The following is a 72,089-nucleotide window of genomic DNA, read 5'->3' as shown; positions in this document are numbered from 1 at the left end:
CGATCCCGAACGGGTATAGCCACCGGAACGGGGTGGCTGCAGCTCTAAGTGCATCCAGGAGCGGCTTGAGGATGCGCCGTTTAGCAAGCGTGGACGGGGCCAGATCCTGGAAAAACATGATCTGCGTACCTCCATACTGCAGCTGCTCCTTCTCTCTGCCGGCTCTCATGATCGCTGCGGTGTCGATGAAGCTGAGGAGGCCGCAGATGACATCACGTGGGAGATCTGTATTCTTCGGTTTGGGCCTCAGCGCCCGGTGGATCCTTTCTATGATTACTCGATCCGCTCTCTCAGGTCCCAGCAGGTCGACGAATATCTCGTGCGCCACTTTCTCCAGCACTTAACTGGCAAATGATTCTGGGAGCCCGCGAATCCTCAGATTCCTCCTGCGGCTCCGGTTCTCCTGATCCTCGACCCTCAGGAGCGCTTCATTAAGCAGGTCAGTGTGGGAGTTGATCGCTTTGTAAGCCTTTTCTTCCCTCTGGAGAGCCGCCTCCTGCGCGCCTTCCAGGTCCGACACCCGGTGACCCATACTCCGGAGATCTTCTTTGATTTCAGATAAATCCCTTTTTATCGGGGCTAAAGCTGAATTAAGCACCTCCAGGAGTGCCGCTTTTGTGAATGAGCCCCTCTCCCTCCTTGATTTGCAGGTGGAGGCATCCGAGACACTGCCGCCATCTGTGTCTTCCTCCCTGTCGGATGCCTGGGCCGGAGCGGGCGCCATCTTGGGGGTCTCAGTCGACCTAAGCTTCACATGCTTTTGTAAGTAATGATCCATATCAGGCTGTCTGGATCTCACAGGGGTAGGATCAGCTTGATCCTTGGATCGATCCTTGCCCGCTTTGCCCATCAGAGCAGTGCTGTAAGCTTCTTAAAAGGGGTTAATTCGCCGGTGAGGATGAGGAGCTCAGCAACTTGCAGCCATCCAGCTACACAGCCAGGCTCCGCCCCATAGTAGTTATATTCTTGTACATAGGAGCAGTATTATAGTAGTTATATTCTTGTACATAGGAGGCAGTATTATAGTAGTTATATTCTTGTACATCGGAGCAGTATTATAGTAGTTATATTCTTGTACATAGGAGGCAGTATTATAGTAGTTATATTCTTGTACATAGGAGGCAGTAGTATAGTAGTTATATTCTTGTGCATAGGAGGCAGTATTATAGTAGTTATATTCTTGTACATAGGAGCAGTATTATACTAGTTATATTCTTGTACATAGGAGCAGTATTATAGTAGTTATATTCTTGTACATAGGAGGCAGTATTATAGTAGTTATATTCTTGTACATAGGAGGCAGTATTATAGTAGTTATATTCTTGTACATAGGAGGCAGTATTATAGTAGTTATATTCTTGTACATAGGAGCAGTATTATACTAGTTATATTCTTGTACATAGGAGGCAGTATTATAGTAGTTATATTCTTGTACATAGGAGGCAGTATTATAGTAGTTATATTCTTGTGCATAGGAGGCAGTATTATAGTAGTTATATTCTTGTACATAGGAGCAGTATTATACTAGTTATATTCTTGTACATAGGAGGCAGTATTATAGTAGTTATATTCTTGTACATAGGAGGCAGTATTATAGTAGTTATATTCTTGTACATAGGAGGCAGTATTATAGTAGTTATATTCTTGTGCATAGGAGGCAGTATTATAGTAGTTATATTCTTGTACATAGGAGCAGTATTATAGTAGTTATATTCTTGTACATAGGAGGCAGTATTATAGTAGTTATATTCTTGTACATAGGAGGCAGTATTATAGTAGTTATATTCTTGTGCATAGGAGGCAGTATTATAGTAGTTATATTCTTGTACATAGGAGCAGTATTATACTAGTTATATTCTTGTACATAGGAGGCAGTATTATAGTAGTTATATTCTTGTACATAGGAGCGGTATTATAGTAGTTATATTCTTGTACATAGGAGGCAGTATTATAGTAGTTATATTCTTGTACATAGGAGCAGTATTATAGTAGTTATATTCTTGTACATAGGAGCAGTATTATAGTAGTTATATTCTTGTACATAGGAGCAGTATTATAGTAGTTATATTCTTGTACATAGGGGCAGTATTATAGTAGTTATATTCTTGTACATAGGAGGCAGTATTATAGTAGTTATATTCGTGTATATAGGAGAAGTATTATAGTAGTTATGGTACTTTCACACTAGCGTTTTTCTTTTCCGGCAGTGAGTTCCGTCACAGGGGCTCTATACCGGAAAAGAACTGATCAGGCATATCCCCATGCATTCTGAATAGAGAGTAATCCGTTCAGGATGCATCAGGATGTCTTCAGTTCAGTCGTTTTGACTGACCAGGCAAAAGATAAAACCGTAGCATGCTACGGTTTTATCTCCGGTGAAAAAAACTGAAGACTTGCCTGGATGCCAGATCCGGCATTTTTCCCCATAGGAATGTATTAGTGTATTCAAAATACCGGAATGCCGGATCCGTCCTTCCGGCCTGCGCAGGCGCAGACCGGTAAAAATGTGGAAAAAAAATACAAGACGGATCCGTCTGTCCGCATGACAGAGACGGAGAGACGGATCCGTTCTTGCAATGCATTTGTGAGACGGATCCGCATCCGGATCCGTCTCACAAATGCTTTCAGTCACATCCAAATCGGCGGATCCGGCGGACAGTTCCGACGACGGAACTGCCCGCGGGATAACATTGCCACAAATAACATAGTAACATAGTACATAAGGCCGAAAAAAGACATTTGTCCATCCAGTTCGGCCTGTTATCCTTGTGAAAGTAGCCTTATATTCTTATACATAGGATGCAGTATTATATTGGTAAAATTCTTGTAGCAGTGACCCAGTAGTTCACTTCTTAAAGGGCTTCTGTCACCCCACTAAAGTCTTTTCTTTTTTTTTTTGGGTAGTATACTGCGATATATGAATATATAATGCTCTTACTCACTTTCCTTCAGCAGTTTCTTCAAAAAACAGACTTTTATAATATGTAAATGAGCTCTCTACCAGCAAGTAGCAGTTGCATCCTCCTTTCATAAAGACGCCCCCTCCTCATGTTGATTGACAGGGCCAGCGAATGCGATCGTCCTCTGGCTGGCCCTGTCTGCGTTCAAAATCTGGCGCTTGCGCCGTACCTGTCTTCAGTCGGCGCAGGCGCACTGAGAGGAGGACGCTTGCTCGGCCGCTCCATCCTCAATGCGCCTGCGCCGATGACGTCACATCTACACCCGGCGCAGGCGCACTGAGGAAGGAGCGGCCGAGTGAGCGTCCTCCACTCAGTGCGCCTGACAGGTACGGCGCAGGCGCCAGATTTTGAACGCAGACAGGGCCAGCCAGAGGACGATCGCGTTCGCTGGCCCTGTCAATCAACATGAGGAGGGGGCGTCTTTATGAAAGGAGGATGCGGCTGCTACCAGCAAGTAGCCGCCCTACTTGCTGGTAAAGAGCTCATTTACATATTATAAAAGTAATTTTTTCGAAGAAACTGCTGAAAGAAAGTGAGTAAGAGTATTAGATATTCATATATCGCAGTATAAGGAATTTAACTAGCTAAAAAAAAAATATGACTTTAGTGGGGTGACAGAAGCCCTTTAAGTGGTTAAATTGTGCTGTATACAATGTTTGTATACAAAAGGCTGAATACAGGGAGTTGAGGGTTAATACCCTGGCCTCCTAGAGCTAGTGAGTTTGCAGCCAGCATCTGATGTGTCAGGAGCTACAGTGAGAAGCTGGTGTTACAGAATTGCAATGTACTGTATGCCATTTCTTGATAGTAGCATTAGTATAGCTCCAGCCCCGACTTCCACAGTCAGAGCTAACGGTACAGCTGATCGATGGGGGTGCTAGGTGTCGGACCCCATCTGATCAACTTATTTAATGTCATCTCCTGAGGAGCACCATGTTCTGGATGAGACCTCACAAGTCATGCAGTGCAGCAGACTCATCCGTTGAGAGGTTTCTGACATTTTGGCGCGGTGTGGGCTCCCCATCCTTGAATGTTGTTATGATTTTGCTTATGGGTTTCTGCTGGATTTCTAGGGCACCTGCTGGATACTTCCATAGCAATTTGCGGCGATGAGTCAGAGAACCTTTCACGTGACCTTTATTACTCACATGTGACATTATTGGACTCAAAGGGAATCTGTCACCATGAAAATCATTGATAAACCAGCCACAATGTCTTGTAGGACTAGATACCTTTTACTTAGCGATTCATTGCTTCATTCTAGACAAAATAAATACTTTTGATCCATATGCAAATGAGTTCAGTTAAAAATTCTGAGTCCCGCATCGCGAGATTACGGCAATCTAACTGTGAGCTAGGAGGAGATTCGGAGGACGCAGGCGGTGCTGGGCTCCTTCACAGGGGGCACGGCTGGGCACCAGGAAGGTTCGTACAGCCCCTGGGCTCCTTACCAGGCTCATTTACATATCTCTAAAATCATTTTTTAAACAAAATAAAAGGACACAGCCCTATAGGACCGGTATATTGCGGACATGCTAGCGGCGATCTAGCCGTGCATGTCCGCAGCTCTATAACCGAAAACGAAGTGACAGAATCCCTTTAAAAGGCATCTGTCAGCAGCTTTGTCCCTATGACACCGGCTGACCTGTTACATGTGCACTTAGCAGCTGAAGGCATCTGTGTTGGTCCCATGTTCATATGTGCCCGCATTGCTGAGAAAGGGATTGGTTCTGGTAGGCAGGATGAGCGGGCGCAGAACAGAGGCACCAAAACAGTTCTTGATCAAACTGCAGTGTTTTATTCGCACAAGCAGGTTTAACAGTTCAGTAAACAACTTTACCTTACTTGAAAGTCCTGGGGTTCATTCACACCATGCTGCAGGTTTTGCATAAAGAGTCCAAGTCCAGGCGTGTGTTCACCCTTTGCCAACAGGTCCCCGCCAAAGTTCAAGTCCAGGATTTAGTCATCCTGTCTTCCCCAAACAGGTCACAAACCTTCATCCAGGCACAAGCCTCATACCTTAAGGCCTCTTGCACACGGCCGTTGTGGTTCCGTTCCGTGCATTGGGGACCGCAATTTGCGCTCCCCAATGCACGGGCAACGTTCGTGTGGCGGCTGGGACGGATCCAGACCCATTCAACTTGAATGGGTCCGTGATCTGTCCGTTCCCCAAAAAGATAGAACAAGTTCTATTTTTTTGCGGAACGGAAGCACGGATCAGAACCCCATGGAGGCACTCCGTAGTGCTTCCATGGCGTTCCGTTCCGTGCTTCCGTTCCGCATCACACCGCATCTCCAGATTTGCTGACCCATTCAAGTGAATGGGTCCGCATCCGTGATGCGGAATGCACACGGCCGGGGCCCCGTGTATTGCAGAGCCGCCGTATGCGGTCCGCAATACGGCCACGGGAGCACAACGGACGTGTGCAAGAGGCCTTACACAGACAGCTATATTCCATACTCTAGCTGCCTTTAATGAGAGTTGGGCGTCCGCAAAGCCCGGAACGGCAAGTGAAATCCAGCCCGGTGCTTAATCTCACCTTGCTGCAATCAGTCTTTGCAGCATATGCTGGGAGGAAAATACCTCCCATCAACCAACAGACCTTTCACTGTGTCATAAAGGTTTTTCTGAGGTTTAAATACTGATAGGTGGGGGTCCAACACCCCCGTCGATCAGCTGAAGTTATTACTTCGCGAAGACTTCGCGAGACTTCGTATAACTTCAGAAATTGATTTATACTGTAAAAAAACATTTCCTGAACTCGCGTTCGGTTCCAAGTGGTACTTTGGAACCAAACCCAAGTTCGGGAAATAGTTTTTTACAGTATAAATCAATTTCTGAAGCTATTATGCGAAGTCTCACGAGACTTCGCGAAGTAATAACTTTGGCTCATCGGAGCCAATACATTCTAATACTGTACGGAGCGCTCGCTCCGTACAGTATTGAAACAAAGTTTTATGCGAATCGACTTCGGATGTTTCATCCGAAGTCGATTCGCTCATCCCTACTGATGACCTATCCAGAGGATAGGTCATCAATATAAAAGTCCTGAAAAATGTAATATATGCAAATAAGTCTCTAGGAACAATGGGGGCGTTACCATTACCCCTAGAGGCTCTGCTCACTCTGCAACTGCCGCACCCTCTGCAGTTTGATAGACAGAGATAGGCATTATGATGTTTACATTGCCTGGCCCTGTCAATAAAAATGGAGAGGGCGCAGTGGCAGAGAGAGCAGACACTGTAGGTGTAATGGCAACGCCCCTGTTGCTCCCAGAAAATTATTTGCATATATTAAAAAAAAAAAAAAACTTTTTTCTCATATGAACATGGGACAAACACAGATGCCTTCAGTTGCCAAGGGCACATGTAACAGGTCAGTGGCATAACTAGAAATAACTGAGCCCTGCAGAAAATTTTTGTACAGGCCCCCCACCCCAGCAACTTCTTCGCAACCCCCACTCCAGTGACTAGTCAAGATCACTTTCTCAGACCAGGCCCAGCCGCTGCTCTTTCCGTTTCCTACAGTGTCACTGTATATAATATCATTGTATACTACTGTTGAGGGGGCCCTTACAACAATAAAATCTTTCAGTTCTCCTCCTGGGTGAAAGATTGGGCCCCAAAGCAGCCGCTTCCCCTATAGCTACGCCCCTGCAACAGGTCAACCAGTTTCATCGGTACAAATCTGCTGACAGATGCCCTTAAGAGGGAACATGCCTCAGTATTAGAGCTCATGCACACGACCATAGATAGTTGTGCGGTCAACAAAATGCAAAGGATGCGGACAGAATCCTACCTGCAAAAAAATGTGAATTGGATGCAGACAAGCTTGTCCTCACCCACAAAGCTCTCCACAGTGCTGCACCCCCTACATCTCTTCCCTCACATCTCTGTCTACCACCCTACCCGTGCTCTCCGTTCAGCCAATGACTTACTACTGACTTCTACCATAATCCGAACCTCTCACTCCCGGCTCCAAGACTTCTCCCGAGCTGCACCAGTTCTCTGAAATGCCCTACCCCAAGAAATCAGGTTAAACCACAACATACACAGTTTTAGGCGCTTCCTCAAAACACATATTGTTAGGGTGGCCTATCTATCACATCCCCTGATCTAACTCCTTTCCATATATAACCCCTTTATCATTTCCTGAAACCTGATCCTCCACCAAACGCTCCACCGCACCCAGAGGCACGTCATATATCGGCTGGTGACCGGCTCATTCAGCTTTATATCTGCTCCCCTATTTTACCAACATGGCTGGACCATTGTACAAAACAAGCACTTTAACCGTTTCTCTCATCCCCATCGCCTCACAGATTGTAAGCTCTTGCGGGCAGGGCCCTCATCCCTCTCATTGTAATTATTGACTTGTCTGTTGCTATGTTATTTATGACTGTTTGTACATGAACCCCTGAACTGTAAAGCGCTGTGGAATATGTTGGTGCTATATAAAGAAAGATTATTCTTAGTCGTGTGCATGAGCCCTTAAACGAAGAGCGCTGTCAGATTCCTTCTGTTCTGCTGATTCAAGCGTTTCTGCCCCCATCCAGATCTGTGGTTCTGTTGCAGAGAAATCACATCTATTCTGATATGCAAATTAGCTCTTTCGTGCAATGAGGGCAACACCCTTGCAAATCGTTGCACCAAAAGCTCTGTCCTGTATCGCAGACAGCAGCCCCCCCCCCCCCCCCAGCTGTGAGTGACAGGGCCAGGCTGGCGATGTAATCTTGCCAGATCCTGTGTTCTAGCACTTGCACCATTGCTTTGGGAATTGGCGCACACGCAGTACAGCCCTGGTGTTTGTACTGTGTAGCCCTGTCAAGCACCAGGGCTGTACTGCGCATGCTCCAATTGATGGAGCAACCGTGCACGTGCGAGGTTCACATAACCTTTATTTTTCCATTCTGATCCGTCAGAAGAGAAAAAAAAAAAGGAAAAAAAAAACACGAATCCTGTATTAAAAGCATCCGTTTTAGCCATTTCCATCTGAGATCTGTTATTTTATACGAAAAAAAGAAAAGTCCTGCATGCAGCCTAGGAGTGTGCAGGATCTACAGGCCCAGGGTTACACTGGCAGCCCATGCCGGCCACTGTCAGGCTCCTCCAAGTGGGCGAAGGTGCCGCATCACTTACCCAGCCTTGGGATAAAATAAAATAAAAATTAAAGTTTTTCCCTATCGTTCTATTTCAATGCCCCATAATGAGAAAGTGAAAACAAAATGTGAGAAATCTTTGCTCATTTATTAAAAATGAAAAACGGAAATCCTGCATTGACATAAGCATTCAGACCCTTTACTCAGGACTTAGTTGAAGCCCCTTTAGCAGTGATTCCAGCCTCTAGTCTTCTTGGGTATGATGCCACATCTGGATTTGGGGATTTCTCCCATGATGTCATATGCCCCATCAATCAGCCAATATATAAATAAGTCATTACACGTTGTAGAATTAACCAAATATCTTTATTTATTAGTTGGGTATTTAAAGGCCGCGATGCTTATTACTTAACCATCAATTAAATTATATACTAATTCATTAATCAAACTTTTAATAACAAATATAATTATAGAAATATTTTCAACCAATAACCATAAACCACAAAGTCCACTCGTGCACGTGCGAGGTTCACATAACCTTTATTTTTCCATTCTGATCCGTCAGAAGAGAAAAAAAAAAAGGAAAAAAAAACACGAATCCTGTATTAAAAGCATCCGTTTTAGCCATTTCCATCTGAGATCTGTTATTTTATACGAAAAAAAGAAAAGTCCTGCATGCAGCCTAGGAGTGTGCAGGATCTACAGGCCCAGGGTTACACTGGCAGCCCATGCCGGCCACTGTCAGGCTCCTCCAAGTGGGCGAAGGTGCCGCATCACTTACCCAGCCTTGGGATAAAATAAAATAAAAATTAAAGTTTTTCCCTATCGTTCTATTTCAATGCCCCATAATGAGAAAGTGAAAACAAAATGTGAGAAATCTTTGCTCATTTATTAAAAATGAAAAACGGAAATCCTGCATTGACATAAGCATTCAGACCCTTTACTCAGGACTTAGTTGAAGCCCCTTTAGCAGTGATTCCAGCCTCTAGTCTTCTTGGGTATGATGCCACATCTGGATTTGGGGATTTCTCCCATGATGTCATATGCCCCATCAATCAGCCAATATATAAATAAGTCATTACACGTTGTAGAATTAACCAAATATCTTTATTTATTAGTTGGGTATTTAAAGGCCGCGATGCTTATTACTTAACCATCAATTAAATTATATACTAATTCATTAATCAAACTTTTAATAACAAATATAATTATAGAAATATTTTCAACCAATAACCATAAACCACAAAGTCCACTCGTGAGAGTGACTTAACCCCGTCAATAAGCAAAGCGACTGGATAAATAAATAGGGAAGGGAGGGAGGGATCTTGTGAGGATACTTACGTGAATGCGCTAAAATCGTTATTTTCTGTTCTTTTATAGGTTCAGAAAGTCTGTTGATGAGATCTCCAATCAAATTCATCCAAAACTACACGAGCACCCACAGCATCTGGGTTAACCCATTCCTAAAGCAGGTAAGTAATAAATATTTAACAAACTGTCAATTATCAATGTTAGGTGCCATGACATCATGGCTCCCCACATTGAATGTACAATATGGTTCGCTCCATTCTTCTCTGCAGATCCTCTCAAGCTCTGTCAGGTTGGATGGGGACTGCCAATGGACAGCCATTTCCAGGTCTCCAGAGATGTTCGATTGAGTTCAAGTCATGGCTCTGGCTGGGCCACTCAAGGACATTCACAGAGTTGTCCCTAAGCCGCTCCTGTGTTGTCTTGGCTGTGTGCTTAGGGCCATTGTCTTGTTGGAAGGTGAAGCTTCGTCCCAGTCTGAGCTCCAGAGCACTCTGGCTCAGGTTATCATTAAGAATATCTCTGTGCTCTATTCACTTCTCTCACCCCTGACCAGTCTCCTTGTCCCAGCCGCTAAAAAACACTCCCCCAGCATGAAGTTGCCACCACCATGCTTCACTTGAGGCATGGTATTGTGCAGGTGATGAGCAGTGGCTGGTTTCCTACAAACATGATGCTTAGAATTGAGGCCACAAAGTTCAATCTTGGTCTCATCAGACCAGAGAATCTTTTTTTCTCACAGTCCTGAGGTGATTAATTTTTTATTTTTTGCAAACTTCAGGTGGCTTTCATGTGCCATAAATCCCAGATTGGTGGAGTGCTGCAGTGATGGTTGATCTTCTGGATATTTTTCCTATCTACTAATAGGATCTTTGGAGCTCAGCCAGAGTGACCATTGGCTTCTTAGTCACCTCTCTTATCAAAGCCCTTCTTTTTTGCTACTGATCAGTGGGGATCTCTCAGCACACAGACCGTGACAATCAAAGTCTATATCATTAGAGGCCAACTTGTTACAACCGGAATACACCTTTAAACAGCAATTCCCAGGTATCTTATAATTAAACTAAGGGGTCATTTATCAATCTGAAATACACCTAAATTAGGCGTATTTCAGGCGCAGATTGCAACTTCTCCCCTCTCGTGTCAGGTCTAAAATTGTGGCCGTGGCATGGGTGGGGAAGGGCCGGGAGGCCCGCCTCATTTACCATTTTATACACCTGTTTTAGGCGTAGAAAATGTCTAAATGTAAGGCAGCTAGGAAGCTGTCTTACATTTAGAACTGGCGGAGGATCCGCTGAAGTTATGAAGAGGTCTGTGCCTCTTCATAACTTCGGCAGAACCACCGCCAGGCATAGGGCTTTATTAAGACTGGCGTCTAAAACGCCAGTCTTAATAAATGTGCCGCTAAATGCTTGGATTGGTCGCTGGACTATTTTTACGTGAAGTGCTTTCTGTAATCAGCTAATAAATGGGTCAAAGTGTAACATCCCAGAGTTATGTTACTAAACTCTTTTACCCCGCTACAACCTGTTAAGTGTATCTGCATTGTCATCCTGTGTAATTTAACATCACTTCCTCACAAATGTGCATTTTCTAACCCTTGTTAAATGTATTTGCTGTAATTTCCATGTACACCAGCAGGTGGCAGCAATGTGTTACCAGGGCCTTAGTTCAGTTTAGCATATCTGGACTGGAATAGTACATTCCAGTTTGGCTCCCCCCTCTTTGAGGGGGTGTGGATTGTTCCCACATCCTGCCTCATGGGGAGGAAGGGAAGTTGCAGTTAGTGTGCCAGCCACCCCAGCTAGGGGATGGTTGTGCTGGTGGGGGCTCCCAGTTCTATAGAGATGTCAACCTCCTGGCACTCTGGAAGTTGCTGCTTGGAGTCAGGTTCCCACCCCGTGTAATAAATAAAATTGAAAACTCCAGCACTGTGCGTCAAAATTTAGTATTTATTTTATGTTTATTTGAGATGCGGCGTCGTGATGTGACGTTTCGGCCACATTGGCCTTTATCAAACTAATGCTGCTGTCCGTAAGTGCGCCCGTAAGTGCTGCGCTATCAGATAGTAGTGCATCCCCATTCAAGCGTGTGGACACACGCTACTATCTGATAGCGCAGCACTTCCGGCGCACTTCCGGACAGCGGCATTAGTTTGATAAAGGCCAATGTGGCCGAAACGTCACATCACGACGCCGCATCTCAAATAAACATAAAATAAATACTAAATTTTGACACAGTGCTGGAGTTTTCAATTTTATTGGCTCCCAGTTCTAGGGATCCCAACCCAGGATCGAGTCTCGGCTGAGACCAAAGATCTTCATCCCCAGTCTGAGCCCTTCAGCCTCAGATGGTTGACAAGCAAGCAGCACCTCCAGATCTCCAGGAAGAGCCATTCCTTGTGAGCTAACTATGAGTAACATCCAGAGACCAGGAGAAGCCAAATTCCTCCTCAGCTAGTCAGTCCCATACCAAGCAGAAGATAGACAGAGCAGAAGACAGATTCCTGCCATATTCTCCAGGCATATTATAGATGCAGAAGAGATATTGATCCCTGCCATATATTGCCAATACCTTCTGGGACCCAAGACTATCGCTGTATCTCATGTGGATTAATGCTGCCTCCAGTAAAGACAAGTTCAATTATATTCCAAGTCTGGATCTCATTCATTACTACCAAAACCCTCAATTCCTCCTACTAGCAACACACTCATTTATTGCAAGTGAGCCAGGATCCAGGAGTCCAGCCGTACCAAGGTAGGAGACACCGTTGACACTATACCTACTACCACACAGAGACATTACACCACTCTGGCATTCCTCACCTGGTACGTGAGTTGCAACATCTTAAAGGGCCCTGTGTTAGTACCCTGCGCACGCTGCAATTGGCGTCACAAAAAAAAAATATAGACTTATATACCCATACCCACTGCATAATTTGGCGTCCGTGTAACCGTACCACGGTCCTGCTCATTGCAAAAGTACTATTTTGATAAAGTGGACAGCACCAATTGTAGCGTCTAGAACACCATAGTAGTGAGGTTCAGAGACGAAGAGCCGCGAGAAATTCTGCTGAATGTGTGTATTTCTTTGTATTTAAAGGGAACCTGTCATCAAGTGTACATGCTAACTTAAATAAAAGGACTTCTAAAAAACTAATTTTATTTCATTACCTTAAAAAAGGCCCATATGCGAGGGTCTATCGATATAATTGTGAACTTAACTCAATATAAGATACAATACAAATATACATAAAACGGGGGAATAGGTGTCCAGAACAAGTGGATAGGGGCAGAGAAGGTACTAAGAAGGGAAAACTTTCCCTACAAAGGCCCTATCTACCCCTCAGCCCAGGGGTGTCCGCTAGTGGTGGGCAACCTCCGTCCTCGTTCCTGGCCTGTATTCCCTTGGTTCACCCTAACAAATAAAGGTACTTATTTCCCAAACCCTGACACGTTTTCCCAAAGAGGTTCTTCAGGGGGCTCGTGTGGGAGGAGGCTCAAATGTGCCTGGTATTGGTAATGGATAGAAAAGAGATAAATGGATATACAAATTGATAAAAGGATAGACGGACTTAGGCAATTAGCGTCAAGGAAAAGATGCAAACGATTCCATCTGAAGTTCCACAAGGTTAATGCAGATGAGCACTCCACCTATAATAGAACATAACTAGATCAAGGACTCCTATTGATGTCTACTCACATGGATCGTCCCCCAGCTACAGCTTGCCCATGTCCTGATGCGATGATGGTGCGCATAAATTATAGTTAACAACCTCTGGTTTAAGTAGTTGAGGGAGCGCCCCTCGTGCACGCTATACCACCTACTTCCGATCAGTGGAACGCAGGCAGGTGGAACGCAAAATCGACTTCCGGTATCTTCCAACCAGCCCAGGAAGAGGCTGGCATATGTGGGGGGACAAGGGCTCCCCATCGCAGTCCCCCTGAACTGGTGGTAGAGACGGGAGTTGAACAAGAAGTTAGAGTAAGAATAAATTTCAATAGTGACAGGATGAAGTGGTTGTGGACTCCAAATTGTGTCCCCCTCATGCTTAGATAATACGCCACAGCTGCAAGGCCCTTCTCATGTGGAATTGAGCTATACGGCGATTCAACATCTATACTGGCGAGAAGGTATGATGGATCAATAGTGAGGGTTTCAATTTTTCTCAAAAAATCCAATGTATCAAGAGTGTATGACGGGAGGGCCAAAACAAACTGTCTGAGAACTTTATCCACATACAGACCACAATTTTGTTTCACTGAATTCATGCCTGAAACAATGGGGTGTCCCTTTAAGGGGTTCAGTCCCTTGTGGACTTTAGGCAGTCCATAAAAGGTTGCCAATTGGGGTGTCTTGGGGAGTGGTCAGGAATAAGGACCTCCTTATTCCTAGTTATAATGTTTGCTGTGATATTAAATGTTTTATGGGTATATGTCATAGTGTAACATAGTCCAGTGTTATTCACATTCATATAAAGTATGTATTTATGTTTTTGTATTGCCAGGTCAGCAGCCATTGATGAATTGGTTGAAGGCTGCATATAGTGCCGAGATATCTGCCTCATACCTGTGAAAACAGCCAACTGCTCCCCAGGGGGTTAGTTAGCACAGAGATGCTAACCATGATGAGCCCGTTTGCTGGTCACACTCAGGACAGGGGACAGCAGACTCTCCGATGCCGTGTGTCAGCATGGGGGCTTCATACCAGAGAATGAACAATAAGTTGTAATCCTTCATAACTTGTTCAGGATGAGGCTGACGTCTCCAAAACCAAGCTCATCATATCTGGTATGATGGGGGCATCGCATGGACCGACAGACATCTTCTTAAAATAAGGATCTCATCTTCCGAGCATCCTGGATAATTGATATGCTGAATTATGAAGAAAATCTGGAGTCTGTATCTTCACCAGGGCAACTGGGAAACTATCTTTTTGATATTTTCTTACCTGTTCCCTAGATGGCCAGTGGGCCGGCTGCATGGGTAATGAAGCTCGGCCCAGAGGGGCTGAGTCAGAGGTGGGAGGGAAAATCCCCCTCAGGCCTGCCCAAGGAGGAAGGACATAAAAATGCAATCCCTGGATATTTGGGTGTCACAAAGTGGGAGATCCAATCGAATTAGTTTGTGCACCATTACTCTGCCCAAATCTCCTGGGAGGAAAGGACTTTTACCACACAAATGTTAAGTATTAAAACTTTCTTTGTTTTCTCCTTTTTATTTTATAATTGTTTGCCATTTATGTATGTCTCTTGTTAGGGCTCTTTCACACTTGCGTCGTTCTGTTCAGGCATAGAGTTCCATCGTCGGGGCTCTATGCCGGAAGAATCCTGATCAGGATTATCCCCATGCATTCTGAATGGAGAGAAATCCGTTCAGGATGCATCAGGATGTCTTCAGTTCCGGAACGGAACGTTTTTTGGCCGGAGAAAATACCGCAGCATGCTGCGCTTTTTGCTCCGGTCAAAAATCCTGAACACTTGCCGCAAGGCCGGATCCGGAATTAATGCCCATTGAAAGGCATTAATCCGGATCCGGCCTTAAGCTAAACGTCGTTTCGGCGCATTACCGTATCCGACGTTTGGCTTTTTCTGAATGGTTACCATGGCTGCCAGGACACTAAAGTCCTGTTTGCCATGGTAAAGTGTAGTGGGGAGCGGGGGAGCAGTATACTTACCGTGATATCAGGGCGCCCCAAGCGCATGGATGACGTGATCGCATGGATCACGTCATCCATGCGCATGGGGCGCTCTGACGTCATTCTGAGCGCCCCGGGAGCCGCACGGACGGTAAGTATACCGCTCCCCGCTCCCCACTACTACTATGGCAACCAGGACTTTAATAGCGTCCTGGGTGCCATAGTAACACTGAACGCTTTCAGTTCACTTGCGGTGTTACGGATCCGGCGGGCACCGCCGGCAAATGGAGTACACGACGGATCCGGACAACGCAAGTGTGAAAGAGGCCTAAATCATTTTTTGTAACCAAGTACTGTCTATTTTTTATACATTAAACCTAAAAGTTTGATGGTTTGTCTTGTAACCTTAAGAACCTGTTAGCTCCATGAAGAGTGTGTGTTCAGTCTGAGGCTGTATGTTGTTTTTCCATGAGGCTTACTACCGTGTGTGTGTGTCTGCTTGCGAGTGGAACACTCAGGGGTGTCCTATCGACCTTATAACTAACGGGTGGTGGCAGTGAACATTTTGTGTTAGTGCGTGGGTGTGCTTGCGGGCTTCAGGTGACGATTTATGCTCAAGTTACAGCCCGGCGTAGGGCGTAACAGCCTGTGAGGGCGTGAGGTGAATCCAACTAAAGGGCTTGGGCAACCCTTGTCACGTGACGCGGTGGGCCGGTCTGGTCACCGGTACGTGACACGAGTATGAAGTTGTATTCTCCCTCATTTATAACTTCCCGAGTAATCTCCTTTTTCAGGATCATTATTATATGTCCTAGACCAGTGGGGGAGTAATGTCACTTCCTCATTTGTTTTACTGTATTTTTTTTCTATTTCTCACCTACCACAAGTGAATGAGGCGAATCTCATTATGCGCTCCTTGATTGTTACTTGATGCACTCCATGCGATGCGCTTTTCTAGCCGGATCTGAAGTCGTCCAGCATTCTACCGGCATGCGTTCCATCGACTGGAAACCTGTATTGAGCTATCCGCGATGCGCCTCAACAGCCGGACTGGAAGTCGATTTTGCATTCCACCGGCCTGCATTCCACTGATCGGAAGTAGGCAGTATAGCGTGCATGAGGAGCGCTCCCTCTCCTACTTAAACCAGAGGTTGTTAACTATAATTTATGCGCACCATCATCGCATCAGGACATAGGCAAGCTGTAGCTGGGGGACGATCCATGTGAGTAGACATTACTGTTGAGCAAGCATGCTCGGCCAAACTGCTGTTCGGCTTGAGCAGCGCTATGCTCGGAACATGGCGGTACTCGGCCGAGTACCGCATATGCTCGAGCGCCATGCTCAAGTCTCATCCCCGCACGTTCCGCGGCTGCTATGCCACCAATAAACGTGCAGGTAAGTACTGCCCTCACTGTAATGGCAGTAGCCATGTTGGCTACTGGCATTACAGTGATTGGCTGTTCGGAACACGTCATCGCACCCGATGACACATGTTCGGCTCATTTGTAGTTAGGGAGAGCTGCGCTTCGGAAGGGACAGAGAGTGTAGGGAGTATCTATTTAGTAGAAAAACGTTTCAAAGACCCAAAAGTCCTTTTAAGGACTATTGTGTGTGGTGGCCGGCTGGCAGTATTTTATAGCTACAGTACCAATTTTTTCCCCCCAGCATTTTCAATACTTTCTCTATAGAGGGTGTCTGCAGTGACGTGACATCTATCCAATACCTTCTGTGTGTCAGGGCCAGAGATAGGAGAAATATAAGTGAAAATTAATATATATGTGAAATCTATTTTCCTTTTTCCATACTTTTACGTACTTTTTCTATATACTGTGCTTGCTGTGAACTGTTACATCCGTGCCACATCTTATGTGTCAAGCGTGCATATAACATTTAATATGAAGAAGGCGAGCAGTAAGGGACGGGGAAGTGGCCGTGATTCTGATGGTTCACGCAGAGGCCGTGGCCCTGGGCGAGTTGAAACTGTGTCTGCTGCCAGAGCACAAGAAAAACAATCATCCACGATACCGAGCTTCACGTTCCAGTTTGCAGGGCGTCGCAGGACAAAACTCTTGAAGTCAGACCAGTGCGACCAGGGGGTTCGGTTGGTTTGCAGCAGATAATGCTTCCAGTCGGTGGAAGACAGGGTGGTGCTTAACCAAGTCCAGTCTCAGTAGCCAACAGTCTGGTCAATAGAATCCTCTCCCTGATCCTCCTTCCTCCCACCATGGAGAGTCTGGCCAAACAAGTGATCCCACACTCAGAATTTCCGAGGAGCTCTTTTCATCACCATTACTTGATTTGGCCCTCTCGCCAAGCACGCTTGAAGAGGGACATGAGATCCCAAACTCTTGAGCATCCACAGTCACAAGAACATGACGGTGGGGAATGGCAATTAGTGTTTAATGAGGTGGATGATGATGAGACACAGTTGCCAATGAGTCAACCGCAATTACTGTCTCAAGAGGTTGATGAAGAGGATGAGACACAGTTGTGAATCACTGAGGTTGTGGTTAGGTCAACAAATCAAGAGGATAATCAGAGTGAGGAAGTGGTGGACAATGAGGTCACTGACCCAACCTGGGAAGGTGGAAAGCCGAGCGAGGACAGTAGTACAGAGGGGGAAGGATCTGCAGCACTGTAACAAGAAGGAAGAGGATTCTATTGACCAGACTGTGGCAAAAGGGAGAAGACGGGCCACACCAAACAGGCCCGCAACTGTTCCACAGAGCACCCCCTTGCGTAAATCTCCCTTGCCATGGGGTTGGTGTTCCGCAGTATGGCGCTTTTTTTTAGGAAAGTGCGGACGACAAAAGAATAGTAGTTTGCAACCTGTGCCACACCAAAATGAGCCGGGGCGTGAACACTAGCAACCTCACCACCACCAGCAAGGGAAGCAAACCAAATACAACAAAAGCAACAACACACCAGGCTAGGCCCCAAAGCTAGGGAACAGGGAAAGGTCACCACCTGACAATCTCTGAGTCTTTCCCTGAATGCTGACAACATGAGCAAATCCTAAAGGTGGAAGTGCTCATGCGCTGAAACCTATGCCTAGCTGAAACTGTAACAAACCCTCAGCTAGGGAGCTGGGGATAAGACAATCAGTTCCTAGCGCTTGGTGCAGGAACCAGCGTCTTCCTGATGCCTAGCCAGAACAAACAACAAAAGGGAAGGAATAGGACTTAGCTTAAGACGGACGGGGAGCAGGACATCCACCAAACACCAGCTGAGAACTCCAGAAGCAAATATAAACCGCAAGGGCTATAGTGAGAGGCGGGTATAAATAGCACCACTAAATAGCTAATGAGCAGAACCTGTGGGGAGGTAGGATCCTGCCCAAAACCACAACAAAGAGAAACAGAAGAGTCTGTCAGATAGACTCACTTGTAGGAAGTCTGTCAGATCTTCTCAGGCCTCTCACAGGGCAGGGGCGTGACACCGCCACATGGCATCCAAGCACCGTAATAAGTGGGACGAACGCCTGGGTCCACAATCTGTGTCTTTGAGTCACACCACTGCCTCCTCTTCCCCTATGGTACGTGCTGGCCAATCGTCTGTCGAAGGCGTAGGCGAGGATGCCTCCTTCCCTGCTCCTGGACCTTCGCAAGCACCATCAGCGACCACATCCGCTGTCCTGTCCCAGCGCAGCGTCCAAATGCCATTACTCCAGGCATTTGAACGCAAGCGCAAATACCAAGCCACCCACCCACAGGCCATAGCACTAAATGCGAACCTTTCAAAATTACTGGCCCAGGAAATGTTACCATTTAGGCTTGTGGACACTGAGGCCTTCCGCAGCTTGATGTCAGCAGCCGTCCCACGGTACTCTGTCCCCAGCCGCCACTATTTTTCAAGGTGTGCAGTGCCCCCCTTACACCAACATGTGTCCCGAAACATCACACGTGCCCTGACCAACGCAGTTACTGGGAAGATCCACTTAACCACGGACACATGGACAAGTGCATTTGGCCAGGGACGCTACATTTCCCTGACGGCATACTGGGTGAACATTGTGGAGGCCAGGAGCGAGTCGTACCCTGGGATGGCACAGGTGCTACCGACGCCGAGGATTGTGGGCCCTAATTCTATCAGGGTTTCCGCCAGCACCTACGTTAGTGGCTCCAACCCCCACTTCTCCTCCTCCGCCTCTGTCACAGTCGTTACCTTTGAATGTGACCTTCCGTTCTTGCTCATTCGGCGCTCCTCGCTGAAGTTCTGTTCCTGTGTTTTATTTGTGGTTCTGTATGGGTTAACTCCCCTGTATTCCTATTAGGAGTTAATCCTCTGTCTGCTCCATGGGTGTGGTCTCTCTGCTGCACCCATGGAACCTGTATATAAGGCTGAGGTTTCCTCAGTTCTGTGTCAGCTCTCCTGGTGTGTGTTGTCTGTCCTGTTCCTGGTTTGTACTCTCTCCCATGCTGCTTCCCCATGGGATCTGTGTCTGTCTGTCTGTGCTCTGTGAGTTTCCCTACTTGTTCATTTGCGTCCTTTTTCCTGTCCTCTTTTCTGTCTTTCTGTTCTGCCAGTTATGTTTTAGTTACTTTGTGTTTATTCTGATGTCTGTGTTCAGCAAGCCTTTGCAGCAGAGTGGCATGACAAGGCCATGCAGATTACTACTGGTGGAGCAAGTCCTTCTCTGCTCATTGCCACTCCTGCTCCCTTGCGTGAACTCCTGTTTGTATTATTAGTTGCCCTGTTTTGTATTCATATGTCTGTGTTCAGCAAGCCTTTGCAGCAGAGTGGCATGACAAGGCCATGCAGTTTACTACTGGTGGAGCAAGTCCTTCTCTGCTCATTGCCACTCCTGCACCCTTGCATGAACTCCTGCTTGTGTTATTATTTACCCTGTTTTGTATTTACCTGTCTGTTATGTTTGCCCTTTGTGCCGTCGGTACCTTCTGGTACCTGTTGTCCATTCGCTCCTGCTGTCACTGTCTAGGTCACGCTCCAGAGTGGACCCTGGCAACTTCCTGCGGCTAAGTCTAACCCTACCATCTAGGGCTCTAGTGAAAACCAGGAGTTGCTTAGTTACGCCCCTCTAGAGTATTACTAGACAGTGGCGCAGTGGGGGTTTTCTCCCACTGTGCTGACGGTACATAGAGCTCATGTTTTCTCTGTGCTGCCTTTCATGTTTTTGTTTGCGCAATAAACTCTTATGTGTCTGTACCTGATTTCCGTTTATTGCTTGACGACGCGGTGGTCTCTCCTGGGACCTCCAACTCGTGACAGGCTCCTCCTCCACTTCCACCTCCGAATTATCCGCGTGCAGCACCAGTCAGCCATCAGCTGGTAGCTGGAAGCAGTATAGCACTGCAGTGGGGAAGCGTCAACAGGTCGTGCTGAAGCTGATCTGCTTAGGGGACAAACAGCACACAGCTGCAGAGCTGTGGCAGGGGATAAGAGACCAAACTGAGCTGTGGCTCTCGCCACTCCACCTATAACCAGGCATGGTTGTGTGTGATAATGGCCGTAACTTGGTGGCGGCTTTGGAGCTTGGCAAGCTCAGAAACATCCCATGCCTAGCCCACGTCTTAAACTTAGTGGTTCAGCGGTTTCTCAAAACCTACCCTAATTTTCTTGAGCTACTGGTGAATGTGCGCCGCATGTGTGCACATTTGCGCAAGTCATCGACAACTTCAGCCGATCTGTCAACGCTGCAGAAGCTTTGACTTGCCAGCTCACCGGCTGTTGTGCAACGTGAGCACGCGCTGGAACTCCATGTTCCACATGTTGGCCAGGCTTTGTGAGCAGCAGAGGGCAGCAATGGAATACCAGCTGCAACATGGTCATCGCCTTTCCAGTAAGCTTCCGCTAATCAGAAGCGAGGAGTGGGCATGGATGTCTGACCTCTGTGACGTTTTAAGAAACTTTGAGGAACGCTCGCTGCTCACAATTAAGGGCAACGCTTTGCATGTGGAAGAGGTGGAAATGGGGGAAGAAGACATTACACAAGGTGATACCCAGACCACCCTCCGTCCGTCTTCTCAGAGCGAATTGGACGATGAAGAGGAGGAGCAGGAGACGGTTGCCTCCGCTACAGAGGGTAGTACCCATGGAAGTTTAATTCCATCTGTTCAGCGTGGGTGGGCAGAAGAGGAGGAAGAGGATGAGGAGATTGAGAGTGATCCTTCTGATGATGACAGCGAAGTCTTGCCTGTTACTCTGGCACACATGGCTGACTTCATGGTAGGCTGCCTTTCCCGCGACCCGCACGTTATACGCATTTTAGACAACACGGATTACTTGATGTTCACCCTTCTCGACCCCGGCTACAAAGAGAACTTCTCATCTCTCATTACTCAGGTGGAGAGGACGAGCAAAACAGTGCAATACCAGAAGGTCCTTGTTGAAAAATTGCTCCAAAAATTTCCATCTGACAACACTGGTGGCAGAGTCCATACTTCCTTGGGCAACCGAGGAGGGGAGACAAGGAGAACACACAGCAGTTACAACAGAGGCAGGGCAACACTCTCCAAGGCCTGGGACAGTTTCATGACACCCCGCCAGCACCCTCACCCTGATGCGCGGCCTAGTTTCACAAGGAGGGAAAAGTTTTAGAAGATGGTGAAGGAGTACGTAGCAGACCGTGTCAGTGTCCTCAGTGATGCCTCTGTGCCTTACAAATATTGGGTGTCCAAGCTGGACACGTAGCACAAACTGGCGCTCTACGTCTTGGAGGTGCTGGCCTGCCCTGCCGCCAGCATTTTGTCTGAGCGGGTATTTAGTGCTGCTGGTGGCATTATAACAGATAAGCGTATCTGCCTGTCAACTGAAAATGCAGACAGGTTGACTCTTCTAAAAATGAACAAGGCCTGGATTGCCCCAGACTTCTCGACTCCACCAGAGGAAAGCGAATGAACAAAGGCACTTTAAATGTGTTGTTTAATGTACTCAATATACTGTATTCCCATTCCACCACAAAAAAGGGTATATGGTTAAATCTTCCTTTTCTCATCCTCCTTCTCCTCTTCCATCATATCAACATGCTTATTCGTCGCATATAATGCCCTCGCATATAATTTTTTACAGGGTCAGCTCACCTGCTGGCCCTCGCATATAATGTTTTACAGGGTCAGCTCAACTGCAGGCCCTCGCATATAATGTTTTACAGAGTCAGCTCAACTGCAGGCCCTCACATATAATGTTTTACAGGGTCAGCTCACCTGCAGGCCCTCGCATATAATGTTTTACAGGGTTAGCTCAACTGCAGGCCCTTGCATATAATGTTTTACAGGCTCAGCTCACCTGCAGGCCGTTGCATATGTTTTACAGGGTCAGCTCACCTGCAAGCCCTCACCTACAATCTTTTACAGGGTCAGCTCACCTTCTGATGACGACAGCGAAGTCTTGCCTGTTGGTACTCTGGCACAAATGGCTGACTTCAGGTTTGGCTGCCTTTCCCATGACCTGCGCGTTATATGCATTTTAGACAACATGGTGGAGAGGACAAGCAAAACGGTGCTATACCAGAAGGCCGTTGTTGAAAAATTGCTCCAAAGTTGATAGGGCAGACATCCAAATGGATCGTCGCTGTCACGGGAACGTGCAATCTCCTAGAAGTTATCTAGAGTCAACAAAGCAGCAGCAGGCCCTCACTTACAAGTGCAGTCTCAGTAGCCAAGAGTCTGGTCAACACAATACTCACCATGATGGCACACTGGGTAAACGTTGTGGAGACCGGGAGCAAGTAGGCTGCTGGCACCAGACTTGCCCTCCAATAGATCCTCGTTAACGGAAAGTGTACTCATTCCAATAACAGGGGCTCTTGTTATTTATCGTCACTACCTCCCCGAGTCGGGAGGGGGTAATTGCCACGCGCCTGCTGCCTTCCTTGGATGCTTGTGCTTTAATAACTTTACCCACCCTCTCTGGGTGGTTCACAATTAGGAAAAAAAGGGGCAAGGCAACAACAGCCAATCAGATTTCAGCCATTGACCTCCCTTGGATGTGGTAGCCGTTTCTCGGGCTCCCTCTCCGGCATCGAACCCTGATTCCCCGTTACCCGCTATCACCATGGTAGGCGCAGAAAAGAACATCGAAAGTTGATAGAGCAGACATCCAAATGGATCGTCGTCATCACGGGGACGTGCAATTGCCCAGAGGTTATCTAGAGTCACCAATGCGGCAGCAGGCCCTCGTCCCTAATGTTTTAGATGGTCAGATCAGCAGGCCCTTGCTCCAAATGTTTTTGAGGGTCACCAGCAGGCCATCAATCATAATTTTTCAAGGGGGTGTATGATGCCCTCCTTTATGTGTAACAAAGGGTGCATTAGAGTGCCGGTTCCTTGTAATTTTTGGCAGCCCTTTCACTTAGTGCATAGGCTTTATGAGTGTAGGAGTCCCACTACCTGAACTATTGTACTGCAATGTGAATGAGGCCCTCCTTTATGTGATATACAGGTTGTATCGGAGTACCTCTTCCTTGTAATTTTTGGCAGCACTTGCACTTTATATACAAGTAAATATACAGGAAAGAATGTTTCTTAACAATTTTTCCTCTAAAGATTTTTTTTTAGGTTTTGTGCGTATTATTGTCAGTCTGTAAAAGTGGCGTACTACTCGGACAACATGGTTCCCAGCAGTGACCTGGGAGTCCAAGATGCATCGAGACATCCTCCCCATGCTGTTCCTGAACCATTTCCGTGGTGTTTCCATCAATTTCTGACCTTTTCCTATGAACAAGGCACCCTCCCCTCTTCAGAGCAGGGGGTGCCTGGTTTAATGCTTGGGTTCTCCCATTGACTTCCATTATACTTGGGTGCTCGGTAGAGAACCGAGCATCCCGATGTGTTCGGCCAGAGCACCCGAGCACTTTGGTGCTCGATCAACACTAGTAGACATCAATAGGAGTACCCATGCTATTCATGGGAAATCCTCTCAGTCAGATCCTTGATCTAGTTATGTTCTATTATAGGTGGAGTGCTCATCTGCATTAACCTTGTGGAACTTCAGATGGAATCATTTGCATCATTTCCTTGACGCTAATTGCCTAAGTCCGTCTATCCTTTTATCAATTTGTATATCCATTTATCAATTTGTATATCCAGTTATCTCTTTTACACCCATTACCAATACCAGGCACATTTGACCCTCTTCCCACACGGGCCCCCTGAAGAACCTCTTTGAGGAAACGCATCAGGGTTTGGGAAATAAGTACCTTTATTTGTGCAGGGTGAACTAGGGTAATGCTGGCCAGGAACGAGGACGGATGGTCCCCACCACTAGGGAACACCCCCGGGCTGAGGGGTAGATAGGGCTTTTGTAGGGAAAGTTTTCCCTCCTTAGTACCTTTTCTGCCCCTATCCACTCGTTCTGGACACCTATTCCCCGTTTTATGTATATTTGCATTGTATCTTATATTGAGTTAAGTTCACAATTATATCGATAGACCCTTACATACGGGCCTTTTTTAAGGTAATGAAATAAAATTAGTTTTTTAGGAGTCATTATTTAAGTTAGCATATACAGTTTGAGAATAGGACCCAGGGTGATAATTCACCATAGTATCAAAACACTTTCAGATAGATGAACCTGTCATCAACTTTATGCTGCCCATACTAATAGCAGCATGAAATAGAGACAGGTGAATTGATTTCAGCGGTCTGTCATTTAAAAGTCAAAAGTAAGTGGTTGCCGAGAACCAACATCACAATCATTGCAGGCTGGGCCTGGAAAAGAGTCCCGGCCACCTGAGAAGAGTCCTGGTTATTCATGAATTCCTGCTCTCCCTGCCCACCTGCTGATGACTCACAGGCTTCTACCTCGATTTCTCTAGGAGAGAACTGCCAATCAGTGGATGGTCGGGGAGAGCAGGAGATTATGAATAACCAGGACTCTTCTCAGGTAGATTTGAATCTTTTCAAGGCCTGGGCTGCAATGATTATGATGCTGGTTCTTGGCAACCACTTACTATTAGCTCATGACTGACACACCGCTGAGATCAGTATTTCTGTCACTAATTGATGCTGCCCTCAGTGAGGTCAGGATAAAGTTGATGACAGGTTCACTTTAATGAATATGTATTTAAAGAATACGTATGGGGCAGATTTTTATTCCCAGTCTGGCCATTATATACTTTCTTCTTTATTTTTGTGTATTGGGTGTCATATTTCTCATAAGTTCTTGATTCAGTGGGACAGTCTAGATTTTGGCGTGTTGTCCCATGGTCTCTAAATGGCTCCAACCGTATCTGCACCAGCACCGTGATCCACATTTTCCCTGCCAATGGTGCAGAGATGTTATTACGCCTGCTGTGCCTGGCTACAGACAGTAGAGGGGAGCAGACCTGCTGTCTAAGGGTGCATCACTACTGTGGAGGTCACTTTTGAGGCATTATACTGTGTGGGGGCACTTATAGGGTCATAACACTGTGTTAGGGGCACCATACTGTGTGTGGGTGCTAATGTATCAGGGGCACTAAAGGGGTATCATACTGTCTAAGGGGCACTAAAGGTGAATCATAATTGTCTGTAGGGCACCTGTACTGTGTGGAGGGCACTAAGAGGCATTGCAATTGTTAGGGGGACATTCTTACTGTGTTGTGACCCAATGCCCCCATTGTCTGATAGGTGCATATCCCACCTACGCCGAGAACGGAGTGAGGAGAGCGGTGGCTGGAGAACCCCGGCTTTCCCAAGGTCTGGCCACCGCCAAGCGCTTTCCCCATACATGCCGTGCTTGCGCGGCCACTGCTCCTATTCATTTCTATAGAGCCAGCGGAAATAGCCGAGTCAGCGCTCGGCTATTTTCGGCGGCGCCATAGAAATGAATGGAGGGCGGCTGCACATGCGCAGAATGCCCTCCACCACCTTTCCCGCTCTGTTCACGGTGTAGGTGCCGCCGCTATCAGACAATGGGGGCATATCCTAGCGATATGCCCCCATTGTCTGTGATAGGAAAACCCCTTTAAGTCCTCTAAGTCCTTAGTGTATGGAGGGCACAAAGGATACTGAGTGGGATTGGGTGTATATGGATAGGGAGTGGGTAAGAGGCGTGACAATGTAAAAAAAAACGTGGCAAGTTTTTTTGGGGAGGTATGATGTGTGTCGTGCCATGTCGGTGTTATCATAGGGATCAATAGTTAAGCTTCTTCAAATATTCATTTGAACAGAGTAAAAAATACAGGTGCCATTTTGAAACCTTGTCCTGAATATTAGAGGCATGGCGGATACAACTTGCTATGGTGGTATGAAGGCAAAAGTGTTCCTAGTATGCCACCAGCTGTGTCGGTAATAAAAAATGCAGCCATTTTGTATTGCAGATATTACCATATACAGTACAGACCAAAAGTTTGGACACACCTTCTCATTCAAAGAGTTTTCTTTATTTTCATGACTATGAAGGCATCAAAACTATGAATTAACACATGTGGAATTATATACATAACAAACAAGTGTGAAACAACTGAAAATATGTCATATTCTAGGTTCTTCAAAGTAGCCACCTTTTGCTTTGATTACTGCTTTGCACACTCTTGGTATTCTCTTGATGAGCTTCAAGAGGTAGTCCCCTGAAATGGTCTTCCAACAGTCTTGAAGGAGTTCCCAGAGATGCTTAGCACTTGTTGGCCCTTTTGCCTTCACTCTGCGGTCCAGCTCACCCCAAACTATCTTCATTGGGTTCAGGTCCGGTGACTGTGGAGGCCAGGTCATCTGGCGCAGCACCCCATCACTCTCCTTCATGGTCAAATAGCCCTTACTTTCAAAGTTTTCCCAATTTTTCGGCTGACTGACTGACCTTCATTTCTTAAAGTAATGATGGCCACTCCTTTTTCTTTACTTAGCTGCTTTTTTCTTGCCATAATACAAATTCTAACAGTCTATTCAGTAGGACTATCAGCTGTGTATCCACCTGACTTCTCCTCAACGCAACTGATGGTCCCAACCCCATTTATAAGGCAAGAAATCCCACTTATTAAACCTGACAGGGCACACCTGTGAAGTGAAAACCATTTCAGGGGACTACCCCTTGAAGCTCATCAAGAGAATGCCAAGAGTGTGCAAAGCAGTAATCAAAGCAAAAGGTGGCTACTTTGAAGAACCTAGAATATGACATATTTTCAGTTGTTTCACACTTGTTTGTTATGTATATAATTCCACAAGTGTTAATTCATAGTTTTGATGCCTTTAGTGTGACTCTACAATTTTCATAGTCATGAAAATAAAGAAAACTCTTTGAATGAGAAGGTGTGTCCAAACTTTTGGTCTGTACTGTATATATCCGCAGGGTCTGATCTCATAAATACGTATCAATCAGATATAATGTGAACATTGTGCTATCAGCTCCCGGAGGCTCGGACATGTTTCCGTATTGCAATACATCATATTTTGAGTACCACCTACTCATTCTCATTCGGATACTTTGGTCTATTCTTGTACGCACCATAAGCGGTTCCGGCGGATCAGACTGAGCACTATCTGTACTGTTTTCCTGGAGCCTCTTACCTGTTACCATGGAAACATTTGCAGCCGTTACAAATTATAATACAACATGGAAAAAGAGGAAGGAAGTGGATGAATGGAGGGGGACAAGGTGGGATGGAAACAGAGGGGGTGTAGGAAGGCGTTCGCGGCTATGGGGGCCATGTCTACTAAGTAGAAAGTGATTCTGGGAAACAGCAAACATGGTTCATATTATTGAAGCTGTAAACTGATGGCAAATATCCACATTACTCAGGCACAGGTCATCTACATACATGTCTGTAACACAGCTACGTTTTAGGATCTACATTATGCCCACAACATCCAGAGCCCTTGTATCTACACCACCATAGGGTTATAAGGGGATCCAAGATCAGAGGTAACGCCAATGAAAAGATGGAGCATTTTGGCTGTAAGACAAAGGCAGCCATGTAAAACCAGACTTACATTGCTGTATCCTTATGCAGATAGAGATTGGCTGCAGCGGTCAGACACAGGATTGTGTGGTGGCACAGATCTGGAGAGGGACACAAAAAGATTTATGCTGAACTGAAAGTTCCCAAGAGCACAGTGGTCTCCATAATTCTTAAATGGAAGTTTAGAACAACCAAGATTATTCCTAGAGTTGGCTGCCCCACTAAACTAAGTAATCGGTGGAGAAAAAGCCTTAGTAAGAGAGGTGACCAAAAAAAACAATGGTCACTCTGGCCAAGCTCCTTCAAAGATCATGTGTACAGATGGGAGAAACTTTCAGAAGGTCAACCATCGCTGCAGCACATCAATCTGGGTTTTATGGCAGAGTGGCCAGAAAGAAGCCTATCCTCAGTAAAAGATACAAGAAAGTTTGCAAAAAATCACTTAAACAATTCTCTGACTGTGAAAAATAAGAATCTCTGCTCTGGTGAAACCCAGATTAAACTTTTTGACCTCAATTGTAAGAGTCATGTTTGGAGGAAACCAGGCACTGCCCAATACCATCACGACAGTGGCCTTCCATCTAGCACTCTCGCACCCCTCCAATCTATCCTTAACTCTGCTGCCCAAATCATCCATCTTCCCCCCACCTGCCCCATTGCTTCTCTGTCAATCCCTTCTCTGGCTCCCCATTGCCCAGAAAATTCAGTTTAAAATACTAACAAATACATACAAGGCTGTCCACAACCTGTCCCCTCCCTACATCTCTGAGCTACTTTCCTGATACATCCCCACACGTAATCTCTGATTCTCACAAGACCTCCTTCTCTCCTCTTATCTTCTTCCCACAATGGCCTCCAAGATTTCTCCTGTGCATCCCCCATACTCTGGAACTCTCTGTCCCAACACATCAGACTCTCACCTACAGTGGAATCCTTCAAAAGAAACATGAAAACCCACCTCTTCAGACAAGCCAACAACATACAATATACCTGCTGCCGCTATACTGCCATATGACCTTCTCTCATTCCTTGTAGATTGTAAGCTCTTGTGGGCAAGGTCCTCTCTCCTTCTGTACCAGTCTGTAACCTGTCTTGTTCCTGCTTATTTAAGTTGTTCTGTATTTTTTATGTATACCCCTTTTTATATGTACAGAGCCATGGAATGAATGGTGCTTTAATATTAATTAATTAATTAATTAATAATAGAGTAAAGCATGGTGGTGGCAGCTTCATGCTATGGGGGAGTTTTTCAGCAGCTGTGATAGGGAGACTGATCAGAGTTGAGGGAAAGCTGCATTGAGCAAAGTACAGAGATATTATTAATGAAATCCTGACCCAGAGAGCTCTGGGCTGAAGCTTCACCTTCCAACAAGACAATGAACATAAGCACACAGCCAAGACAACATAGGAGCGGCTTAGGGACAACTCTGTGAAAGTTCTTGAGTGGCCCAACTAGAGCCCTGACTTGAACTCAATTGAACATCTCTGGAGACCTGGAAATGGCTGTCCACTGACTGTCCCGATCGAACCTGACAGAGCTTGAGAGGATCTGCAGAGAAGAATGATGGGATCCCGAAATTCTTATATGGAGGGATCCTTATGGGATTTTGATCATCCCATATTGTCTTTATACCGTTTTTGCGGGAATTTTCCCGCCAAGAATGGTGGTCAAGGTGGCTAAAAATAGCCATTGTCTCTGGGTAGAGGTAGGTAGTGGGGGATTGGCTGAGAAGGTTATCTATGGAAGGTTGTTGCTGGGCAGAGTAAATATTGATGCCCAGCAACAGTCAGGGCATTGGGTGGTTACTTTTACTTTACTTTACTTTACTGTTTTGTGTATATATATTGCGATGTTTGACAGTGCTATTGCTGTCAGCCAAGCCGCAAATGTGGAGCTGCGTCCCGCCCGCCTTCCCTCCTCTGAAGAGTTGCTGTTCACGTTCTTACCCGATGGAGGATTTCAACTCTGCGCTCCGAAGTCGTGCTGAGGTTGGGAGAACGTCTGCCTGGTTGGAGTCGTGCCTGCCGGACCTCGTATCTTCAACGCCGGCGCTGCCTGGAGCAGACATGGCTGTGGATTCCAGGACCTCTTCTTGTGCTGTGGCGGTGTCCAAGGACCTCCCTGCTGCTTTGCCTGCGCTGGGCTCTTCTTGGCATGAGAGGAGGCAGCGCACCTATTTCTCCCCTGCATCTGACGCAGTTTCCGGAAGAAGCAGAGTGGGAGTGACGTCACGTCCGGGTGTACGGCATTCTTCTGTGTCCCCCAGGAACTTTGATGCGCCTTTTGGTTCCGGCTGTCCCCCTCACAATGGATGTTCGCTGCCTCCCCCTCTGGATGGGATACAAGCGGGGGAGACATCTTCTTCCCGCTATAGGAAAGGACACAGGCACGGAAATCGTGGTCAGCAGTTGCAGCGCCCAACCCAGCAGCTCCACTCCTGTGTTGAGCAGCGGGAGGGCGCGTCCCAAGAAGATTTCTCTACGCCACTTGAAGCTCCAGCATTCTCCCTTGCGTTCCGGACTGGGGCAGCTTCTGATGGTGAGTGCCTTCATGCCTTGGCCCCTGTCCTTGCGTCTTTGTCCTCTGTCCTCTCTTCGTTGAAAAGTATGGTTCCTCCAGTTTCTCCACCTGCTGGTCTGTCGGCTTTTGCGGATGATGCTGCTTCCTCATGGCACTCGGACGGGCAGAGGGAGGGTCAGGATTCTGATAGTGAAGATTCCCTCCCTCTGCCATTATTTTCTAAAAAGAAAGGGGTGGCGGAAACATGGTATAAAAAAACGCTCCCTTGCGATATATTTCCTTTGGGCTTTCATTTGTCCATGTCTGTGAAAGAGAAGATATGGAGAAATTAATTTGTGGATATTTTATCCCTGTTGCCTGCATCTAAAGAATTTGTAGCAAAATTAGATAAAGGTGTCCTCTGAGCAGACAGCGTCTGATCCCTTGGACTTTTAATAATTGGTTGCAGGCTTATTGTATTTTCTGTAGCGTGATGGGGGAAAAGTTCCCTCAAAAATGTTTGGGTCTTTTTCAACATTTAGACAATGTTTTGGAAGCCTCTAAGAGTTTTGGAGGAATAGGTTGGTTTTCGTATGATGAGGGTTTCAGACAAAGACTGTCTGTATACCCTAGCATGCGTTGGGGCACAAAGGATGTGGGTTTGTGGCTGAATTTGTTAGTGCTGCAGCGCGCATCCTTTTCCGCCTCCAGACAGCAGTCATCATCGACGGTCTCTCAGTCATCTGTTTTACGGAGGGGCACCTGCTTTGCGTTCAACGAAGCGCAGTGTCGATGGCCTTCCTCATGTAAATATCGTTACGAATGTACGTTCTGTGGAGGCAGCCACCCCATGGTTCGCTGTTTGAAAAGAGCAATTTGCCCACCCAACCGTCTACCAGAGAATTTGTTTCAAAAAGTTTGGACGCCTGTAAAGTTGGTGAGCATGCGTCCGTGGCTAGAGCAATACCCAAATCGCAAGATGGCGGAATTGCTTCTTGAAGGTTTTTCTGTCGGTTTTCGTTTGCCTTCATTCTCTGGTTCAGGGTGTGAGTGGGTAAATAATTTATCGTCACTTGCTCAATTTCCGTTAGTTGTGAGGTCGAAATTGATGAAGGAGTTGGATGCGGATAGGATTTCTGGTCCTTTCCCTTCCCCTCCTTTTGTTGACTTTCGTCTTTCTCCATTAGGTGTGGTACCGAAAAAGGAGCCGAATGCCTTTCCCTTGATTCATCATTTGTCTTTTCCCTATGGGGCATCGTTAAATGATGAAATCTATAGCGCATTGTGTTCTGTAAAATATGCTACTTTTCATTCAGCAGTCGATCTGGTACGCTTTTTTGGTAAGGGAGCACTGATGGCTAAGGCCAGTCGGCTTTTCGTTTATTGCCGATGCACCCTTCCTGTTTTAATTCTCTTGGTTTTCATTTTCAGGTTTCATTTTATTTTGATAAGTGTTTGCCCATGGGATGTTCTTTGTCTTGAATTTATTTTGAAGCTTTTTCCTCTTTTCTAGAATGGGTTGTCTCCCTGAGGATCATGCGAGGTGCGGTAAAGCACTATTTAGATGATTTTTTGCTTATCGGTCCTGTTGACTCCCTAGTTTGTTCTGATCTGTTTGATTCCTTTTTCTGTATTTGTTCTGAGTTTGGTGTTCCTTTGGCTGTTGATAAAACTGTTTACCCTGTTAATTGTTTAGAGTATTTAGGTATTGTTATTGACTCTGTTAAGGGCGAGTTTCGTCTTCCTTTGCATAAGGTTGTTAAAATATGTTCTGTGATTACTGATCTGTTAGGTAGACTGAAAGCGAAGGGAAAGGAAATTCAATCGTTTTTAGGTCTCTTGGCTTTTGCGTCTAGAGTTATGCCAATGGGCCGGGTTTCTTGTTGGCAGTTGGCTTCTAGAATGTCTGGAGTGCGTAATCTGGTTTTGCATGTGCGGCTGTGTAAGGACATCAAGGAGGATTTGGTGATCTGGTTAGAATTTTTTCAACAATATATCGGTTGTCCTTATTGGCAGGAGCATTTTGTGTTTGCCCCTTCTTTAGAATTGTTCACAGATGCATCTGGCGCTTGTGGATTTGGCGCTTATTGGAGTGGGCATTGGTGTTCTTCTGAATGGCACCCAAGATGGGTGATTAGTGGTGTGAAAAGAAATATTGTTGTTTTGGAACTGTTCCCTGTTGTAGTGGCTCTGGTTTTACGGGGTAGGTTTTGTTTGCAATTAACAGTTTGTCGTCCAAATGTCCATTAGTTGTTAAGTTGTTGCGTCATTTAGTTCTTCTTCGTTTAAAATTTAATATTTGGTTGAAAGCGCGTCATATTCCAGGCATAGATAACTCTATTGCTGATGCACTTTCTCACTTTCAGTTTCAGAGATTTCGCACGTTGGCGAGAGGGGCCGACATAGAAGGGGAATTGTGCCCTCCGCATCTGTGGAATCTGATTTGGTCTTAGGTATGTCTTATTTGCAATCATCAGTGGCCCCGTCCACGTGGTTCGATTATGTACGCTCTTGGAATCGGTGGTGTCGCTTTGCGGAATGTAGAAGTTTGTCTCCTTTTATGGGCAGTGAGATTTCTGCATTAGCTTTTTGTTTGATGCTTTTTGAGAAACGTTTAGCTCATGCAACTGTTGTCCGGGTTTTGTCGGGTCTGTCCTTTTTTCGTAAGGTATTGGGTTTTCCTTCCATCTTGGATTATTTTATGGTGAAGCAAGTCTTAAAGGGTTATAGGAGAGGTAATTATTCCCCTGATAGTAAATTTCCGATATCTCCCGGTTTGTTGGCGTCTATGTGTAAGGTTACAGCTGCTGTTTGTTTGAATGAATATGAAGCTTTGCTTTTTTTTCTACTGTGTTTCTGTGTATGTTTTTTGGAGCTTTTAGGATTAGTGAGCTTTTACAGAGACAAGGAAGGTCTGGTCAGGGCTTAATGTTGGAGAATGTGCACATTCATTCTAATTATGTTTTGTTTTTTCTTCCTAATTCTAAGACGGATCAGACTGGGAAGGGTTCTTGGATACGTGTGGGCAGAATCAGGTCAGGTGATCTCTGCCCGGTGAGTATGTTATCACGTTTTTGGTATTGCAGACCGGCGTGTGGTTGGTTCATTGTTTTTTATTCATTTAGATTTTTCCCTGCTAACTCAATACCAATTTCGGTCAGTCTTGTCTAAAAGTTTTTCGGTAATTGGGTTTGGAGGGTTTGCGCTTTACTTCACACTCTTTCAGGATTGGAGCTGCAACTATGGCAGCTCAATCTGGATTGGGAACATCATTGATTAAAAGGATTGGTAGGAGGTCCTTTAGTCGCTATAAGCTTTATGTTCGTCCATTTCTTGATGTTATCTAATGCTGATTGTTTTATTAGGTTTCACGGGAATCACCGTATGGATTGTCAGCCATTCGTTCGGTCATGGGGCCCAGCGGAGAGCATCAAAAAGATCATACAGTGATAACCTTTCATGGTCTACGGACGATGTACGAGTTTATTGGAATGGAGCTAGAGGACTTTGTTGGGAAGGTTTGATGGATGTAGTGTTGGAAATGTGAACGCTGCATCGGGATCATGATGTTATTGTCTTTCATGCAGGTGCCAATGATGTGGGCAAGCTAGGTACCATTGAATTGTTTTTTTGCATGAAAAGTACCATGATTCGCACGAGGTGATTGTTTCCTGACTCCCGTCTTGTTTTTTCTGAAATAGTTCCGTGTTTATTGTGGCTATCCTATGCAAATCTTAAATATCTGGATAGGATTAGGATTCGCATAAACAGAATTATGGCCCGATATATGCCCTTAGTCTGGGGATTTTCTTATCGGCACGTGGACTTGGAAGGGAGTTTGCCCAGCCTATATTTTTCAGATGGTATTTACCTTTCGGACATTGGGTTAGATATTTTTCATTTGGACTTTCAGGCTATGATCGAGATAGCTATGGGTCGGACGGGGCCCATGCCCCCTGTTTAGTTGGCATGGTCCGGTGGGTAAAGTCTTTCACTAAAATGGTGAGTGGACGAGTAATTCTGGTATTTAGGGCGAGCTTATGGCTGGTCTAATCTGTGGTTATTAAGTTATATGGTTTATGTTTTAATGGTTTAAGCTGTTCTTTAATAAAGCTGTGGCCAAATCTTTCCATCACATCAGGTGTCCACGTGTCTTATTATGTTTATTTATGGTTTAGGTAGATTAAGCATTTATACAGGTTAATATGATCTATAATCCCATTTGAGAAAATCCCTAAATCCAGGTGTGCAAACCTTGTGGCATCAAACCCAAGAAGACTGGAGGCTGTAATCACTGCTAAAGGGGCTTCAACTAAGTCCTGAGTAAAGGGTCTGAATACTTATGTCAATGCAAGGTTTTAGTTTTTCCTTTTAAATAAGATTTTGGGTACCGAGTGCAGATATCCTAAGGGTAAGATAATTTTTACCACCCAGCAACTTAGTAACATAGGATATAGGGCTGAAAAAAGACTGTCCATCCAGTTCAGCCTGGTGTCCTGCAAGTTGAATGCTGTAAAAACGAAACCCATACAATGACGCAATTGAATTTTTTTTTCCCCTGTTCACCGATCCGAGCCCCTGCTGTGAAATTGCAGGGCTACGATCACTTGCAATAACAGCCTGTGGCCTTCTGAACGTTCCCATACCTGTCATGGCTAACTGCCTGAAAAGCTGTTCCCGAGGCAGGCAGCCTCTAGGACCTGATGGGTCCTTATCCCAGTATAACCCAGGGGCCCCATGCATCTTCTAAGGGGAGCATTGTCACCTGAGCTGCTTTCTGACAATCAGAACAAGTTGTCTGTTCAGCGCTGAGAAAACCTGAAATAGCATCAGACCGAGGTTTGGAGAGGATGAGGACAGGGACAAATTAGGCGGGTTGAAATGAGGACAAAAGACTTATTAAATCCACCCACACAGTAACACAGGTATGCTCCAAAGAGTACAATATACCGTATATAGGGCTAGAATAGACTTTCAAATATGATGACATACCACTCAAACTTCAGCCCATGGTATATCATCTTCAAACATCACCATATAACCAGTATACCTCCATATGACCACCACATAAGTAGTATATCCCCATATAACCACATTCATGACCAAATAACCAGTATACTGCCCTATAACTTCACACCATATAACCTGTATACTGCCATATAACCTCAAATATCACCATATAAACCTGAATACTGCCATATTCACAAATCATCACAAAACCAGTATACACCATACAACCTCACACGTCACCATTTAACCATTATACCGCCATATAGCCTCACATATCACCAGATAACCAGTATACTGCCATATAACCTCACATATCACCAGATAACCAGTATACTGCCATATAACCTCACATATCACCAGATAACCAGTATACTGTCATATAACCTCACAAATCACCATATTACCAGTATACTGTCATATAACCTCACACATCACCAGATAACCAGTATACTGCCGTATAACCTCACACATCACCATATCCCCAGTATAATATCAGGACCCCATGGCACTGACCCTATTACCCATAATCTTTCTTTGCTCGCAGTAGTTACACAGTGATCAGTAAGATGACACAATGAGGATGATACCGCCCCCCACCCCTCCGCACACTGCGCTCTATTCATCGCCCTAGGAGTTCAGCCTTGTCCCACTCTCCACACTCATTGTCACTTAACGAGATCATGTCATTAACAATCGTTGTTAATCCCACGTGTGACATCCCACTATTGTGGGGGAAACGTCACCAAGCCTGACATCAGCGAATTACACAATTCTCCTGTCTACTGTCTCCAGCAGATACAGAAGTGACGCCCCCTACTCATCAGCTCTAGTGCTGGGGCTGACGGCACAGATACAGCACCCAGCGAGGAGCAAAGTACACATACCATTCAATGTACTGACCCCCAGACACCGAATGTACCACTGACCAGCAGACACCAAATGTACTACTGACCCCCAGACACCGAATGTACCATTGACCACCAGACAGCGAATGTACCACTGACCACCAGACACCGAATGTACCACTGACCCCCAGACACCGAATGTACCACTGACCACCAGACACCGAATGTACCACTGACCACCAGACACCGAATGTACCACTGACCACCAGACACCGAATGTACCACTGACCACCAGACACCGAATGTACCACTGACCACCAGACACCGAATGTACTACTGACCCCCAGACACCGAACGTACAACTGACCAGCAGACACCGAATGTACCACTGACCCCCAGACACCGAATGTACCACTGACCCCCAGACACCGAACGTACAACTGACCAGCAGACACCAAATGTACGACTGACCACCAGACACCGAATGTACCACTGACCCCCAGACACCGAATGTACCACTGACCAGCAGACACCAAATGTACCACTGACCCCCAGACACCGAATGTACCACTGACCCCCAGACACCGAACGTACAACTGACCAGCAGACACCAAATGTACGACTGACCACCAGACACCGAATGTACCACTGACCACCTGACATAGAATATACCACCGACCACCAGACACCGAATGTACCACTGACCACCAACCACTGAATGTACCACTGGACACCAAATGTACCTCCGACCACTAGATACTGAATGTACCACCGACCCCCAGAAACTGAATGTACCACTGAGCCCCAGATACTGAATGTACCACTGAGCCCCAGATACTGAATGTACCACCGACCCCCAGACACTGAATGTACCACTGACCACCAGATACACAATGTACTACTGTTGGTCAGTGGTTTATAAGAAACTACTACTCAGATACCAAAACACTGAACGTACCATTTTTTAATATTCAAGGTGAGAAGCGGATTCACTGGACACCAGGTATAAAACATTAACCCCCTTCACTACCCTAGACCACCAAGGATATTACTAATATTAACCCTTTCACCAGCTTACCCCACCAGAAAAAATTGATTACAGGGAACACAATACTGTCGTAAAACAGACATGTCAGAAGAGGTGACAGCTCCTCTAAAGGGTTAGCGGACAGCTACTGGCCATTCATCTGTGCGGTCGCCGTGTATTAGTTCTATAGCCTGCTGAATTTTATTTCACAGCAAAACCAGGGGGTCTTTGGGGGCTCCTATATTACACGGACTGTCTGTCATGAGACCACCCTCTATAACTAGCCACAATATGCTGGGACCAACAACAGCTGCCACACTTTGACGTTAAGAAGTAACAGTTAAGGAGTAGAATAGAGTTGCCACCCGGCCGTTATCTCAACACCAAGGCTGGTATTTTAGTGACCCTGCCGATGCAAGTAATTTTTTTCTACCGGTAATATTAATTGCCAGTATTTTCCTATAAGGACTGCTACTAATGAGCGCTCCTTAGTGCAGCCTTTACCCCCACCCCCCCTCCTGCAAATGAAAAAACAAAAAAACAAAACACTCACCTCCTCCATTTGCTTGCACTGCTGACTGGAAGCTCAGGACAAGACCTGCAAGAGGGCACAAATGGGGGGCATTATTCTTACTGGGGTGCACTAATGGGGGCATTATTCTTACTGGGGGCCACAAATAGGGGCATTATTTTTACTGGAAAGCACTAATGGGGCTATTACTCTTACTGGGAGCCATAATGGGGGCATTATTTTTACTGGGGGGCACTAATGGGGCCATTACTCTTACTGGGGGCACTAATGGGGCCATTATTCTTACTAGGGGGGCACTAATGGGGCCATTATTCTTACTGGGGGCCCTAAATAGGGCCATTACCCTTACTGGGGGGTAGGGGTGGGCGATATAGGCGATATGCGATATAAATTTGTGCCACGATATGGATTTTGAGCATATCGCCTATATCGCCGGACCGCGATATGATCCTGAGCCGGCACAGTGGAGAAGGAGAGAGTCCCTCCCTCCCCACTGTGCGCGGAGGAGGAGGGGAGGGACTGACAGTAAATCATTGAGTTTTCACGATCTCGGTGAGCGCGTGAAAACTCAAATCCGATGGTATATTCTAACCCCCAGGCGTTCCCATGGTGACAGGGACGCTTGCCTGGGGGTTAGAACATACAGGGCCACGCCGCTGACAGTAGAACATTTAAAAACTAATCAGTAACTTTAACTTTATTAATTGGTGATCTCTTTACTGTATACCTTACTTTGTCTTAGCTCCGGTAACAGCAGGCAGTGCGGGGGGCGGTGCTCACTCACTGACGTCACGCGCCTGCGCCGCCTAGTGGGAGGAGCAGGCGCGTGACGTCAGTGAGTGAGCGCCGCCCCCCGCACTGCCTGCTGTTACCGGAGCTAAGACCTAGTAAGGTATACAGTAAAGAGATCACCAATTAATAAAGTTAAAGTTACTGATTAGTTTTTAGTTTTACTGATTTAGTAGTTAAAGTTACTGATTAGTTATTCCTGTGAGCGTGGGGGGGGGGGGTTCTGTGGATGGCACCGTTTAAGGGAAGGGGGGGGGATGATCTGTGGATGGCACCGTTTAGGGGAAGGGGGGGGGGGGGATGATCTGTGGATGGCACCGTTTAGGGGAGGGGGGGGATGATCTGTGGATGGCACCGTTTAGGGGAAGTGGGGGGATGATCTGTGGATGGCACCGTTTAGGGGAGGGGGGGGATGATCTGTGGATGGCACCGTTTGGCACCGTTTAGGGGAAGGGGGGGGTGATCTGTGGATGGCACCGTTTAGGGGAGGGGGGGGATGATCTGTGGATGGCACCGTTTAGGGGAAGGGGGGGGATGATCTGTGGATGGCACCGTTTAGGGGAAGGGGGGGATGATCTGTGGATGGCACCGTTTAGGGGAGGGGGGGGGATGATCTGTGGATGGCACCGTTTAGGGGAAGGGGGGATGATCTGTGGATGGCACCGTTTAGGGGAGGGGGGGGATGATCTGTGGATGGCACCGTTTAGGGGAGGGGGGGATCTGGGGATGGCACCGTTTAGGGGAGGGGGGAATCTGGGGATGGCACCGTTTAGGGGAGGGGGGGGATCTGTGGATGGCACCGTTTAGGGGGATCTGGGTATGGCACCGTTTAGGTGAGGGGGGGATCTGTGGATGGCACCGTTTAGGGGAGGGGGGAATCTGGGGGTGGCACCGTTTAGGGGAGGGGGGGGATCTGTGGATGGCACCGTTTAGGGGGATCTGGGTATGGCACCGTTTAGGTGAGGGGGGGATCTGTGGATGGCACCGTTTAGGGGGATCTGGGGATGGCACCGTTTAGGTGAGGGGGGGGGATCTGTGGATGGCACCATTTAGGGGAGGGGGGGATCTGTGGATGGCACCATTTAGGGGAGGGGGATCAGCTCTCTGCTGTTGTGTGCACAAAGCACAGGGCAGCAGGGAGAGTGTAAAGTCCTATTCACCCTAATAGAGCTCTATTAGGGTGAATATGACAAGGGTTCTAGCCCTAAGGAGACTAATAGTTATTAAATAAAAAGTAAAAAAAGTTTAAACACGCCCCCCCCCCAAATATAGAAAACAATATATCGCAATATATATCGCATATCGCACATGCTTAAAATTATATCGCAATATAGATTTTAGGCCATATCGCCCACCCCTACTGGGGGGCATTAACTCTGGGGTGCACTAATGGGGGCATTATTAATTCTGGGCGGCACTAATGGGGTCATTAATATTATTGGGAGCCATTATAGAACACTAACATCAGGATCTCCATTACATTCCCCATATTAGAATGCTACCTTTGCTGTCCATTGCCGATTTTCTCAGAAAAACACTTTTATTCAATATGTTAATTAGCTTTTGAAGGTGCCCAGGGCGGCGTTCATGCGGCCGGTGCCCAGGCCCCTCGGTGCTTTTCATACAAAACCCCTCCCCTTTCACCCCTCCAGCCGCCATAGGTTTTTCTGATTACGTCCTCCTCTTAGTGAGAAATCCAACGCCAGCGCCGTTCAACAGATTCGCCGCGCCTGCGCGATTCATTCCCCATTATGGGCAGAGGCACAAGAGCGTTTAATGCGCATGTGCCGGCCCGTACATCCCGATCTAGCCGGCCTTGTGCGGGTATTTTTTGTTAGGAAAGGTGCGTACCTCCCAAGTGTCCCCCTTTTGGAGGGACAGTCCTTCTTTTTGACCCAAGTCCCTCTTTGCTCCTAAAATGTCCCTCTTTTAGGTCTGAGGAACAGATTTGCACTATTATTACATTAATTACAATATTTATCCAGAATGTGTTTCTCTGGTTTATTTCCAGTCTTGCATATTATTTCATTTTTTGATGAAATTTGGATTTTAGAAATTTTTATATTCAGATAGTTTTTCTTTTACACAATAGCGCAAAATTTATCGACGTATATAAATATGCAGGAAAATTGGATCTTTCACACAATAAACCATAAGTGTACCTCTTTGACCGTCCAAAAAGTTGGGAGGTATAAAGGTGGCAACCCTGGACTAGAACCAGTATCAATTTATACATGATGAGTATAATCCTGGGACCTGTAGTTCCACAGCAAGAAAGCCTTAGTTTCTCTAGCTATATATATGTGTCATTCGACGTCACCCATCAGCTATAGCTCGCCTTACCCCATGACATCACGTTCCGCGATGACGTCACCAAAATACCTTCAAGTCCACGTGTAAACGACCTCAAAACCCAGCCAATCAGAAACACCAGCTCCCGACTCAAACGCCAGCAAATCACGGCTCAGAATTCGTGTAGCCAATCAGCAGCGCCTGTGTAACTGTTTCTGAATAAAAAACTGACGTGGCCGCGCCTCCCAGAAGGAGAAAGTGGCTACGATCTGGCTGAGCTGTGATTGGCTTTCTTTGACCGCCTGCAGCCAATGGGAAGCGACCTATGCATTCGAGTGCGGGGGCGGGTTTCCCGTGACGTCACGGCGGCTGCTAGATGCACCGGCTGTCCCTTGACTCTGGGATTCAGTTGGGCGATAGGAAAGCAGCCGGGCGGCAGACGGGTAAGAGAGCGCTGCAGTGCGCATGCTTATGACTGTCTGTGCTGTCTAATTTAACCATTCGTCCCCCGCATGTTAATGACCATGGTTCCCTGCGGTGTGTCAGGTCACCTGGGGGGGGGGGAGAGGTTGTCACCCGCTGCTTGTGGACATTGGCAGGACTTTGTGACCTGTGTAGGACACCATATGCTGAAAGATCTGGAACCTGTCACCATCTAGGTCTCAGGTCCTCATAGCTGGGGTCAGTCTACAGGAGAGGAGATCTCACAAGCCCCTCTCATGTCACCGACTGTCATCCCTGTGTCCCCATACTATCACCCCCATTATCTGCACCATGACCCCTGTCATTTCCATGCTGTTCAATGTGATTTTCTTCAGCCTGGAGGTCAGTGTGGCTGTCACTATGTAGATGGGAATGATTGGGTCACTCACAATAAATGATTTACCCCTCGAAATGTCCGAAAGTCGTGTCATGTGACACAGCACCCTTTGATGTGTACGGCGGGATGACCCCCATCATCCATTATCTCCAATGTCACCTACAGGATTGCTCAGGCGGTGGTGTTGGGATCCTTCCCATGACCCCCTTTTGGGACAGGCGCCTTCTATAGGTTAGGGGGACCATCTCCACACAGTCCGGTTCCTCCAGTCATCACCCCCTCCCATTCTGTCCCGGTTCCGCTGCCACCGGCTCCCTGGTAGCCTCATTTTCCGCCATGTCCTCACCAAGGAGTTCATGCCTGGTAACGTGACTGCTCGAGAGGCTTCATTGATAGAGAGGGCGGCGGATGGCGCTGCCAGTCCATTCATGGACCACGGGATGAATAGGGTGGGGGTCATCGATGGGTGGTGAGCGATGATGTCATGTTTTATTCTGAGTGGGGGGGAGGCAGAATTAACCCTCTACGTGCCCAGCTCCGTGCTGACACACACACACTTGCAGAGGGAGCTATGAAATGCATATGTAGCAGAGCCGAGTCCGTACACTGTGATGGACCGTGACCTAGTGCACGTTTTTTGTGTGGCACGATTTTGTTGCACGGGTGTAGAAAGCGCGCTCCTCCGGCTTTAAAAAAAAAAAAGAGCCGAGTCAGTGCACTGAAGTTGAGCTCTGCTACATCAGTCGCTATGGTTCTTGCCGTCTTCTTCTGTTCTCCCGCTCGGTAACCATGGCATTAAAGGTTCTTAGTCGTTTCCGCTGGTGCCATCCAGATTGTCGGTGCCATGTGGAACGGGCGAGGATCCAGTGTAGTCTGGCACAAATTGTAGGTCGGATGAATCACCCGGTGCGGAGCGTCTGCAGAGCTTTCCGTGTCCGTCTGTGACATGCAGAGCGTCTGTGCCTCCATTCTGTGCGTCTTCCCATCCCCCACCCGTTCCCACAAATCCCAGCTGTGGAGTCTTAAGCCGGATGTTTTCTGTACAGAATGGACACTAATCGACCCTCCTGCATGAAAACGTCCTAATCCCGCCATTCGTTCAGTCCTTGGCTATGCTCGGGTGGGGCGGTTTTTTAAGTGTTTTCTCTATAGGGAAAAAGAAGGCTGATAAACCGCAAGTAAAATGTGTGACTAAAAAAAAGTCAAAACCGCTTTAAACATGACGTTTAAAGCCATACAGAATTATAAAAACGTGGCCGCCTTCTATTAGAAACAGCGCCACACCTGTCTGTGGGTTGTGTCTGGTATTGCAGCTCAGCGCCATTGAAGGGAATAGCACTGCAATACCACACACAACCTGTGGACAGAGGTGGCGTTGTTTCTTGAAGAAAGTAGCTCTGTTTTTGTAATGCTGGACAAACCCTTTAAATCCAGTTCTGGGAAAGCTGGATACCTAAGGATATATGATCAGTATTACAGATCCCAGCCGGCCAGCCTCATGATGATGATGACGACGTATTAAAGGGGTTGTCCAGGTTCAGAGCTGAACCCGGACATACCCATAATTTCACCCAGGCAGCCCCCCTGATGAAGCATTTCACGCTCTGATGCGCTCCCTTGCCCTGCGCTGGATCGCGCAGGGCAAGGGCTTTTATTTTCGATAACACACGGCCGGGCCGGCAATGTGTTCGGTGACGTCACCGGCTCTGATGGGCAGGCTTTAGCGCTGCCCTAGCTGTTTTACAGGCCAAGGCAGCGCTAAAGCCCACCCATCCGTGCCGGTGATGTCGCCGGGCTCACTGCTGGGCGGAAGCCTCCGCCTGGCAGCCCCATGGAGAGCCCGGTTCATCACCGGAAGTCCAAAAAATGCCTTTGCCCTGCGCGATTTAGCGCAGGGCAAAAGAGAGCATCGGACCATGAACTGCTCTGAAGTCAGGGGGGCTGCCTGGGTGAAAATGGAGGTATGTCCGGGTAGAGCTCTGAACCCGGACAATCCCTATAAGGGATAACTGGTTAGATTGCCATTGAGGACTATAAGAAGGCTGAGCAGGACTGCATACAGCTTTCGTATCTGTTTCTGGGAAAGCTGGGTGACTACCAGTGGCTGCCAGTACTTGTCCCTATACAGTTCTGTGTATGGGGGATACAGGACAGGGGGGTCCGACTACAGATTTGATGTTTAGGGTTGTAGGAAAGCTGGGTCAGCAGCACTACTGCTGCCGGTGATTATACAGTCCTGACTCTTGACACTATCTGGCGGCGCCCCCTGTGGTCCGCTGTATCTATTATCTGCGTCTGTATTCACACTGCCGTGCTCGGTGGCAGACGAGCGCCTGTCGCTATGACTCACGCGCCATCCACTGCTGCACAGAGCAGGAATCTCGTTCTTCCGTTTTTTCCTTTTTAGGGCCACGCTCCCAGCTGGCAGTCAGCTGCTGATATCGGGGGCGGAACGGAAACCGCTAATTGTCTGTAAACTGCTGGCTGGTTTAAAATGCTGAAATCCCAACCTCAGTGTCATGGAGAAATCTGGTGGAGGCTAAAGGGGGGGTCTTCGGATTATAGACTGCTCTGCCTGCCCTATAAACACTGATGGGGGAGGGTGGGGGTCCATGCTGTGCTCCCGTCCTGCTTATGATAGAGGTTGCTCTATGGCAGGGGTCAGCAACCTTCGTCACTCCAGCTGTTGTGAAACTACAACTCCCAGCATGTGCATACTTCCTCTACTCTTCTATGAACTCTCATAGAAATGAATGGAGCATGCTGGGAATTTCACAACAGCTGGTGTGCTGAAGGTTGCTGTAAACTACAAGAGGGATAGCGTAGTGCAGTCAAACATCTTACCGGCTGCTTTATTGTAGCATCATGTGGCCCGCAGCCTGACTTCCCGAGTCCTGTCGTTTTAGGATTAGAAAACATGGCTGCCATCTTCCAAAAACAGCGCCACATCTGTCCACAGGTCGTGTGTGGTATTGCAGCCGGGTTCCATTCACTACAATGAAGCTGAGCTGCAGCAGACAAGATCCATAGAAAAGAGTGTCGCTGTTTGCCGCATAAAGTATTTTTCTGATCCATGGACAGTCCCTTTAAGTGCACTCCATTTCATTCACCCTGGGATATTCTGTAATTCCCAAGAATTCGTCATCCATTTTCCCCACATTATATGACCACCTACGATACTTTTTAGAAAAAACGCCCAAAGATGTTCAGTCTCAGCAACTTTATAATGTGCTTCGCGTTTCCATTCCTCACTATTCTCAAGATCTCTGCTTGCTGTCTGTGGACGGGAACACTCATGGTTTACCTCCGTAGGCCAGTTTCTCACAAGCGTAAAGCCAACAGTTTTATGGACAGGCATCTTGACCCAAACTCTCAGCATCGTAGGTCCTTCTGATGCTGTGAGTTCAGTTCAGTAGACCCATGGTCAGGTTGGGACACTTGGATAAAACCAGCCAGAGGCACAAAAGCTATCCTGACCTAGTCCTGCTCACACAGCTGAGGGTTTGCTGCAGTAGTCCCCCCTCTAGGTAGGAGGTCCTATGTGTCTCTCATGTCCGGAGAGGTTTCCATGATGTAGGTGTACAGACTCTTCACAGGGGATTGCTTAGATAAGATATAATTATGGCAAACCTTCAGTTGTGAGAAGAATCGGGTCTGTATGGAGTTTCATTCACTGACAGCAAGCGAAGAGCTTGCTTTTATGAAGGTATCTAAAGGCAAAGTATATTAGGAAGTTAAGTTTTCGAGGCTTTAATCTTGAAGCCTTGAAGAACCCGGAGAGGCTCCTCCAACCCTACCAAGATCAGTCTTACATGGGGCAAACCAGAAGATGGCAAATGTCAGAGGCAAGGGGCTTTGTCCTAGTCTCCCTGCGGCTGAAGTCACGTTTCTAGCAGCACAGCAGATTCACGACGCTATTAATACCAGTCCTCGGAGAGAAGAGTGCTGGTTGTCATCACTGAAAACACAGGGGAGCCCCTCTGTAGATGGCGACCCGGAGACATGTTCTCTGGAATGTTATTAATAGTCTCCATCCAGAAGAATCCTTAGGATCCGCTCAGTGCTGAAGTCATTCCCTCCGGCTGGCTGACACATGGCAGAGAAATTCCTGGAATTGCCCAAGATGTTGAGCTGGGTTTGTCGAGGAGGTGGATGTTTCACTTGAGAGACTTTCTTGCCAAAAATAACTGCCTAGACGGTGAATGGAGGAGGCACCGAGCCTGGGAATGAATGGATTCGGGCACATAGGTAATTGATGGTAAGAGGTTACCTGCTGCTAATGGCTCAGAGCTGGAGACACGTGACCGGGCAGTTTTATCTCGTCGAAAATCGTGGCTTTGTGCCATTATTCATACCTTAGTGCTGTCCTATAGTGCCTACAGTTATTCTGTACCCTCCGAGACTGGCACCAAATGATTACAGAGTGATCTCTAAGTGGGCAACTTCTCTAGAAACATGGAATGTGTCGGCAGATAAGAACCATTTGGCCCATCTAGTCTGCCCAATATACTGAATACTATGAATAGCCCTTGACCCTATCTTATATGAAGGATGGCCTTATGCCTATCCCATGCATGCTTAAACTCCTTCACTGTATTTGCAGCTACCACTTCTGCAGGAAGGCTATTCCATGCATCCACTACTCTCTCAGTAAAGTAATACTTCCTGATATTACTTTTAAACCTTTGCCCCTCTAATTTAAAACTATGTCCTCTTGTAGCAGTTTAACTACAGTCATACTCCAATAGATATCATCCGGAGAAGTGGTGTTATTGCACAACCACCCTGGTTCCCATTCATTTCCAGTTGGAGTTCAGTTCTGAGGGCCAGGCAAGACAATACATGGAGCTACATATCCCTACTAATGGAAGGCCACTTGACTGTGCAACTATTGGGCACTACAAGACAACTTCTCAAGTCGCACTTCAGTAGAAGTGATTGGTAAGAATTCTGTAATGGTCACATGACTACCTCGGTCCCTGACCAGTCATCACTTCTGCGTTAAAATGACCCACCTCGGCCCCTTTGGGATGATGCCATTGACTTTGCTTCTCTGTTACACATGGAGGCTACCATACGTTTGTAATATATTTTAGGATACTGGTATTTTAATTCCCTTGAGGTGCTTTGCGTATTTTGCCGAAATCTGGTTGTACACAGCCTGGTGTGGTCCAGCCTGACGAAGCATACTTCCATGGTGTCCATAGGCCCCCCCCCTGTGGATCCAGCATATACCAAACAAGTGTCTTTCAGACATATGCCGGGCAGGTATGCATTGAAGACACCACGTGGATGGCCATGTTCCACCAACATCACTGAGGCATGTGATGTTTTGTACCTCACGTCTACCTTGTCTGCTTCTGCTGTGTGTGGGCGACACATGTTCTGAGTAATGTTCTTAGAAGTAGGTTAGGGCACCCGATGTTCCTTAGGGATCTATAGATACAGCAAGCAGGTAATCACAGAACTTCCAGCACGATATCAGGCGACGTTCCTCCCCCAAGAGCATTTAAACAATACAGTTCAACCACCCACACACACACACACACACTCATCAGAGCACACAGTGTTTCCAGCGCATAGATGTGAACTATAGAGGAGATTTTATCCTTTAACATCCTCCTCAAAACACGGTCAGATTACAAATCCGGTCTTCTATCTCCACTGTGATGGGAAACCCAAGGTTGTGCTGTGGAGGCCTCGTTGGCTCAGCTTTTACATGGTCCAAGAAGAATAAATACCCATCAGCTCTCCATAATGCAGGCAGGCAGAACTAATTAATACAATTTAGAAGGTAAATTAAATCCTTCCAGCAGATGTAGCAGCTATTAAACTCTGCGTTATAACCACATCATTAAAGCTTACCGAGCATGGACAAGCCCCAAGTGATCCATCCTCTGTTAATTGCTTATTATTGTGGCCGGAACATTCTCCTAACTATAAATCCTATAGAAACTTGCTAAGAAACCGAGCCAAGTCCATGAGATAATAGCTTCTTTACACTGATTTTGCAGCCAACATGAAGACCACCAACAGACTCATAATACGAAGGCGATATGACCTTCTGCATGGACTTGATGTTCCACCTAGCTGACCCTACTGACGTGTCTAGTTGACCCCCTTATCTATCACATTAAATTGTGTTTGACTTTAAATGAAAGTATACCAGTTCATACCCTTAGGCTGGACCAAGAACAGAGGACGTGAGCCACACACTGGACCAGAAGCCATTGCCCACAATGTAAACGGTGAAACTACATTTGTCTAAAACATTTCAAGGTTTACCATACATCACACAACACTTCTTCTGCCCTCCATAGGAAGAAAGTCACACAGTCCCACCGGGAATCTCTTAGGACAAGACTATGGCAGGTAGGGTATGTTCATACATGTCAGATTTAATCCAACATGTACTAGAGAATCCACCAGCAGGATTCTGAGGATATCTCTCTAATTTCTGCCGTGGATCCGTACGGGAATTAGCCTCACTGTTTTTCAAGCTTTAGTGGAATACAGTCAGTACTGTCAATACAGTCAGCTGTTTATTCCTACAGTGCATCCAAAAATCTAAATGGAGGATTTCCATAGCATGTGGTGGGATGGGAAAACCCCACTACATGCATGGGGTCAGTGTCCAATCTGACCCTAGTGAATTAACCCTAACAGTTTAGTGTAGAGAAGTTTGTGGTCTGAGAGCAAAATGCATTGGTTTTTCCTTAACGTGCAATGTCCTGTCCCTGCTGAGCTTGTGATTTCCATTGACGAAGCCAAGGGGGTCATGACTACCTCAGCATAAAGAACATTCCTCCCTGTTCATCCCCTTGCATAAATCAGCTTGTTCTCCAAGAGTTCATTGGCAGTAGGGAAATGGACTACATCAGACATCGTAAGTTGTCATTGATGCATGTGTAACAATGATTTATGTCCTCAACTGCATCTTTTCAACCCCCCTGAGATGTTTCATGCTGGAGCCAACATCTTTTCTGCTCGTTTGCCAGTTTGTCCGTGAACTTTTGTCTTATCATTTGTACGACTTCCTGATTCCTCTCATTTTCAAGACCCTTTGGGACAAAATTTATATTCATTTGGTTGACCTCATGTGTCTTCTCATCAAGTTTTTACCATCACACAAGTCAGATTTTTTTCTTGTCATTTTCATTCAAGTTTATCCAGTTGAACACGAAATATTAGTTCATGATCTCAGAGATGAAAAGTCAGGGTGTAGTATAATATCTCTTGGAAATATCCTGGTCAACAACTATTAAGAGTTGATGTTGTAGTCCATGTCACTTAAGCGCCCTCAATCTCGTGAAGCATAGCTATAAGAAGACCATCATCTCCATTCATCACGTATTCCTCTCTTCCCCATTTATTACTCTTGTCCTTTCTTTTCAATATATATATTATTTTTTTCCTTTCATTTCACACTGAACCTTTTTGGGTTCTTCCTACCTCCAAACCTTTTTTTTTTTTCCTTCTACTAGATGTCTGCCTAAACACCTAGAAGGAAGCCTGCACTTGTGCCGCATCTGTGGGACTGCCTAGCCCACAACACTGCAAGTCCGCAGGCCACAAATCATGTTTAAGTGCGAACCCAGGCAAAAAGTCGGAAACGATTTTTTTATCAAGTCTATAAGCGACGGCGCTCAGGAGAAGCGCAGAACCACGTTTTTTAAAGTGGGGATAACCTTGGGAATTCTATCTGCTCATTTCGGGGGTAGGTATTTCTTTAAGGTTCTGTGACTTCTGCATGCTTCAGTGTTTTTAGACGTCGGTGTGTATCTCAATGACTGGTGACTGGAGCAAAAATGGTCCATAACGAGTAAGGTCTCAGAAAGACAACCCCTTGGATGTCCGACTTCTCACAGCTCACACATAGCTGATTTTGCCCAGAGAAGTTTCCATTGCATGTTCATTAAGTAGCAGCATTACATGATGGCCAAAAAGTGATTAGCTGGAGTCCAACAGAACCAGCTGTCTGCTCTAGATCATGGAGGGGGTTCTTCGCACTCATGAAGGTTGTTTCAGGATTACTATGGTGATTCTTGTTCGATTACAAATTGTCCACTCCCTTTCACATTAGCGCTTTTTGCGGATCCGTCATGGATCTGCAAAAAACACTTCCGTTACAATATTACAACCGCATGCATCCGTCGTGAACGGAGCCGGTTGTATTATGTCTTCTATAGCCAAGACGGATCAGTCATGAACACCATTGAAAGTCAATGGGGGATGGATCAGTTTTCCATTGTGTCAGAGAAAAGTAATCCGTCCCCATTAACTTACATTGTGTTTTAGGACGGATCCGTTTGGCTCCGCATCCCAGGACGGACAGAAAAACGCTGCAGACAGCGTTTTGGTGTCCGCCTCCAGAGCGGAATGGTGACTGATCGGAGGCAAACTGATGCATTCTAAGCAGATCCTTTTCCTTTCAGAATGCATTGGGGCAAAACTGATCCGTTTTGGACTGCTTGTGAGAAGCCATGATGGATCTCACAAACGGAAAGCCAAAACGCCAGTGTAAAAGTAGCCTCAGCGGTTTCAGAGTAGCTCTGGCACCGCTCCGTCCATTGTGCAGTGAACAGAGCATGTATCTACAGTGCTGCTCGCAGTTACTTTAATGGTAACCAGCTCCGGAGCTATTCTGAAACAGCTGGTTAGCTGTCCCCTGTCAGTTATTGATGGCCTACCCAGACTATAGTCCATCAATAGGAGTGGACTGCCTCTTTAAAGGGGTTTTCCAAGACTTTAATACTGATGACTGATAGGTCATCAGTAACTGGTCGGTGGGGGTCCGACACTTCCACCGATCGTCTGTTTGAGAAGGCACTGGAGCTCTCAGTAGCGCCTTGGCCTGTATACAGTGCTGTACACTGTATAGTAGCTGAACCCCACCAACTTCATTGGGGCTGAACTGCGCCTAGGCCTTGTGACCGATGACCATGACTGATGATGACACATGGCTTAGGCCAGTGATGTCGGACTGTTTAGAGACCGAGTGCCCAAACTGCAACCAAAAACCCACTTATTTATCGCAAAATGCCAACACGGCAGGTTAACCTGAATACAACAGTCCAGTATAGTATATCTGTCATGTACTTTATCATTTAGCTATAATAGCCTGCCTACATTCAGTGAGCCGCCTGTGCTGTTAATAGTGCGCCCTGCGCTGATGAATGGCAGGAAAAGTCTAAGGGCTCTTTCACACTTGCGTTATTGTCTTCCGGCATAGAGTTCCGTCGTCGGGACTCTATGCCGGAAGAATACTGATCAGGATTATCCTAATGCATTCTGAATGGAGAGTAATCCGTTCAGGATGCATCAGGATGTCTTCAGTTCCGGTACGGAACGTTTTTTGGCCGGAGAAAATACCGCAGCATGCTGCGCTTTTTGCTCCGGCCAAAAATCCTGAAGACTTGCCGCAAGGCCGGATCCGGGATCAATGCCCATTGAAAGGCATTGATCCGGATCCGGCCTTAAGCTAAACGTCGTTTCGGCGCATTGCCGCATCCGACATTTAGCTTTTTCTGAATAGTTACCATGGCTGCCGGGACGCTAAAGTCCTGACAGCCATGGTAAGTGTAGCGGGGAGCAGGGGAGCAGCATACTTACCGTCCGTGCGGCTCCCCGGGCGCTCCAGAGTGACGTCAGGGCGCCCCAAGCGCATGGATCACGTGATCACATGGATCACGTCATCCATGCGCATGGGGCGCTCTGACGTCATTCTGGAGCGCCCGGGGAGCCGCACGGACTGTAAGTATACCGCTCCCCCGCTCCCCACTACTACTATGGCAACCAGGACTTTAATAGCGTCCTGGGTGCCATAGTAACACTGAAAGCATTTGGAAGACGGTTCCGTCTTCAAATGCTTTCAGTACACTTGCGTTGTTACGGATCCGGCAGGCACCTCCGGCAACGGAAGTGCATGCCGGATCCCAACAACGCAAGTGTGAAAGAGGCCTAAGGCATATTGGTACACCATAGACTTTTTCCAGGGCATGGGTGCCCACAGAGAGGACCTCTGGCACCCGTGCCATAGGTTCGCCACCACTGGCCTAGGCTAAGCTGCAAGAAGGCTGCAGCGGGGGTTCCTGGTATCGGACCCCCACCGATCAGATACTGATGACCTATCCAGAAGGTAGGTCATCAGTAGAAAACTCTCAGAAAACCCCTGTAAGCCAACTGTCTCTTATATTTACTAACCTATCAATCTCTGTTCTGCATCTCCACCAAAAAACTCTCACTTGCTTAGTGATGGAGTAGACCCTTTTGCTTAGACTAATTATAAGGTGACACTAGCTGTTGGCTGAATGGTAATTTGGCTGACAGCATTTCCTTCCGACAGAACCCCCCACCATTCACATGCACTGGGGTTGGATGAATGTGCAAGCGTGGTCATTGGGGATAATGGAACAAAGTATGTTGAAATCCAGCATTCCTCAACATTTGTCATCGGGAGAAGGTTAGGACACCCTCATACAGATTAGATGCTTGACCAGTCCCACCAAAACTGGCTGGTTCATGAGACATTTGCCTAATATGTACGGCCACCTTGAGATAAGAGTTGTAAATCTGTATTGCCCTCCGTGTTGAAGAGATTGCCAGTAGTCCTTCTATGTTGTCTTGGTCATAAACCAATTTATATAACTGATCTAACGAAAGCCTTTAGGACTAACTATCTTACTATTTTCGGCAGCTTCTTGTATGGTTGTCCCCGTTGACATGACTGGATTTTATACTTGTCTTATTACTAAGGGTGGCCATGTCGCCAGCAATTGGTGAGACATCATCTTCAGGTATATATTGGGTCCATGCCTTCCCTGATCTATGAAAAAAAGAAGGATGACCTCTCCAAAAAAAGATTCTCCAGTAAATAGAAGATGTCTTACAATATTGAAGTCATTGGATTGTTGGAAGCATTCTCATGTCTTGTTCCAGCCAGGCTGAAAAATCTGGCATTCTTGTAAGGCAAATCAAACTCAGAATGCAGCACTTTGCCCGTATACCTCTATGTATATGCCCACTCAACCATATACGGACACCAGTGTTCCCTCTAAGCTGCGTGGCCGCCCAGATTCTATAGTTTCCCATAGTAAGCCCACTGACCTCCGGAGGTCCAGCCTTGGACTTCCATGTTGCCCACAGTGCTCATAATGTCTTGACACTAGCCTAGCATCAGGACTGTCTGTGCGGGGCTCAAGGCTGGCGCCAACTCCTCCCCATTACTGCGCTGCCGCGGTGTCCTCATCCAGGTGGCAGCAGCGCGGCAAGGAGGAGGAGGCGGCGGCACCAGCCTTGAGCCCTGCACAAAAAGACGACCCGACATCTACTACTAGTCTGCGCTGGGAGAGTTATCACTGTGTTATATGTGGTGTTAAATAAGACTGTAGGTGACATCTATTATATTATCTGTACTCAGTTATCTCTTATTTGTGGTGTTACATAGGACTGCAGGTAACATCTATTACATTATTTGTACTCGGTTATCTCTGTGTTACCTGCAGTCCTATGTAACACCACAGAGAACATCAACTAGATTATCTGTACTCAAGTTATCGCTGTGTGATAAGACTGCAGGTAAGTTGTTTTTTTTTTGGTATATCCACGGAAGTCCGATGCATGCAGTCCCACCATGGGCCTCATTTTCCCATAGAAGTAAATGGAGAGATCCACACGTGTGAAGCCACCTCTCCATACACTGCCAGTAGGCGAATGAAGCTCTGAAGCTGTTCTCCAGACAGTGTCTGCATCTATCAGATTTTATGGCGTATCCACAGAAAAGTCAGATATGGAAATACCCCTTTAAATGATGGCCACACTGTATTGCAGGTTTATCCCGTGGCTGCTACATGGGAATGTTACCCCTATTAACAGATTACCGCTCAGAAACTGCAAAGACTTAGAGGGAACATTGACTGACACTTCCGAAAAATATCACGCTATCCATGTCTAAATTAACTTTAGCCACCCTTGTGGATAGGTCTTACATGGTACAGTGCCGCGCACATGCCAGTTTCAGTCCCCAGATATTATTCTAATCTACAACTCAGGTACTCTCTTCTAGGAATAATACTCAAGGACCTGTCTTTGATACTGTGGGACAGCCACCAGTCTGAGCTAAAATGTGGTATACGAGTTATCTGCCCCTAAACGCCTATAACAGTGTCATGTTCCTTCTAGGGGCGAGGATTCTTGACCAGAAGCCTCAAACGGTGGACATGGGAAAAGACTACTACAAGATCTTGGGCATCCCTTCAGGGGCTAACGAGGATGAGATCAAGAAAGCCTATCGCAAAATGGCCCTCAAGTACCACCCAGACAAGAACAAGGATGCCAACGCCGAGGACAAGTTCAAGGAAATCGCAGAGGCTTATGACGTTCTGAGTGACCCCAAAAAGAGGGCAGTGTACGACCAGTACGGAGAGGAAGGTAAGGCCCTAAAACCTGGGTGGGTTGGTCAATGGCATCATGAGCCTTTAGAGGTCAATGGCATTACCTGGGGTGTAGCTGAGGCTTTGTCAGCCTCGTACATTGTGAGATTTGAGGTATGCTTCTGGAAGGTGGCCATTATACAACTTGATTGGCCATGTTTAATGTCTATTCTCATAATTTACGTAGAAGTTATGTGATGCTGTACATTCAGCGTGTCATATCTTCCGTGGTAATTAAAACGGATGAGTCATGTGCCATTCAGTATTATTACCATCTGTCCATCCACTGATCATGATCACATTCTTAAAGGCGTATTCAAGGAACAACAGGTTATGCCCTGTATTGGTGAGGGTCTGTCTGATGGGACCCTCACCAATCCTAAAAAGGGGGGTCCTCCCTTATGGAATGTCAGTTGAGGGAGCATGCTCACTTCTCCTTTATTGAAGATATCCAAGCGCTATGCTCAGCTTTCTCACAGTCCCTTAGGGTTTGAATGGAGCAGTAACGCAGATGCCCGTCAACCACTTCATTCAAATAGGGAACATCGGACTCCCGTCCAGTGGATAGGTAATTGTTGTCACACAAATACCCCTTTAAATGCTTCAATGAGAAGTTTGAGACAATCCTCACATAACTACATCAGTCCTTGTGCTGATCTCTTATAAGATTCAACCATAACTCTTCCCACCTTGGCCGCATCCATCCATGTAATGAATGTGGAGCCTCAAATGTAGGGATTGAAGTTTGTATTAGAAGGAGTAGTTTTTGCTCTCTGATATGGGAACGCAACCAAACGGAATGGAATGCATTTTGGAGCATTCTGTTCAGTTCTGTTTTGTCCCCATTGACAATGAACGGGGGTCAAAACAGAAGCGTTTTTCTCCGGTATTGAGATCATATGACGGATCTCCATACCGGAAAATGTTAACGCTAGTGTGAAAGAAGCCTAAAGAGTCCAGATCGCTCCCTGTCCAGCACTGTTAATGTTCAAAGCCGCTCTGAAATACATTGTGGGTAGGGATGAGCGAACCCGAACTTTACAGGTTCGGCGTTTGGGCAGTGGAAAAAGCCCATTATGGAACGGAATTCGCAGACTGAATTCAAAATAGAAACTTTTAAAAGGCATTTCGTTTTGCATCCCATCATAACATAAGTCTATGGGCAGCATAATGGATCTGTCCTCGTTTCCGTTATGCAGGACCTGAAAATTCCCACCTAACGGAAACTGGACGGATCCGTTATGCTGCCCATAGACTTCTATTATGACGGATCAAAACGAAATGCCTCTTAAAAGGTTTCCATTTAGAATTCAGTCTACGAATTCTGTTATATTCCGTTACAACAGAAACCATAATAGAATTCCTACACCACCCGAACACTGAACCTGTGTAAAGTTCAGGTTCGCTCATCCTCAATTGTAGGGACTGCTCTGCATGCGGCACATGAGTCCTCTTCATTCGGTGTGCATGCACGGCAGTCCCAACTATGTATTTTAGCGCAGCTGAGTGTTAACAGCGAGGAAACTGGGGGCAGTAGGAAAGTAAAACATGAGTCATCTGGACTCCTTATCCGCCCTAAATCATGGTGACAGATTCCCTTTAAAGGGGTCATTCCATGACTAATGTAAGAAAGCTAGAACCAGCCCTGTACCTCACATGGATCCAGAGATCTCCACGTACATTGCTCTGCTGGATTTATATTAAGCTGACAGCTCAAGGGGCGTGTCCTTTCTGCTGCACCTCTCTCCCTATCACAGCACAGGAGTCAGTTGAAGAATGAAACTGAGCATGTGCGGCCATCTCAGTGAGCAGGTTTAAAGAAATAAGAAAAAAACAGAATGCAGGTGGCGCTATACAGATACATTTTATTGAATAACTCAGTGGCTATACTAAATGTTTAATTACATGCAATTACAACAGTATTCAGATCCAGGTGCTGGTTTGAAAACTGTAGAATATTTTTCATGGGACAATCCCTTTTAAGTTGTGTAAATCAATGAAAGGCGTAGGGTGAAATCTGCATGTGGCTGCACCGTAACAGAAGAACCCTTCAGTACTTATGTAGACGTCTCCAGTGGGAGGCAGATGCAGAGATTGCTCATCTACTCTTATTAATAACCAGGACCTGTCAGGACTTATTTGTGCAGAGCGGCCGCGGTGTTTATACTTGAAAATAATCCGGGCCAGGTTTCTGTCTGACGTGTCCGGTGCACACAAGCAGGTTTTTGTGGTTCTTGGTGTTGTGATATAAGGTAATTAACAGTCACAGTGCCTAGAGCCATCACTGAGCCTCGGTGTTACCATCAAGACAAGAGGACTCCAGGGCTAAGACATCTAGTGTAACCCTACAAGGAGATGCACAACTTTGTATTAACCAGTATGAAGCCACATGTTAAAGGGAACCCGTCATCAACTTTATGCTGACCTCATTGAGGATAGCATAAAGTAGTGACAGAAATACTGATCTCAGCGGTGTGTCAGTCATGAGCTAAAAGTAAGCTCATGAGTAAGTAATCATTGCAGCCCAGGCCTGGAAAAAGAGTCAAATCTACCTGAGAAGAGTCCTGGAAGACTCCTGCTCTCCCCGCCCATCTGCTGATGATTGGCAGTTCTCTCCTAGAGAGAAAGGGAGAAAACTAGGTAGAAGACTCAGTCATCAGCAGGTGGGCAGGGAGAGCAGGAATTCATGAATAACCAGGACTCTTCTCAGGTGGCCAGGACTCTTTTCGAGGCCCCGTCTGCAATGATTGTGATGTTGGTTCTCGGCAACCACTTACTTTTAAATGACAGTGCGCTGAAATCAACTCACCTGTCTCTACTTTATGCTGCCGTTAGTGTGGGCACCATAAAGGTGATGACAGGTTCCCTTTAACATTACAGAACATCAGGGCATATAAATTTCCAAGAGGATAGGATCATTTATAGTACTCCATTCACATTACATTTTCCTAAGCGATATGCTTTCTCCTTCATGTAGGTCTCAAGACAGGAGGTGGATCATCAGGTAACACTGGAAACTCGTTCCACTACACCTTCCACGGGGACCCCCATGCCACCTTTGCTTCTTTCTTTGGAGGCTCAAACCCCTTTGACATATTCTTTGGCTCAGGCCGCACCCGTATGGCCAATGGCTTTGATCATGAAGACATGGACATCGAAGAGGATGACGACTATCCTTTTAGTGGCTTTGGGTTCAATGGCGTGAACGGATTCCACCGGCGGCACGCAGATCAGCTGCACAACCGACGGAAAGTGCAGGACCCCCCTGTCATTCATGAGCTCAAGGTGTCATTAGAGGAAATCTATCATGGCTGTACCAAGCGTATGAAGATCACAAGGAGAAGGTTAAATCCAGACGGCCGGACAGTAAGAACCGAGGACAAGATCCTAAACGTGGTGATCAAGAAAGGTTGGAAAGAGGGGACCAAGATCACCTTCCCGAAAGAGGGGGATGCCACGTCAGAGAACATCCCTGCAGACATTGTGTTCCTACTGAAAGACAGACCTCATGCACATTTCAAGAGAGATGGGTCCAACATAGTCTATACTGCCAAGATCACCCTGAAAGAGGTGGGTGCACTTTCTGAACGTGTTCTTTGCACTTAAAGGGCATTTTCCACCACATACAAATCAATATGTCTGATTGGTTGGGGTATGTAATAAGGAGATCTGAGCCCCCTTTGGCTTTTCTCTAATTGCCAGGAGTGATGCTGTATAAGGAAAATTCTAAAGGACCACTGCAATTTATCTAGTTTGTGGCCCCCTCTTTTTAGACATCAGTGGTGGTGGGGGAGTCCTACCTGTCAGTAGTTAATGGCACATATCTGACGATTGCACATTAGTATACTACATCATATTATGGCAGTGGCACACCATGTTGCTAACCTAGCTGACCAGATGGTAGTGGCCTCTTGTGCAGCAGATAGACCTTCCTGCGACCACTTTATGTGCTCAAAAAGGTGGTCATAGAGTCAGGAGACTGCTACCCAATCTAACACTCCCTGAACAATTCTCTAAGGGGTGAGCAACAAGAAGAGACCTATACAATATAAAAGGGGTTTTCCCACAATGAACATTTATCACCTATCCCACCCCGACCCAACCCTCCCTCTGCTCACCTTCCTGCCGACACTGCCACGCAGTGATGTGGTTGTATGCCCATGTGACCACTGCAGTCTCACGCCAGTGGGGTAATTGATGCTTTTTATTATCATTTTATCACCTCTACCTCCTTCCCCTCCCTTTCAGCAGGGCAGAGGACTCTGTACACATGATATGTGTGTTAGGCCTCTTGCACACGACCGTATGTATTTTGCGGTCCGCAAAAAATACGAATGACAAATGTTTGCATTCCGTATTTTGCGGAATGGAACAGCTGGCCCCTAATAGAACAGTACTATCCTTGTCCGTAATGCAGACAAGAATAGGATATGTTCTATTTTTTTGCGGAACGGAAATACGGAAACTGAATGCACACGGAGTACCTTCCGCAAAAAAAAAAAAAAAAACTGAACGGACACTGAAAGAAAATACGTTTGTGTGCAAGAGGCCTTACAGGTTTATCTAGAGATGCTGTGAGCTCAGCGCCGCTGTCATCGGGTGTGCAGCGGGAGGAGATGCATGAGATTTCATGATCACTATTAGGTCATTATTTAATCATCCAGCGTTGAATAATCTCTGCTGGAGGTGGATTTAATGTCTCAGGATTCGCCTCTTAAAGGGGAAATCTACACCGTTCCCGTATTGCGGATCCGCAATACACGGGCACCGTTCTGTGGTCATTCCGCATCACTGATGCAGACCCATTCATTTCAGTGGGTCCACAAATCCGGAGATGCGGAACAGTGCAGAAACGGAACACTACGAAGTGCTTTCTGGGGGTTCCGTTCCATGCTTCCGCACCGCAAAAAGGTAGAGCAAGTTCTATCTTTTTGCAGGACGGAAGGATCGCGGACCCATTCAGGTGAATGGGTCTGCGATCCCCATGCGCCTGCCCCACGGACAGAGCCCGTGCATTGCGAACCGCAATTTGACCACAGCACATGTGAACGAGCCCTTAAAGGGATATGAGTGGTGGGAACAGACCAGTACTGCCATTTTTTGTGGCCAAGGAGATTTATCAAACCCGCTGCTAGAGAACAATGGAGCAGCTGTCCATATCAAGATTCCAGCTCTGAGGCCCCTTAAGTGCCCTTTACACGGGCCGAGAATCCACTCGTTAGCGATTATCGGGCGGTATAAAAGTATCGGCAATTACCTGATGATCAAGCGAAATGCACTGACTCCACTTTTCCCTTGCACTGGCTCGCTTACATCACCCCAGTGTAGTTGTCCCTGCTGGTTTCTTGCCAGCAGTTGTAATGGGGACCATTTTTTGTATTCAGGGTGGATTTAGTAACCCCCTGCCTGGTCTGTGCCCCTCATGTATAGGCCCCTGCCTGCTGCCACCCATATCGCCTTACTGACTTATTTTGTTGCTTCCACCTGGTCACTGCAGAGTTTCCAGTCCAGCTATTTAAAGCACCATGTATTAATACCCAGTGTTTGCAGGGCACCACGTGCGTGCGGTGCAGGGGGAAGGTTTTCTAGTTGCTCAATCTGTCCTTGTCATGGAAAAAAGATTTTGGAATGAGAAGAGAAGTTGGAAAACATCAGATATTATGGGGATTGGCACCGACGTCAGACCCTGGACCATGACATGATGGCAGCCTGACCACATAATGAGACTGGGGTAGCGGTGGTCTTCATGTCCAGTGTCAGTCTTCTAAGAGTCCTCTTGCTGTTCCACGATGTGAAAAAGCAAGGGTGTAAAATCAATATATATGTACTCTCCGTGGTCCTTGATTCACTGACTTGTGAATGAGATCTCATTGTTGTCCATAGGAGCAGTATTATACGTAGTAGTTATATTCTTGTACATAGAAGCAGTATTATAGTAGTTATATTCTTTTACATAGGAGGCAGTATTATAGTAGTTATATTCTTGTACATAGGAGGCAGTATTATAGTAGTTATATTCTTGTACATAGGAGCAGTATTATAGTAGTTATATTCTTGTACATAGGAGCAGTATTATAGCAGTTATGTTCTTGTACATAGGGGGCAGTATTATAGTAGTTATATTCTTGTACATAGGGGCAGTATTATAGTAGTTATAGTCTTGTACATAGGGGCAGTATTATAGTAGTTATAGTCTTGTACATAGGGGCAGTATTATAGTAGTTATAGTCTTGTACATAGGAGCAGTATTATAGCAGTTATATTCTTGTACATAGGAGCAGTATTATAGCAGTTATATTCTTGTACATAGGAGCAGTATTATAGCAGTTATATTCTTGTACATAGGAGCAGTATTATAGTAGTTATATTCTTGTACATAGGAGCAGTATTATAGTAGTTATATTCTTGTATACAGGAGCAGTATTATAGTAGTTATATTCTTGTACATAGGAGGCAGTATTATAGTAGTTATAGTCTTGTACATAGGAGCAGTATTATAGTAGTTATATTCTTGTACATAGGAGCAGTATTATAGTAGTTATATTCTTGTACATAGGAGCAGTATTATAGCAGTTATATTCTTGTACATAGGAGCAGTATTATAGCAGTTATATTCTTGTACATAGGAGCAGTATTATAGTAGTTATATTCTTGTACATAGGAGCAGTATTATAGTAGTTATATTCTTATACATAGGAGCAGTATTATAGTAGTTATATTCTTATACATAGGAGCAGTATTATAGTAGTTATATTCATGTACATAGGAGGCAGTATTATAGTAGGTATATTCTTGTACATAGGAGCAGTATTATAGTAGTTATATTCCTGTACATAGGAGGCAGTATTATAGTAGTTATAAACTATGTTAATATATTCTTGCACATAGTATTAAAATTGGTTTAACTCCTGCTTTTCCATGTACAGTATATGGATATATACACGGTGTAGCCAGGTGCTAGAATGACTGGAGTTCCTCTTTTTGTCACTATATCGGAATCTGACTATTCAGTCTTCGGCCTCATGCACACGGCCGTTGTTTTGGTCCGCATCCGAGCCGCAGTTTTGGCGGCTCAGATGCGGACCCATTCACTTCAATGGGGCCGCAAAAGATGCGGACATCACTCCGTGTTTGCGGACAGCAAAACACACAACGGTCGTGTGCATGAGGCTTTCCTCTGTATTTCAGTGTTCCAGAGCCGCAGGGTTTAGCCAGCAATCTAAGGGTCTGCATGTAGCTGTAATAAGCCATGTCCTGTAAACGTGCCAAGGTGAATAGCTGTGCTCCATTAAAGGTGTGAACCTCACAGCACCGCTCGCTGCGTTCCCAGGGGATTGTGATGTGGACATTGTCACTGCTTCTTCCATATTTAGCACCTCTCCACTTCCAAGAATAGTCGGGGTCAGGCTTTGCTCCAGGCACATGAAACTCTAACGAGGGCACAGCTTTTTCTCCTAGCCATCTAGGTGCAGTCTCCTATGGGTGCAATTATACTTAGTCTACTCTGCCGAACTCCCCTATCCACCTAAAATAGAATGCCAGAATCACAGTGAAGACTGACACTTCCACAGAATAATGCAGGTTTACATGCTATTGTAGGTTTATGGAAAGTGGCAAGCCCAATGGACACTGTGGTCCCGCCGGGCGCTGCTGTGCATGGGAACAGCTACACAGCTATTCAAGTGAATGGGGGCCTGATGTGGCCCCCTTTGTTCTCAGGACCAGAAAAGGTGCCAGAGGATCCCCGATCATAAAGTGATGACCTATCCTAGCTAGATACCATCACTTTCTGAGCTGACGCACCATGTAAAGTCCAGTTTAGGCCTCATGCACACGACCGTATTTTTTTTGCGGTCCGCAAAACGGGGTTCCGTTTTCCCGTGATCCGTGACCGTTTTTTCGTCCGTGGGTCTTCCTTGATTTTTGGAGGATCCACGGACATGAAAAAAAAGTCGTTTTGGTGTCCGCCTGGCCGTGCGGAGCCAAACGGATCCGTCCTGAATTACAATGCAAGTCAATGGGGACGGATCCGTTTGACGTTGACACAATATGGTGCCATTTCAAACGGATCCGTCCCCATTGACTTTCAATGTAAAGTCTGGAGTCCCTTTTATACCATCGGATCGGAGTTTTCTCCAATCCGATGGTATATTTTAACTTGAAGCGTCCCCATCACCATGGGAACGCCTCTGTTAGAATATACTGTCTGATATGAGTTAGATCGTGAAACCTCATTTCCGACAGTATATTCTAACAGAGAGGCGTTCACATGGTGATGGGGACGCTTCTAGTTAGAATATACTACAAACTGTGTACATGACTGCCCCCTGCTGCCTAGCCGCATCCGATCTCTTACAGGGGGCCGTGATCAGCACAATTAACCCCTCAGGTGCCGCACCTGAAGGGGTTAATTGTGGGGGCCGTGATCAGCACAATTAACCCCTCAGGTGCCGCACCTGAAGGGGTTAATTGTACTATCATATCCCCCTGTAAGAGATCAGGGCTGCCAGGCAGCAGGGGGCAGACCCCCCCCCCCCCCCCCTCCCCAGTTTGAATATCATTGGTGGCCAGTGCGGCCCCCCCCCCCCTTCCTCCCTCTATTGTAATAATTCGTTGGTGGCACAGTGTGCGCCCCCCCCCCCCCCCCTCTATTGTAATAAATCGTTGGTGGCACAGTGTGCACCCCCCATTGGCCCCCCCTCCCTCTATAGCATTAACAACATTGGTGGCCAGTGTGCGGCCTCCCATCTACCCCCCCCCTTTCCCGATCATTGGTGGCAGCGGGTTACTAGCAATAGTACAATAGTAAAAGATTTATACTTACCTGGGAGCTGCGGTGTCTGTGACCGGCCGGGAGCTCCTCCTACTGGTAAGTGACAGTTCATTTAGCAATGCGCCGCACTGACCTGTCACTTACCAGTAGGTGGAGCTCCCGGCCGGACACGAACATCGCAGCAGCCGGTAAGTATGAATCTTCTACTATTGTACTATTGCTAAGTAACCATGGCAACCAGGACTGTAGTAGCGTCCTGGTTGCCATGGTTACCGATCGGAGCCCCAGCGATTAAACTGGGACTCCGATCGGAACTCCGCTGCCACCAATGATGGGGGGGGGGGGGGGAGATGGGAGGCCGCACACTGGCCACCAATGTTGTTAATGCTATAGAGGGATGGGGGGGCGCACACTGTGCCACCAACGAATTATTACAATAGAGGGAGGGGGGGGGGGCGCCGCACTGGCCACCAACCTATTATTACAATAGAGGGGGGGGGCCGCACTGGCCACCAATGATATTCAAACTGGGGAGGGGGGGGGGGGGTCTGCCCCCTGCTGCCTGGCAGCCCTGATCTCTTACAGGGGGCCGTGATCAGCACAATTAACCCCTTCAGGTGCGGCACCTGAAGGGGTTAATTGTGCTGATCACGGCCCCCTGTAAGAGATCGGGTGCTGCCAGGCAGCAGGGGGCAGTCTTGTACACAGTTTGTAGTGTATTCTAACTAGAAGCGTCCCCATCACCATGGGAACGCTTCTGTGTTAGAATACACTGTCGGTTCTGAGTTTTCACGAAGTGAAAACTCAGCTTTGAAAAAGCTTTTATGCAGACGGATCTTCGGATCCGTCTGTATAAAAAGTAACCTACGGCCACGGATCACGGACACGGATGCCAATCTTGTGTGCATCCGTGTTCTTTCACGGACCCATTGACTTGAATGGGTCCGTGAAAAAAAATAGGACAGGTCATATTTTTTTCACGGCCAGGAAACACGGATCACGGATGCGGCTGCAAAACGGTGCATTTTCCGATTTTTCCACGGACCCATTAAAAGTCAGTGGGTCCGCGAAAAAAAACGGAAAACGGCACAACGGCCACGGGTGCACACAACGGTCATGTGCATGAGGCCTTAGTGTGTAATATACCATGGTCATGAAATCCTGTTGCAACATAGAAACAGCCAACAAGGTGCCATTGACAGATCTCATTCTTTCAATTAGTACTTTGAGTACCCAGGGGTGTAATATTGTGAATGACCTCCTTGGTGCCCATGTAGCTTAGTTTGTTAACACAGTGGTGCCCAATATATGTTAGGGTGTATTATAAAGGTAATGATAAAAGTTAATAAGATCTGGTGACGGCTTCCACGTAGTACGGTAAATCTAGGGTATATTACAAAGATGCTAGGCGTTAGTCACTGACTACATAGTCAATGCTAAGGGTGGAGCATCTTTAAGGGTTTGCAGAGCTGAGATCATACGTGACTGTGTTGTAATTAGAAAAAATTATATGTAATGATTCATTTGTTTTATGATCTCTCTCTATATAAAGAACACATACAGGTCATGAGGAAAGGTTGTGTCGCCATCCTCATGGCATAGAGGTAAACCACATGACGCACAGCCGCACGTTCCTCAAAAGAGGCCAGTTTGAAACGGCGTAAAATTCCTGGGATAGAGTTCTCATCTCATTCCTCTGTGCTGCTGTGGGGACCATGCAATTGCTTAGTCCTCTTTTTCTCTCACCTTTTATTGCTGTTATCACATGCTGACACTATCTGCTCACTACTCTCCTGAAATACTCTGTGCTGCTGAGACTCCTCAGTCAGTGACGAGATCAGCACGTTGGTATATGAGTTTGTTCTCCGGCTGTACCCACATATTGACCCCCCACGTTGTATGTCTTTCCTCAGGCTCTGTGTGGCTGCACAGTCAACATTCCCACCATCGATGGACGAGTCATCCCGCTACCCTGCAGCGACGTCATCAAGCCAGGAACCGTCAAACGGCTACGAGGTGAAGGGTTGCCGTTGCCCAAAGTCCCCACTCAGCGCGGCGACCTCATAGTAGAGTTTCAAGTACGATTTCCAGACAGAATACCCCAACCAACCCGAGAACTCCTCAAACAGCACCTTCCATGCTCCTAGTACTACACCTGCACAGGGGCCCGGGGCACCATGCAATACATTACAGAATCACGCCAAGAGTTTTGCAGTGGACACTTGCAGTGTCTGAATCCTGAGATAAAGGTCTACAACCCACGTGCTATGCAGAAGACTACTTTCTAGGGCTCAAAATAAAACAAAGTATAGACTTTTTTTCAAAGTTAGAATTTTTTTTTTTTCTTGTAATGCCCGCCATCTCCGTGTGACGAAGGACGATGAGGGAGGGCACAGCGGGCAGGCCCTGGTAACCATATTTACTGTTAGAGGGGGCACTTCAGTAGTAGTTTGTATGGGATGTTGGACTTCCAGCTGTAACTTGACTACCTTTACAATCAGTATTTTTTAGCCTCCGTTTCACACAATGAACTACAGGACTCTTAGAGTAAAAAGGTTTTATAAATGTAAAAAGATAAAAGATTTGTAAATATAATTTAAAGTGACCGGTGATTTTGCCCTTTCTACACACTGGGCAGAAATAAAAGTATGAGATTGGGAATTTTACACGGACTGATTCATGTGTCATATGTACAGGTGATCTGCGATCATTCCATCAGTTCACCCCATGGCTGATTTATACTGTCCACTGTACGAACATTGGGGCAGATTTATCAAAAATTTTCTAAAAAACAGCCTTACTGCCACCAGGAACCAATCAGAGCTCTGCTTTCATTTTTTAAATTGTTCTGCAGATATAAAAGCTGCATCCTTAGGCTACATGCACACGACCGTTGTGTGTTTTGCGGTCTGCGAATTGCGGATCCGCAAACACGTATGGCGTCCGTATGCGTTCCGCAATTTGCAGAACGGCGTGGACAGCCATTAATATAACTGCCCATTTTTGTCCGCAAAACGGACAAGAATAGGAAAGGTTATATATTTTTTTGCGGCCCACGGAATGGAGCAACAGAGTGCTGTCTGTATCTTTTTGCGGCCCCATTGAAGTGAATTTGTCCGCATCCAAGCCACAAATACTGCGGTTCGGATGTGGACCAAAACAACGGTTGTGTGCATGAGGCCTAAGTGTGTTGTTTCTCCAGAGGGAGATAAGCTGACCTCCGGCATCCCCGATGCCCCTTCTCTCTAAGGGAGTAATGGACAATGAACAATTAAACCTGTCAGGCTGTGTCAACAGACATGAGATTGTTACCAGTCTTCTGTAATGAATCTTGTGGGTGGGGGGAAGAGGGGGGGGGTGAATTTTACTGGTGTAGGCTATACACGAGAATATAAATAGTATAATACTGCTCCTATGTACAAGAATATAACTACTATAATACTGCTCCTATGTACAAGAATATAACTACTATAATACTTCTCCTATGTACAGGAATATAACTACTATAATACTGCCTCCTATGTACAAGAATATAACTACTATAATACTGCTCCTATGTACAAGAATATAACTACTATAATACTGCCTCCTATGTACAAGAATATAACTACTATAATACTGCTTCTATGTACAAGAATATAACTACTATAATACTGCCTCCTATGTTCAAGAATATAACTACTATAATACTGCTTCTATGTACAAGAATATAACTACTATAATACTGCCCCTATGTACAAGAATATAACTACTATAATACTGCTCCTATGTACAGGAATATAACTACTATAATACTGCCTCCTATGTTCAAGAATATAACTACTATAATACTGCCTCCTATGTACAGGAATATAACTACTATAATACTGCCTCCTATGTACAAGAATATAACTACTATAATACTGCCTCCTATGTACAAGAATATAACTACTATAATACTGCTCCTATGTACAAGAATATAACTACTATAATACTGCTCCTATGTACAAGAATATAACTACTATAATACTGCTCCTATGTACAAGAATATAACTACTATAACACTGCTCCTATGTACAAGAATATAACTACTGTAATACTGCTCCTATGTACAAGAATATAACTACTATAATACTGCTCCTATGTACAAGAATATAACTACTATAATACTGCCTCCTATGTACAAGAATATAACTACTATAATACTGCTCCTATGTACAAGAATATAACTACTATAATACTGCCTCCTATGTACAAGAATATGATTCTGAACAGGGAGAATTCTTGTGTGACTGGCATTGCTATTTACGCAGTCCTGGGTATGGGGCACCTATCATGGTCCTGAATCCTGCGGCAGAGCCAGTTTCTTTATCGTAGATGACCCATCCATAGATAGTGAGGTATGAGTCACACACAATGAATAGCACCAACTGTTTGTACTGACTTTTTCCATTTTGCACTTGAACATGACAGCTCCTCATTTAAAATGATATAAAGCAGGGAGGCCTCTGCCAGCACAGCCCAGCATGACCCTCAGTGCCAGCCCAGTCTCTACCAGCGAAGGAGTCCACCGTGCAGCCAGGACAGACACCATTAAAGGAGCAGCTCTGTATGTGTGCCCACCTCACACCAGCGCTCTGGCCTCTTATCAGAACGGTCGTCGTTAGAGGTCGCCAATTGTACGTGGTCCAAATGATTTTGCTGGCAGTACCCGAATTTTACCAATTAACACACTATTCGAAATCCCCACCTACAGCATGTAGGTATGGCGTCATCCACATACGGCTGTTTCAAGGTTAAGTTGGACACCGGGAACTCTCCCCGATCAGCTGTTTGAGAAGGCAGAAGGGCTCACCACACTGCAGCCTTCTCGCTGTTTCCCGCAGGCCAGTGACATCACAACTACTATCGCTGCCCTGGGGGCGTCTCAGCCCTGTTCACTTCAATGGGGCTGAGCCATGTCCAGGCCAGTGATAATAGTCGTGACGTCAGTGGGTCTGCGGGAAACAGCGAGAAGGCTGCTGCCTTTTTAAACAGCTGATTGGTAGGGGTCCCGGGTGTCAGACCCCATCCAACAGATAGATCATCAGTAAGAAAAATGTGTAGAACCCCTTTAAGGGTCCATTCACACGTCTGTGAATGTGTCCGCACCCGTTTTGGAATTCTGCGGACCCATTCATTCTCTATGGGGCAGGAATGGATGCGGACAGCACACAGTGTGCTGTCCGCATCTTCTTTTCCAGAGCGCGCCTCCGATCTTCTGGTCCGCGGCTCCGGAAAAAAATAGAACATGTCCTATTCTTGTCCTCAATTGCGGACAATAGGCAGTTCTATGGGGGTGCCGGCCGGGTGTATTGCGGATACGCAATACACTAACGGACGTGCGAATGGACCCTAAAGGGAATATGCCCCCAATGTCTGATAGGTGCAGGCCCGCAAAGTGCCGGAGGGCGCACTGTGCATGCGCATTCCTATAGGAGTGCAGCAAATAGCAGAGTGCTGGCTGGGCTATTTCTATAAGCCCAGTGGAAGTGAATAGAGCGGAAGCTGCGCTTGCGCGGTGTGCCCTCTGGCACTATGCGGGCTCTGTTCTAAGTATATGTGCGAGTCTCAGAGCTGGGACCTGCACCTATCAGACTTTGGGGGCACATACTAGTAATATGCCTCCAATGTCCAAGATAGGAATAACCCTTTAAAGATAAGTCATCAATATCTGATCACATTTATCGGTCACATGGCCTTTGTGCAGCTCAGTCCTATTGATGTGAATGGCATTGTGCTGCAGTACCAAGCACAGCCACTATGCAATGTATGGTGCTCTGCTTGCTATACCATGAAGAGACCACCTAAGGGTCCATTCTCACGTCCGTAAGTGTTTTGCGGATCCGCAAAACACTGACACCTGCAATGTGCATTCCGCAATTTGCGGACCGCACATCGCCGGCACTATAATAGAAAATGCCTAATCTTGTCCGCAATTGCGGACAAGAATAGGACATGTTCTATTTTTGTCCGCAATTGCGGACAAGAATAGGACATGTTCTATTTTTTTGCGGAAACGGATGCGCAACTGCGGATGCGGACAGCACATTCCAGCCCTATTGAAAATGAATGGGTCTGCACCCGTTCCGCAAAATTGAGGAACGGACCCATTTTGCGGACGTGTGAATGGACCCTAAGTTAGACCTCTTTCACACGAGCGTGATGGATTGGCTCCGGGTGCGTTCAGTGAAACTCGCACCATTTTGCAAGGAAGTTCAGTCAGTTTTGTCTGCGATTGCGTTCAGTTTTTTCCCGGCGTGTGCAAAGCGCTTTCATGCGTTTTTCACGCGCGTGATAAAAAAGTGAAGGTTTACAAACAACATCTCTTAGCAACCATCAGTGAAAAACGCATTGTATCCGCACTTTCTTCTGGATGCAATGCGTTTTTCACTGAAGCCCCATTCACTTCTATGGGGCCAGGGCTGCGTGAAAAACGTAGAATATAGAACATGCTGCGTTTTTCATGTAACGCAGAACTGATGCGTGAAAAAAAAACGCTCATGTACACAGACCCATTGAAATAAATGGGTCCAGATTCAGTGCGGGTTCTATGCGTTCACATCACACATTGCACCCGCGTGGAAAACTTGCTCGTGTGAAAGGGGCCTAAGGCTTGGTTCACATGACGTCTTTCCCATCTGTTTAACGTATACATTAAACGGATGCCTCTGACGGATACCATACAGTGGTATGCGTTCACCGGATAATTCCATTTACCATTGTAAAAAAAAAAAAAAAAAGTATACTTTTTTTTTTTTTTTTTACTGTACTCTGCAGGATACAAGAACGTGGTGCGCTGCATTTTTGTATCCTTTTATTCTAATGTATATGTCAAACTGAGGCATAAAATGTGATGTGAACCCAGCCTAACTCATCCTAGCGCTGCAGCCCTTTCAAAAAGGTGATCTGTATAGTGCAACGTTCAAGAAAGATGGCGTCAGCATCTTCTGTTATGTTGTTATCGGTTGTCTGGTGGGTACACCTTTTTTTGGGGTGGGATGGTAAAACAGAACAAACAAACAAACAAAAAAGCACGAGATTTTTGTGAAACTCGCCTGTAAAATCTCTTTCTCGCTTAGTTCATTGGGGGACACAGGACCGTGGGTATAGCTGCTTGCTGCCACTAGGAGGAGACACTAGGCTGAAAAGTGATAACTCCTCCCGTGGCGGCTATACCCCCTCCAGCCTGGAGAGAGCATATCAGTTTGTGCCCAAGCAATATGAGTAGGAGAAAAAAAACGTACGGTAAACAACCAATAACTGACCAATGCCAGTCGGATCAAACCAGAACTGAGGGCCATACTGGCTCCAATACCACCAACATTTACAGCAAACAGAAATTACTGGGTGGGAGCTGTGTCCCCCAATGAACTAAGCGAGAAAGAGATTTTACAGGTGAGTTTCACAAAAATCTCATTTTCTCGCTGGTATCATTGGGGGACACAGGACCGTGGGACGTCCTAAAGCAGTCCACGGGGAGGGAACAAATCACATGCCCATGGAGAAAAACGCCCTAGAGGATGCGTAACTCACTGCCGCCTGCAAGACTTTGCTGCCTGGAGCAGTACCCACCGGTGCCTAGGAAGGCACCCGGTTAAACTTGATGAACGTGTGCCCGGAAAACATAGAAACATAGAATGTGTCGGCAGGTAAGAACCATTTGGCCCATCTAGTCTGCCCAATATACTGAATACTATGAATAGCCCCTAGCCCTATCTTATATGAAAGATGGCCTTATGCCTATCCCATGCATGCTTAAACTCCTTCACTGTATTTGCAGCTACCACTTCTGCAGGAAGGCTCTTCCATGCATCCACTACTCTCTCAGTAAAGTAATACTTCCTGATATTACTTTTAAACCTTTGCCCCTCTAATTTAAAACTATGTCCTCTTGTAGCAGTTTTTCTTCTTAAGACCAAGATACTGCCTTCCACACTGAAAAGCTACTGCATGATGGAGATGGACCCGAGAAGCGCTAGTCGGGTGGGCCAAGACTCAGCTGGGCGGTGTCTTACCCCGAGAGCGGAATGCCCGAGCAACTGTTGAACAGATATATCTGGAAAACATCCTTTGGAGGCAGTCAGCTTTGACAAGGACCCCAGGATAAAAATTGGTAAAAGTCCGTACAGCGGTAAGCGCTAGTCATGGACAAGCAAACCTCAGAGGCCAAATCACATGGCTGATGGAGAGCTCTGTCTGTATAATGCGAGGGAGAAAGAAGAGAAATCAATGTCTGTGATGACGTGGAAGGGCGAGCACCTTCTGCGAAGAAAGTGGATACTGGGCGGAGCACTGCCCTATGTTCATGATAAAAGAAAAAAAAAGTACGTACAAGAAGGCGTATCAACTCCGAAAAAACGCCACCAAACAGCTGGCTCCTGGCCGCAACTGTGGAGGTAGAACTAAAAGGCCAAGAGAACGCCCCCTAGGGAGCGGAATATTGGTAGACCAATGCCCTTATAGCCATAGAGGCTTGTGGAGAGATTTCTAGTGAGAGAAGCTGCCTGAAAAACCACCAAGAAAAAAAAAAAAACGCCTGAGCCAGGCGTGCCTACTGCAGGCCAAAGAATCAATACCTCGAGAGAAAGGTAAAGTAAAGCCAATGTGAGCACCACCAGTGATGGGAAGCCCCGTCAGTGACCATATATTAACAATGTGGCAACCCTGCCTGGAAGGGCAGATGAGTGGAACAAAGATGAGAGAAATACTCTTGCCGGGTGGAGAGCGATTACGACGTCCAACGCCTCCACCATACCCGAGGAACCCTGGGCCCGTGGAAAAAATAGAGATGGGCTTCCAGAGTCGTACAACCCATGGCTACTGGTCAGCTAGACAGAAGGATAAGGTGATCAGTTATCCAGCTCGAGGAGAGACAGGAAAGGAAAAGTGTGTTCCATTCCAGGGACGAAACCCCTACCAGCGGTGGCACGTCATGACAGACACCCGCTCTACCCGTCTTGGAAAGGCTCTCAGTCCACCCCCGGAATGAGCAGTGAAAGAATGACCACCATTGGCTTGAGGTGACGTAGACATTACTGATATCTGAAGAGAGGTAGCACCGATGGCGTTACGGCATCACTAGTAGAACCCAAGTCCCGCTTAGAACAGAAATCTAGTGGTTGACGAGTGCCGCAGGGACTAAGCTACCCAGTAGAACGCACTCGAAGGTAAGTGCTTGTAACGGACCGTTTCAGCAGACAAGGGGTTAA

The 72,089-nt window shown here is 46.4% G+C and overlaps 1 protein-coding gene across 2 annotated transcripts; it reads left to right on the top strand.

Moving 5' to 3' along the window:
- The first annotated feature begins 41,188 nt into the window (after positions 1 to 41,188).
- On the top strand, positions 41,189 to 65,570 carry DNAJB5 (DnaJ heat shock protein family (Hsp40) member B5). 2 transcript variants are annotated; one of them, XM_040421209.1, is made up of 4 exons: positions 41,189 to 41,278; positions 53,836 to 54,084; positions 57,064 to 57,656; positions 64,773 to 65,570. In XM_040421209.1, the coding sequence occupies exons 1-4, from the start codon at positions 41,212 to 41,214 to the stop codon at positions 65,004 to 65,006; spliced, it is 1,143 nt and encodes a 380-aa protein (XP_040277143.1). In that variant the 5' UTR covers positions 41,189 to 41,211; the 3' UTR covers positions 65,007 to 65,570. The 2 variants fall into 2 exon arrangements, with proteins under 2 accessions (XP_040277143.1, XP_040277142.1); XM_040421208.1 differs by lacking the exon at positions 41,189 to 41,278 and adding an exon at positions 49,167 to 49,372.
- Positions 65,571 to 72,089: the final 6,519 nt, after the last annotated feature.

The sequence above is a fragment of the Bufo bufo genome, chromosome 2 (assembly GCF_905171765.1).
Source record: "Bufo bufo chromosome 2, aBufBuf1.1, whole genome shotgun sequence".
Lineage (NCBI taxonomy): Eukaryota > Metazoa > Chordata > Amphibia > Anura > Bufonidae > Bufo > Bufo bufo.
This window is presented reverse-complemented; position numbering and strand designations above follow the sequence as displayed.

Bases quoted from the DNA above. Each gene is read 5' to 3' on its own strand.
- DNAJB5 (XM_040421208.1), top strand. From the start codon at position 49,234: ATGTTTAAGTGCGAACCCAGGCAAAAAGTCGGAAACGATTTTTTTATC. The intron at 54,085-57,063 runs GTAAGGCCCTAA...TCCTTCATGTAG, and splicing joins CGACCAGTACGGAGAGGAAG to GTCTCAAGACAGGAGGTGGA. The intron at 57,657-64,772 runs GTGGGTGCACTT...GTCTTTCCTCAG, and splicing joins CCAAGATCACCCTGAAAGAG to GCTCTGTGTGGCTGCACAGT.